This window comes from Pinus tabuliformis, chromosome 9, assembly GCF_031772625.1.
Source record: "Pinus tabuliformis cultivar Carrire ecotype Pingquan chromosome 9, CPIR1, whole genome shotgun sequence".
NCBI classification, from domain to species: domain Eukaryota; kingdom Viridiplantae; phylum Streptophyta; class Pinopsida; order Pinales; family Pinaceae; genus Pinus; species Pinus tabuliformis.
The window spans coordinates 737,906,170-737,978,258 of record NC_142307.1 but is presented as its reverse complement, the minus strand read 5'-3'; the positions used below and the strand labels follow the sequence as shown (position 1 = coordinate 737,978,258).

The window sequence follows — 72,089 nt, the reverse complement described above, 5'->3', positions numbered from 1 at the left end:
AAATGTTGACCCAAAAGAAAACTTGAGTTTTCACTGTCTAGTCACTTGTAGTTGTGCTTTATCATTCAACCATCCTAATGGGTATGGTTTCTTGTGAGGTGTAGTTGCTAATCCCAATTTGTTGACAATTGCTTCAAAAATCAAATTTACTTGTGAGCCACTATCAAACAAAGTATCAACCTTTTGATATTTGGAAACAACTCGAATATGGAAAAGCTCATGTCTTTTTCTCTCATGTTCTTCATCAATAATAGATTGAGAAGAATTACTAGTAGATGCTTTAGAATTCTTACCTTTTATACTTGTGGCTGAAATGGCTGTTTCATCTCCCGAGTCTGACCCCAAATCTTTCTGGATAGTTGCAGCAGTCTTCTTCTTCTTGCCCTCGGACTTCTTAGGTCTCAGCTCTGGATGCAGAATCTAGCAATGCTCATCATCATGCCCATCCTTTTTACAGTGAGTGCATGAAGCTTTGCTTTTCTGTGAAGTGTTTTCCTTCCTTTGTTTCCACTTCTGCTTTCTTTTCTCCTTTCTCTTGCTTGCAATGGGTTGGGATAGTCCCCCAACTTCTAGATTTCCATTCTTTCCTCTAGCCTCTAGATGGGCAGCTTGTACAGATACCTCATCTATACTAGTGGGATTAAACATGAGGATGGTATGCTCATGTAGCTGTGTAGACCACCAATGTACTACAAAAGAGTCTCTGGTGAGTCTAATGAGATCCCTAGAATCAATGCTATCTTTCTAAATTCTTGAGTGTACCCCTACACACTTTGCCCTTTCAACTGCCGAAGGGTTTGCCTACTCATCATGGCTTGTTGCATGTAGGCCAATGGATAGAATTGTTTCGTAATGGCAGAAACAAATTCACTCCAGATAGAGATATACTTACCATGTCTTTTCATGTCAGCTTGGGTTCTGCCTTGCCACCAAACCAAGGCAGTGCCTCCTAGGCATAGGCTTGCCAGCTGAATTTTTCTCTTGTCTGAATCGATGTTCTGTACTCTGCAATACACATCAATTTGTCTAATCCAATTGTCCAACTTTTCAGCATTTAGTTCTCCATCATTTATAGGGAAATCAAATTTAACATCTAGAGTGATCAACGATGCTTTCTTATTATGCACAGGGCTATTAGGAGGAGTGAGAAAGTTTTCCTCTTTCCCTTTTCCTTTTGAGTGGTCATGGCAATGAGATTCATCTTATTCTTTATCTTGTTTAGAGCCTGATGAATCTTCACCCTTATGCTTTCTAAAATCCCTATACATTTCTTCTACCATAGACTTTATAGCTAGGAAACTCTCTATGAATTGAGGGTCTAGCCCCACAGAACATTCCTCTGACATGGTCTTCCGAGTATAGACTCTCCCAATCTTAGGATTAGTTTCGACCAGCTCTCCTTCTCCTAATTTGAGCTTTGATCTAGTGAGCATTCAATAGCTAAACCAACACAAGCTTGTCTAACCTTACAGCCTAAAGCTCTGATACCACTTGATCTGATAATCATCCTATAAGGGATCTCAGTTAAGAATTATTCATTGGAGGTACTATAGACTCATGTGCTGGTGTGTGTCTAAGTTATTTAAGCAACAGATTCATCAGATTGCAAATACATAGACAATTGAAATGGAAGACAACAAAGAAATACAGTAAGCAAATATAAGAACGCAAGAAATTAATATGGAGTTCACCCTATCCTCTAGGGCTACCTCTCCGGTCCAGATTTCAGTGGTGGCCTTCTTTTATTGTGTCTTGAAGCAGAGAATTACAATGAAGGAGCTTAATATGAGTCTCTTGAAACAGATTGGCTTGGCAGGGTGGTTCTTGGATTCCCCAAGCCACTAGAGTACATAGACTCTTTTCCTTACCAGCTCTTTGACCTCTCTGGTCTGATAGATCCTCTCAGGGATGGCTTGAATCTCTCAAGCTCTCTGGTGCTTAACGCTGCCTTTGGTCAGCCTAGCCCTCTGTCTTGTTTCTGCTTTTTGCTTCACTGGTTCTTCTCTTCTCTGTCTTCTGTCTTCGGTGTTCCTCTCCGTGTCCTTTCTGTTCTCTGTTCATGGCTTTAAAGCCATTCAAGCTCATGGTGGTTCAATTCCTCTTCCCCTCTTTCGATTCACTTACTACAGCTTCACTTGGAGTTCCCTGTCTTAGCGTCATCATCGGACTCATAGGGAGCGGCCACTTGTCCTCCTACGAACTGCGCTAGCCTGTTTCGTCGATTCGGTTCCTCAATTACGACGTGGGGTGAGTCACCCGCCACGTTAGTGGTCAAAGCGGACCTCAAATTCTTCTAAATCACGGCTTGATCCCTTGTTAAATCCAGTCTTATCGTCGAGCGCGATATCAACCGTCAGATCTGGATCCCTCAGATCCAATGCTAACCACTCATTTAGCGCGGTGGACTTGCTCGACCGTTAGCGCGCGATGAGTGGCGGTTTTCTCTCTCCTCTGCTTGCCACGTGTTGGGAACTGAGTGGAATCACTCCATTTTTGCCAAAACTGCTTACTGCCTAAGGATTCCCCTGATCAATACCATCGGTTTTGGAGCGGGTCCCGCCTTTAGCTCTTAGCCTTCTAACCCATGGTTTTTCTGGCTCCCACGCGACCGAGTGCTCGAGGCCTCTCCTTCTTGAGGGTTTTTTCCTATCGATGCGCATCAAGAACTCCCTTTGTTTCCCAATTCAGGCTCCCAAGGGCTAGTTTCGCCTCCCGTGCAGTCTCCATGGGCCCCGGTCAGCGTGCTTTGACCGAGGTCCTCGTCGTTCCACGCTAGCTGCTAACTGCCACTGTTTTAGAGGTGTTTTTGATCAGTACCCTCAATTATTTGAAGTCTATCCTGACTTGGTACAACCATGGTTCTTTTGATTATTCTTCATGGATCCAATTCGGATCAGATTTCGGCACCGGAAACTCCAAAAAGTTGCACTCTAGACAACTCCTAAATTAATAATTAAGATTTGACCAAAAAAGGGAAGGGAATCAAATTAAGTGGATTTTAATTTATAAAAATATTATTAAATTAAATTCTACTGATATAATAAATAAATTCAATTTTTTTTAGTTATTAAAATTATACTATTAGAAAGGTAATAATATTATTAATAATTATTATTTTAATAAAATAATATTATAAACAATATAGTTATAATGTGTTAGCTTTATTATTATTTAATAAAATAACTATTTTTATTAAACTTTATAATCTTTTATAACACTATTATTATATATAATATTCTAATAACTATTATTAATAGGTTTAGCCGTATTCTTAACCCCACTTATTAATATATTATTATTATTGACAATCCTAACAATTAAATATAGAATATTAAATAATTCATAACTAAATTTAGGATATTAAATCATTTATAACTAATTTTAGAATATTATAAACAATATAGTTAAGCTTGATTAACAAATATTATTTTACGAATAATTAGTAATACTATTAAATAGGTTTTGTAAGTTCCTCGTGATACTTGGTTATCTCAGAGTAAGCCTTCTGGTAAAAAAGAATGCACCGTCAGAGATATTCTTGTATCCAATAATCTTAGAAGCTAAACCCTTCCAATGAATCACTTTGGTTTTAAACACATATTGTAGTGGCTATATGACCGTTAACAAACTTTGATTAGTCAAAAGATGTCTTGATCTAGTGATTAGAGTGCATCCAAAGAGGAAGAAGCTAAATTTTGATTATGGTTAAATTTTTTATAAATTAAATTTTAAAAAGAGACAAAAAGAAAGAAAAAAAGTTGCAACACTTAATGTTCTATTCAACCTTCCCTTCTCTCACTTTAGGGGTATGCTAGTATATTAGTGAACTTGAGGGAAATACATAAAACCATTTGAGTGATTATAATATATGTAATGAATCATAGAAAATTAATAGATAATATTCTATTCAATATTCCCTTTTATCACTTTAGGGGTATGCTAGTATATTAGTGAACTTGAGAGAAATACATTAAACTGTTTGAGTGATTATAATATATGTAATGAAACATAGAAAATTAGTAGATCAATTCTTAGAGAAGAAATTGTGTCTCTCCCTGATTGTTATCACCCTGTGCCTATTGCCTCTCGCTTATGGCCTTCTTCTCCCTTGTTATACGAGTTTTTCCCACCACTTTCATCTTTAATGGATTGAGGTCAGTTGAACATTGAAGGATACAACATTGTCCAACTATGTTTTCCACTGCACTATAAAATTTGGGGCAGGCCTTGTCATAGAATTTCAGTCAACTCCGCCTCCTTCTACAAATATATAGACAAATACCCATAATCTCACAACTATAATAAACAAATTTATAATGGATTTGTTTGTCGCCTTTCTTAATGCAGACAAGAAGGCTCTATGAGAGCTATTACAATTGCAGTCGGTAAATAAGACAAAGTATTGTAGCTGGTATTCTCAACAATAATTCAACATGCCATACTGCAAAATAATTTTTTATATAAACTATTAACATGTTTCGAAGCCCAACTATAATTAAGTGACGTTTAATCTCCATACATCATCTAGATCATGGAGGCATCCTTGTCATTTCCAATTTTCATTCGTTGGCACTTCTACACCTAGCACATCGATGACTCTTACACATTTTTATATAATATGTACTATATTAAACTAAAATGTATGTGCATGGTGATGGTCATAGCATATTCTTTCAACATCTTTGTCTCTAAAACACCACCATCATCATTTATATTATTACAATAATGTGTTATCAATAAAATTCTTAGTTATTTAATATTGAATTTATTGAAAGTTATTAGTTAACACTAATTATTCATCACCAAGTAAGTTTAAAATATTGAATGATACTCGTTAATCAGACAAACTTATTTTGAAGAGAATTAAGTTCAGTAGCCAATGTATTATAAACATTCATTCTATTACATACAAACCAAATTTTGTTATTAGTTTAACTACCAATTATGCTATCACATTCAACTTTGGGTGTTAAATACCCAATTCATTATTTCCTTCATTATTGCTCATTTTTATTTATCATTATTACAATAATTACATCATAAATATTGACACATTATAAATGCATTCCATTTAAAATGTCAAAATATTCCTAACATTAATTATTTTCATTATTATTTTACCATTATTAATTATTACAATAACTTTATTTTAAATAATTTTAAAAACTTTAATATATTTTTTAATATTTTTTTTGTCAATCAAATTTCATCTATTATATTCTCATAGAATCAAGTAATACAAAATGTTTTTTTACAACCCCTCAAGCCTCATTCCCACCAAATCTTATAACAATAAGAACCCTCGTTAAAAACTCATGGGAAAAACCAATGATAATTTATTTTTCGTGTTGGAATCCAATGTTTATTTTGGTTTTGTGGTCACATCTAATGGTCATGTTATGCTTTGATACTTTGATACGATGTTTCATGGAAAAGAAAGATGTTGATGAGCTTCCGTATATATATATATTCACTTTTCATCTTATTGAAAGTTCCAATCACCCATGTGCAGCTATTTGCTGCAATTTAAAAATAAGTAATTTTGAGTGGTTTTCAGGTTTTCTATATCACAAAAAAAAAAAATTATTTTATCTTTTATATTAAAAAATATGTTATAGAAAAGTAAGAGATAAGATTTTTGGAAAATGTATTTTTGAATGAGTTAATAAATGCTATTGAATTTTTCTTTTCTTCAAACAAAGATATATATTCTCCATTAATTCCAAAAGAAGAATTTTGAATATAAACACTTATGTAATATTTATAAGAAAAAAATTGTATATATTTTATTGAAATATAAATTTGGATATAAAATTGTTGAACAAGAAGGAGATATAAACTAATAATATGTATCATTATTGAAGCACAAACTTGGATACAAAGAAAGACATAAACTAATGACATGCATTCTATTAAATCAAAAACATGGATACGAACACATATTTTTTCATAGAAAAAAATTGTTGAACAACAAGGGAGACTTTGAAAACTTTAGATATAGACATTCACGCTTTTGTAGAAGTTCTTCATAGAAAAAAATTGTTGAACGAAAAGGGAGAATTTGAGGACTTTAGATATAAAGATTCACGCTTTCATATAATAAAATTTGTTGATAACCAAATTTGGGAAACTCTAGATGTAAACTCCATAAACAAGTTTTCGACAAAAACTTGAAAGGAATAGAATAAAATTTTTCACGTGAAATTTTATTGAAGCTTAAAAAGGACAATCTGGATATAAACGACCATGCCTTCTGATGAGCACTAGTATTGCAGCAAGAATGCTACAACTCCTAGGGCTACCAACTTTACTTTATCAAGCCTGGATTCGTACAAACCTAGAGGTGACAATGTTGTATACAAAAGCAGATGTGATGGGTCCACTCTTTGTCATCGTTGAGCTAGAGATAGACCACTATGGTTTCTCAAACCGACCTTCTATTGATTCAGAAGACGCTTGATTAGCAATGAGAAAAGGGGAATTTTACACTAATTGGGAGAACTGAAATATTGTCTACTGCAGCAAGGAAAGACTGAAATCAAATGCTTTAAACACACCACTCATCTAACTAATTGCTAAGAGATTTTTCTTCAAAAAAATTCTAAGTTAACATGTGTGTAATCCTAACTGTCCAAGGCATGCAATCTGAAATAACCAAACATTCTACTGTTGTGGATATGAATGGACACAATAACTCTTTTTCTTTTTGCCCCTTTTTTGTGAAAATGTGAATGCTAAACCCTCTTGGTGATGTAGCATGTGGGTTAGAGATGGTGGTGAAAGGTCAGATGGCTTGGGAGGCAAGTAGGGGTCTTCTCCTATCCCTCAGGATGTTTTTTTCACAAATCGGCCTCAAAATAGGCCACTACAGGTCGTCCTATAGGATGTCCTAATGCTTCCTACAGGACGTCCTAATGCTCCTACAACATCCCCTGTATTCCTACAGGATCAGGACGAGAGAAATAGCAATGATTTGGAAGGTGGCATAGGGCTTAGGGAACTTGAATGGTGGAAGAAATAAGGCAGGGGAGTGGCTAGGACTTTTTCACAGCTCAAAACAGAGTTTTTAAGATAGTTGGATTTTCTCAACAAACCTGGAAAGTTGTTCTTATGGAATGATGAATTGGTTGAGGGACTTAGTGGATTTTGGTGATCATGGATGGATGAGGTTAGGCTGGGGTTGCTGGTCATGAGATCTGTTATCACCCCAAGGATCTCACCTAGGTTGCATATCAGTGATGCTCAAGAACATTACAAATTCAACAATTATGGTTGGATAAGATGATGGATAAATGGAGATATGCTGCACATTTAAGCCAGATAACCACTCCTACTATGACTATCCCCAGACATGGGTGAAGACCCCCAAACTACAAGGCTTTCAACTACCAACTACTCACAGTTTAAGGTAAAGGTGATGATAGAGAAGACTAATTACACCAGCAGATACACAAGGCCCTGTGATGACCAACTGCAACCAGTTAGAAGGTCTGTAGCACTATTGTTTAATACACAGATAAGATGACAACTCCCTGATGTTAAACAACAGCAATCTGCAAGCTGTTTTGATGAACCACTAAATTATAATATAGAGGTGGGATGACAACCCCTCTGATATTAAACATTCACAGCACATCAAATAAATGTCAGCATGCATAGCCTCGAACAAGAAAGAGAAGTGGAAAGTGAGAAAGTGACAGCAAAAGAAGCTTGTATTAGTTGAAAATCAAGACCAGAAGCTACAGGTCTCATAGTATTTACAGTCTCCAGAGGTTGAAGGCAACAATAAAACTATCATTCATCAAACACTCATCAATCCCACTACATCGGTTTTTTCAGTATATATGGTGTCTCATTACACAATCCCCTGCTAGCTATGCGTGGAGGAGCCCATAAATGGTCACTAACCACATTTACATTCAGGAGTGGGCCTCTGGTACAAATCTGGATGTGTTGTAAATGGATTTGACCCCTCTGTTGCTCTATAGTCCTCCTTTGAGCAGGTGGCATGAAATACCAAAGGATCCATAACCATTGAATGCACTGATCTGATAAACGGTGTCCTACTTCCTCCTCGGCCATACTTTTGATTAATGGCAGCTGTTGAATCATTAAAACAGCTCAATCATGACTGTTTGGCTTTAAAACAGTGAAACGCTACTACCCTATTCATTCCCGCCCATCACTGTTTCAACTTTGGCTTTAAAAGGTGTCCGTCAACCGTTGATCTGCCCTCAAGAAATCGAACGGTTGAGGTGAATATCGGAATCCCTTTCCTGACTGCCCTTTACGTCCTGATAGAACGACTGTTTTGGAAATGTACAGAGGACGCGTGGCATAGTTCTATTGCATCGGGCTCGTTTGTACGAAAACCACTTGCTAAGAAAAAGCGGTCCGATAAGGTTGGCGGTTTCCTTACCTAAACTGCTGCAAAATCATGGGAAATTTGCTTTTGCGGACTTAAAAACATATATATATTTTACTTCCCGGACCCCATCGGGTCCGGTCTTCATCGCTATCGACATCCTCCCAGGCTTCCTTTTGTATTTCCATATATTTCCTTTAACAAAGAAAATGTGCCCAAAACCAATGAAAACGGCTCAGCGCGGACATGAAATTTTAATAAAAACCATTTATAGTTCCATCAGGTCCGACCCTCGTCACTATCGGCACCCACCAGGCCTCCTTTGTATTTTATTTATATAAAGAAGATACATAAAAACAACGAAACAACGACGGGCGCAGATTTGAAATATTATGCAATGGATTGCTGTATTGTCATCGGGTCCGGCCCATCGGGTCGCAACATAACTCATGGTAAAGCCCGCCCCTTTGTTATCGCCGATAGCGACACGCCGATAGCGATATCGGCGATCGCTCATCGCAAACATAAAAGCCCCGATTTCTTTGATAATGCCGATGCGAAATTGCTGTGGACCCGATAATCTATCAAAAGGAATTAATACCACCATCGGGTCCGGCCCATCGGCGATTGCTCATTTATATGCAAAAGGCCATGCTCCATTGGAAACGCCGATAGCGATACGCCGATAGCGATGTCGGTGATCGCTCATCGGTGATGTATCATGTTGCTGCTGCTGCCTCCCCCGACTTGCGATATGCCAACGAGATCTGGACCGTTGATCGGCCAAATCCAACGGCTAAGATTAATTCGGTCCCTTATGCCCACGCTTTTGATTTTTACATGGTTTTTTGGGCATTTCCGCCTCCTGATAGTGTATTTCTGCCCTCCAAAGGGCTTTCCCCTTGCAATTTTTTTGATCGGTGGAAGACTTTTAGCCATAATTTGAGAATTTGAATAGCAACCATGGATCCTTTGGCACCATTATAAGTGTAATTGCAGCCTTTGAGAGTGTTTGAATCCATTTTTGATAGTTTTTCACAGCAAAGCTAACACTGGCTCCTTCTGGGGATGAGATCCTCCCTGTGAGGTCTCAAGAACCTGCAGATCAATGCCTTTCCAGCAACAAACAAATTAGCCAAAATTCCTAGTGTTCCATTGGGCATGGAGTCTACTACAGCTATACTAAAAACTGATAAAAGCACAATATTTACAGCTTTTAAGGCCAAAAGACCTTAAATCACATAGTTTTTCAAAAACCGCCCATTAACTGGGCCATCAAAGACTGGTTCTCCCCCCATACTTTTTAGTATGAAGGTGTTGCTTCCTTGAATCTGTGAAATGATGAAAGGGCCTGTCCAGAGAGCATCAAATTTCCCATGATTGTCGTTCTTTTCTTTAAATGCATCCCATTTCAGAACTAAATCCCCAACCTGTAAATTATTCCTTTCTTCCTTCTTGTCAAAGACTTCCTTGATCCTTTGCTGATGTGCTGTAGCTTTTTCAATCAACTGCTCTCTGATCTGATATAATTCTGTTAAATCAATGATTCTATTGGCCATAACATTTTCTTCATTCTGCACTGTTTGGAGCAACTTTTCCACAGGGAAGGTAAGTTGAATTGGAAAAATAGCATCAGTACCATATACCAGCTTGAAAGGAGAGCAACCTGTAGATCGTTTGATGGTCACTCTGTCTGCCCAAAATGCATACTTGAGCTTGGCATCCCAATTCTTCTTATTATCTTCTAACAGCTTCTTAATAATCCTGATCAAACTTTTATTAGAGGATTCTGAGAGACCATTCCCTTGGGGGTAATAGGAGGTGGAATGAACAAGCTTAATGCCCATTGAATCACACATTCCCACCAACTCTTTTGCCTTGAAGGCCGTTGCATTATCTGTTATAAGCTTATGTGGGCAACCAAATCTGCTGAAAATGTTTTCTGATAAAAATTTCATTACCACATTATGATCAGCCTTCCTTGTTGGGATTGCTTCAATCCATTTTGTAAAATAATCAGTGGCAACTAATATCCACCTGTGCTGGCCACTGGAGTGTGGGTTAATTTCACCAATGAAATCCAAGCCCCACTGCTGAAAAGGTCCTTTTGCAATTATTGGCTTTAGGGGCAGGGATTTTAACTGTTGCTTACCTTCAAATCTTTGGCACCTGTCACAAGATTTAACAAAAACAAATACATCAGAAAATAAAGAGGGCCAATAGTACCCAGCTCTGAGAATCTTTTGGGCTATAGTTCTCCAATAATGATGTCCTCCACACATGCTGTTATGGAATTGCTGCATAACTTCTATTGGCTGTTCTTTGTCCAGGCATCTTAAAAGCACTCCAGATGGATCCCTCCAATAAAGCAAGCCACCATTGATGCAATATTTCATTTCCTTGAGCTTTAACGTTCTTTCTTTACTTTGAGAAAATTTTGAAGGAACTTCTAGCTTTAAAAGGAAATTAATTATTGCAGCATACCAGCTACATGAAGCTAGTTTCTCGGCCACTGACTATCCTCTCTGCGATTCAGCTGTTTCATGCTCTTGCATTAGACCATTTTCTTCTACATTGAACAAGAAATCAATGTCCAAAGACCTGCAATTTTCTTCAGCCAACAGTTTAGCAAGCCCCTGAGCTCTTACCAGCTTGGTGGGCTTCAGCTCTATGTTAAGCTCTATCATTTTTGCAATCCATTTCGCTCTTTTTCCATCAGCATCAGGCTGCATTAAGACATCATTTATTGCAGCAGAAGGCACATATGCAACTATTTTGGAATGCAAGATGTATACTCTGAAAGATTTCAAAGATTTGATAAGAGCATAAGCCTGCTTTTCAATAATATCATACCTTAGTTCAACATCCCTCATATTCTTGCTGAAAAAGGCCACTGGATGCTCTTGCCCTGCTTCATCTTGCCGCAACAAGACAACTACAATGGTATCCTTAGAGGAAAATGAAAATAGGTGAAACTCCTTGCTATAGTCAGGGCTTATTAAAGTAGGGACTTCCACAATAGCCATCTTAATGGACTCAAAAGGTTTTCTGGCCGCATCAGTCCATTTTACCTCTGCTCCTTTTTTCAACATGGAGGTTATGTGCTTAACCAGCTCTGCAAAATTAGGAATGAACCTCCTTACAAAGTTAATTTTGCCAAGAAAAGACTGTATGTCTTTCTTTGATCTTGGAAGAGTCAAGGCCTGAATTTCTTTGACTCTTTCTGGGTCAATTTGAACACCTGCAGCAGACACTACATGCCCCAACAGTTTGCCTTCTTCCAAAGAAAATTGGGATTTTTTGGGATTGAGTGAAATTCCAAATTTCCTGCACTTTAAAAACACCTTTTTTAAATGTTGTAGATGATCATGATGGCTGCCAGAATAAACAGTTATGTCATCAAGATAAATTAGCACGAATTTATCCTTTTCACCCACAAAAGCAATATCCATAGCGCGCTGAAAGGTGGCTCCAGCATTCATCAGCCCAAATGGCATTTTGGCATACATGAATGTGCCCCAAGGAGTGGTAAATGTTGTCTTATCTTGATCATCTGGATGCACAACGATTCGATTAAAGCCTGAAAATCCATCTATAAAAGACATTACTTTGGCACCGATACCTGCTGCAACAAATGGTCCATTTTTGGTAGGGGATAGTTATCCTTTTTAGAGCATTTATTTAGATTCCTAAAATCAACGCACAGTCTGATTTCTCCATTCTTCTTCCTCACAACAACCAGATTGGCCACCCATTTAGAATATCTGAGAGGCACTATAATCTTAGCAGCCAACAGCTTTTTAATTTCTTTCTCAACCAGAGGAAGGAGCATAGGATTCATTGGTCTCAGCTTCTGTTTGAAAGGAATAGTGTCTTTCTCAAGCGGAATTTTATGCTGAATTATATTCCTATCATATGTTTTCAGATCACTGTATTCCCAAGCAAACACATCAGCAAATTGCCTCATTAATTTGCAATATTCAGCACTCTGATCAGCAGATAAATTAGTGGACAAATTTATGAATTTGGGCTGACCTGGATTTCCTATATCATGCTTACAAACTGCAGACTGATCTTCTTTTTGGGCAGCTTTGTAAGGCACATCATTGTGGTCAAACAATCTCTCAAGAGGAATTAGACCCTTAGGGATATGGTTACTAGGAAGCTGGACTATGTTATTCTTGCCAATTTTATTTCTAAGTTGGGCCTTGGGATCCTCTAACAAAGCATCATTATTTTGGTCAATATGCATTTCAGAGAACTCATCAATGACTTGAAGGAACCTATTTAACTCATCATCATCATCAAAAACCTTCCAATGGTGAACATTATCAGGCACAGAGGGTCTATACTTCATTTGTACCTCATAAACTAGTTTGGGAGGCGATGGAGGGATGAACAAACTAGCAGAGACAGCAGGGGAATCAATAAGCTGATTTTGGGCTCTAGGAATATATGAAATGCAGAAAAAATCAAAGAACTCTTTGACTCTCCATACCTCATCTCTATAAGCTCTCAGCCTTGGATGCTTTGCTTGGAATGTTTTATTTACTTGCTGAATTATCAGATCAGCATCTCCAAACACCTTCAGATTTTTTATTCATCTATCTTTGGCTTTATGAAGGCCCAACATCAGCGCTTCATATTCTACTATGTTGTTTGTCACCTGAAAAACCAGCTTTAGAGACAACTGAACTGTTTCTTGTTGTGGAGATACTAGCACCACCCCTGCTCCTGCAGTCTCCTTGGTACATGCTCCATCAAAGAACATCTCCCAAATCTGACCACCTGTATCATGCTCAGCCTGAGCTGTTGGTTTCCTGATCTGCAATGCAGCCTTCTGAGATTCTTCTATTTGGAGAATGCAAGCTCCAAAATCAGTGTCCACTGCATATATGGGATGGTTTGTAGGATTCTTCTCATCACTAATGATATATGCCAGCTGTGCTTCTCTATATAACCTCCTGCTTTCTCCTCCAAACACTGGAACAATTGCATAAGATAGATCATTCTGCAATGTCCCACCTAGTCTCTTAATCCATCCTCTAGACAACAGCATACCAAACTTCGGAGGAACATCAGCCACCACTATATCCATCATCATACTTTTCATGGGCAGCTGGGTTAAGGTAATGGCCAGATCCTTAATTAATCCAAGGCATTTTACCTTCCTTGAATCAAAAGAAAACAAATCATGATAAGGTCTAGTGATATCAAGGCCTAACTCTTCCATGACAGTTTTAGGCATTAGATTGTGGCTGGCCCCTGTGTCTAGCAGGCAATTGTGGAGGATTTTATCATGGATAGTTAATAAAACATAGAAAGATGGAGAACTATTATTAGCAGGTTCAATCAGGGGGCTAAGCACAATAGCAGGCTTGTCATCTTGCAAATTGACAGAGTCAATGGAGGTTTCTTTAGATTCTAGTTCAAGGGCCTCTAGGATGGGTTTTCTGAATAATTCACTCTTCACCAATTCAGCCAGAGGCATGGATATTTTCAATTTCTGACTCAAAACTAAAAGAAGAGAATACTTTATCAGCAGTTTTTACCTCTTGAACTGGAGCTTTGAGGGTGATAGGATCAGTTGTTGGTCTTCTTTGCCTGTTATTATGTGGCATTGTTTGAGAAGCTGTTTCTTGTGCAACATTTTCTTTGACATTCTTTGCATTGGATCTTAGATTATATTTTTTCTGCTGCTCACCAGATTGCAGAACAACACCACTGTCCCACCTCTGACTGTTTTGTTCTTGTAGCAATGACTCTTCATATTCGGCCAATGTTAAAAATGCATCGCTGCCTTTATCTTCCAAGCAGTGAATTTCATCCTCATCTTCTTCAAATTGTTCCCCCTCCATGACTACATTTTGAAAGGGAGCTTTAACTTTATGATCTTCTTTTGCTTCTTCACCCCTTTGCATAATTTGTAACTACTCATTTGCTTTTTTGAAAAGGTTTGGATTTCTTGGAGCAAATGTGTTTTGCTGCCTTATTTTCCTTGAAGTATGCTCAACCTTTAACTTAGAAATTTCAGTAGCCAATGACTCGATCATCTTAGTCATTTTGTCTAATTTAGGCTCTGAAGTTGAGGCAGGGGAAGAAGAAGCCTCACCTCTCAGCCTTCTCCTATCAACTTGACTCTTTAACTTCTCTGCTGCCATAATATTGGATTCCACCTCCAGGGCTGCATCTTGCATATCACCCAGAGTAGCGCATCGTCTTTCTCTCAACAATAAGCAGAAATCAGAGTTAAAAGCATTGGCATATGTGAGTTTGGCGGCAGTGGGGGTAGGCTTTACCTCAGCTGGTATTTTACTATACATTCTATTAAATCTTTTATTGAAGTCAGGCAAAGACTCACCCTTTTCTCTTTTCAAGTTTCCAAACTCTGTATGATAATACAACAAGTCCTTCTTATCTCCCCATTGCTTCAAAAATGCATCATCTAATGCTTCAATATCTGTTAAATATCTTTGGGGTAATTCTCTAAACCACTTCCTAGCCTCTCCATCCAGGCTTTGGACAAAAGCTTTCATCCATACATCATTCTCATTTATATCTAAATTATCAGCATAACTGTAAAAGGCTTCAAGATGTTCTTCTGCTGTCACTCCCTCTGTTCCAGTAAATTTAGGCATATATTTTTGATATTCTCCCACAGGCATAGGATTTAGAGGCACAGGCAATACCAAAGGTCCATATCTAGCAGCAACAATCCTCTCAATCCTAGTAGGTGCTTGCTGTCCTGCCATGTTTGGAATATGTGGAAGAACACTAGCAGATGGAGCAGTAGGAAATAATGTAATGGATGGCAGAGATATTGGGATGTTTTGGACAGTATGGGAAGCTTTCTTTGGACTGAGATTCAAAGGGGAACTAACTGCACAAGGGGCTGAACTAATCTCTGAAGGAATTTCTTTATTAACAGTGCTGGGCTCTAAGACTTCAAGCTGTAATTCTTCAGTTATAAACTCATCTTTCAGAGATAAATTGGAGTTTTTAGGCTTACCTGATCCTGATGCCCCTTTCTGTGATGATTTCTTCGATTTAACAACTTTCTCAGGGTCATGCAATGGTTCAGCTGGAGATTTCTGTGGATTTCTTCTAGTATGCCTCACAAACTGAGCCAGAACTTCAAAGTGGAGTCACCAAAGGATGGCCTTCCACCAATGGAGTCGCCAGACAGAAGATTACAACCAATACTGTGTTCAAACCTTGTCTGTCATCAAAGCTTGAAACTATGTCATTTTCCCAGGGAAGTTTGAGCTCCAATTCTCCTCTCCTCAGCAACGGCGCCAATTAATGTTATCACCCCAAGAAACTCACCTAGGTCGCATATCAGTGACGCTCAGGAACATTACAAATTCAAAAATTATGGTTGGATAAGATGATGGATAAATGGAGATATGCTGCACATTTAAGCCAGATAACCACTCCTACTATGACTATCCCCAGACATGGGTGAAGACCCCCAAACTACAAGGCTTTCAACTACCAACTACTCACAGTTTAAGGTAAAGGTTATGATGGAGAAGACTAATTACACCAGAAGATACGCAGGACCCTGTGATGACCAGCTACAACCAGTTAGAAGGTCTGTAGCACTATTGTTTAATACACAGATAGGATGAAAGCTCCCTGATGTTAAACAACAGCAATCTGCAAGCAAGTTTAATGAACCACTAAATTATAATACAGAGGTGGGATGACAACCCCTCTGATATTAAACATTCACAACACATTAAATAAATGCAAGCATGCACAGCCTGGAACAAGAAAGAGAAGTGAAAAGTGAGCAGGTGACAGCAAAAGGAGCTTGTATTAGTTGAAAATCAAGACCAGAAGTTGCAGGTCTCATAGTATTTACAATCTCCAGAAGTTAAAGGCAACAACAAAACTATCATTCATCAAACACTCATCAATCCCACTACATCGGTTTTTTCAGTATATATGGTGTCTCATTACACAATCCCCCTGCTAGCTATGCGTGGAGGAGCCCATAAATGGTCACCAACCACATTTACATTCAGGAGTGGGCCTCTGGTACAAATCTGGCTGTGCTGTAAATGGATTTGACCCCTCTGTTGCTCTGCAGTCCTCCTTTGAGCAGGTGGCGTGAAATACCAAAGGAGCCATAACCATTGAATGCACTGATATGATAAACGGTGTCCTACTTCCTCCTCGGCCATACTTTTGATTAATGGCAGCTGCTGAATCATTAAAACGGCTCAATCATGACTGTTTGGCTTTAAAACAGTGAAACACTGCTACACTATTCATTCCTGCCCATCACTGTTTCAACTTTGGCTTTAAAAGGTGTCCGTCAACCGTTGATCTACCCTCATGAAATCGAATGGTTGAGGTGAATATCGGAAGCTATTTCCTGACTGTCCTTTACGTCCCGATAGAACGACTGTTTTGGAAACGTACAGAGGACGCGTGGCATAGTTCTATTGCATCGGGCTCGTTTGTACGAAAACCACTTGCTGAGCAAAAGCGGTCCGATAAGGTTGGCGGTTTCCTTTGTATTTGAAAACACATAAACTGCTGCAAAACCATGGGAAATTTGCTTTTGGCGGACTTAAAAACATATATATTTTACTTCCCGGACCCCATCGGGTTCAGTCTTCATCACTATCGACATCCTCCCAGGCTTCCTTTTGTATTTCCTTATATTTCCTTTAACAAAGAAAATGCACCCAAAACCAATGAAAATGGCTCAGCGCGGACTTGAAATTTTAATAAAAACCATTTATAGTTCCATCGGGTCTGACCCTCATCGCTATCGGCACCCACCAAGCCTCCTTTGTATTTTCTTTATATAAAGAAAATACATAAAAACAACGAAATAGCAATGGGCGCGGATTTGAAATATTATGCAATGGATTGCTGTATTGTCGTCGGGTCCGGCCCATCGGGTCGCAACATAACTCATGGTAAAGCCTGCCCCTTTGTTATCACCGATAGCGACACGCCGATAGCGATATTGGCGATCGCTCATCGCAAACATAAAAGCCCTGATTTCTTCGATAATACCGATGCGAAATTGTTGTGGACCCGATAATCTATCAAAAGGAATTAATACCACCGTCGGGTCCGGCCCATCGGCGATTGCTCATTTATATGCAAAAGGCCATGCTCCATTGGAAACTCCGATAGTGATACGCCGATAGCGATGTCGGCGATCGCTCATCGGCGATGTATCATGTCGCTGCTGCTGCCTCCCCCGACTTGCGATATGCCGACGAGATCTGGACCGTTGATCGGCCAGATCCAACGGCTGAGATTAATTTGGTCCCTTATGCCTGCGCTTTTCATTTTTACATGGTTTTTTAGGCATTTCTGCCTCCCGATAGTGTATTTCTGCCCTCCAAAGGGCTTTCCCCTTGCAATATTTTTTTTTGATCGGTGGAAGACTTTTAGCCATAATTTGAGAATTTGGACAGCAACCATGGATCCTTTGTCAGCATTATAAGTGTAATTGCAACCTTTGAGAGTGTTTGAATCCATTTTTGATAGTTTTGCACAACAAAGCTAACAAGATCTTCTGACACTATTGAAACTCCTGCATTGCATCAATCACTAACATTTATCCATGAATCATGTCAAACAAGAGAGATTTTCAATCAACTTAAGAAAAGATAATTTCATTATCTAGTTGCCTAGTTCATGCATGGAAATACTTGCAGAATAATGTGAAACACTATGAGATATAATACAAGGCTGAACATATCAGAAATGACAATTGAATCCTATTCTTGAAAACTAAAAAGATGTTGGCCTTAGTAGCAAAAAACCCTAAATTCCATAAGAAATAAGAATTCTATCTTTTTGGGGTTGCATAGGAGTTATTTCCTTAAACCATGGTCCCTGAATGGGGGAGTGAGGCCAAATACACCTGCGATCAGCCTTTTTGGTATTCCTTTATATTCCTAAGCTACTGCTAAAGCAATGCACAAATGGAAGCAAAATAATCAAATTCACAACACCTTGCAATGAAACAATGCTAAAACCAATTCAACCATTAATCTATGAAATCACCTAAGCATACAAGTACAAGAAGAGGAGCCTTTGCTACTAGGGTTCTAACCCAAGAGCTTCATCCATCTGAGTCAACTCAGTGCTAGATCAAGGAAATTCCCATTATCATATTAGAAAAATTACATAGCAATGTTTTTCCACAAAACTTGAACTCAAAAATGATTCGTGCTCTTACATAAAAATATATGAATCCTAATGAGGTTGTAGGCCTCTTTATTTATACAACTGAAGTCTCTAATGACTTCCTTAAATCTAGGGAGGTTTGGCTCCTAAACTCAAGATGAACTGGCTCTTAACTGTCATTGGCTCTGCTGCCCATGATCTCCATGACTCAACTGCTTGCAACTTTGAGCTAGTGTGATTTGACTGAGGAATATTCGAATGAGTGAGGATTAACTGAGGAGGATATATCTCCTATAATCTCTCCTCCTCGTCTCATTCGAGTTTCTGCCCTTAATTAGCCAAAAATTGCCATGATTTTCTCTTAAAAACTTGCAATCAATGCACATTATACCGCTAGGCATAACATCTTACTTTTACTCATCTCATTAAGCAAAATATAATTAAAATATGTAAGGAATTATGAGAGGAGTTGATTTTAATAAGCTTGGATGTGTATTAAGGTCCATATAGTTACCCAATGATGAGGCTTGTCATCACCCCCTACTGAAGGTGTTGCTCATCCTCTGAGAAACTTAATCTATATCCATATCCTTAATTTCTCTAGTGACCTCCCTAACATCTCATGCTTCTTCTGTAGTTTCTTCTTCTTGTGAATAGAATCTTTCCTTCCTCTCTATCTCCTCCCACTTCTTTCTTCTTCTTCTTCTTTTCTTCCTTCCAACATTCCTAGGAGTAGTGGTGGACTGAGTCTCAAGCCAATCCAATTGACTTGGAGTCTTTGTAGAGCTTGCTTGTACATGGGTGTTCTGTTTAGTGCCTCTCTCATCCTCTGGGGAGAATGGTATTCTCTGATTTTGAGGCTATAAGGCAAGGTGTTCCATCTCCTTTGGCAAGTTTGCATGTTGTCATCTCCTAGAAATCTAAAAATGTCTTCAAAGTGTGTGATTTCTTGCTCTTGTGCAGCAAGGTACCTAGGTGCAAGCTTAGGATAATTTGCAATCAGGTTGTGAGTGCTGATGAAAACCATTGGATTAGATTTCTCAACTCTTATCATGAGGGGTTCTGTCTCTTCCATTTCCATTACCTTTTTCATTTCTTTAGCTATTACCTCCTCATGATTCATCCATGATGCTAAGGCCATCAATTGCAAGTCCCCTAGTTTTCAATTTGGGTCCCACACATTCAAATATGTCAAGGCCAAGTTGTGTAGGTAAAAATCAAACATTTTCCTCTATCTTCCAAGCTGCTTTGATCACAGAGATCAATGAATTGTCTATAGTCTTGGAAGGGCATAATGCCTCTATGTGCTAAAGTATTAATTTGGAATTGTAGCCATTGTTCATTGAGATACAAGGCATAAGACTTTGCTAGCATCCTGCACTGGATTGCCTCTACGAATAAAATGGCCATAGTTGCCAACTGAATTTCCCTTTCTTGTAGATATCCCTTTGCCATGCATTCTCTTCTTCCAAATGATCTTTCATCATTGCCTCTTTGTCCCTTATGCTGCTCAGTTCTCTGCCCATCTCCTTCAATTTCTCCTCCATGTGCCCTACATCCTCCACTCATTTTGATTTGGCAATCTGCATCCACCTATGTCCTTTCCCTTTCTTTCTTAAGATCAAAGAATAAGGGGATGGCAAACTTTTGCGGGATGACCCTACCCCCTTCAATGAACCTGTAGTAAGAGTTGAGGTTGGGTTGTGGACTAGGTTCTCTTAGTTCTGGGTCTTCCTTTTTTGTTTCTTGTTGAGTGATACCTTCTTGGTCCATTTTCTGAGTTTCCTGTAGGTTTAGCAGAGTTTCCTATAGGATGGCCTCTGCTTCCTGTAGATCTTTATGGGTCTCCTGTAGGAGACCTTTTCCCTTTGATGAAGAAGACCTTGTGACAAGCCTCCTAACATAAATGATGGGAGATTTTGGACAGGCTTGTCCTGATGATCCTTCTCCTTGATTTTTCTCAAGAGGAGCTACCTTTTCTTACTACTTTTGTGAGTCTTCAACGACAATATGAATTTTGGTGGGTGTTTGAGGTCTTCCTTGCCTGATCCTTGTGATTTTTCTTGTCCTAAAGTACAATGGGTTTTGTCTCTATCTATTCCCTTTTAACCTGATAGGCGTACTTAGGGTAGTAAGAGTAGTTGTTGCCTCTTTCTCAATGGGTTCTAGAGATACCCTTGGTGATTATTCCCCTTCTTTTCCTTGAACTGTAGACTTCTATTCTTCCTTCCCTTTTGTTTCCTCTTTTCCATTCTCCTTTTCATCCTTGTCTTTCCATTTCTCTTTTTCCTCTAGTTCCTCTGCTCATCTGTCTCATCTTCTGTTTCTTCTTTTGTCTCTTCTTCATTTTCCTCTTTCTTTTCTTCATCTTTTTCCTCCTCTATTTCCTTTTCATCTTCTCCCTCTATTTCTTCATCCCTCTCACTAGCAATGGGGCTTTTGTCATATTCAAGTGCTTGAATTTCTCCCTCTGCTTGCATGTCTCTGAAAGTTGTCCATGTCATAGGGAGTCTTATGTTTTATAGAGCATCTTCTAGGATAAGTTTGATTAACCCATGATGAGCTAGTTGTTGATGTTTTCCCTCCTGCACTTTGATGCTCATATCTATCTATGATTGAAGAAGAAAGTAGGGTGTACTTAGTTTGTTTTGAGGAGGTGTGTCTGCTCCAAATCTCAATTCTTGGAGAAGTTTGAAATGGTATCCATACACCACACTGTATCTCCCTTCACATGATATATATTTAATGAGGTGGTAACTAACTTCATTCCAAGGGTATGGAAGGCTTTCACTTTTGACCCCATTTTTTCCTCCATTGCCTCCCCTTCTAAAAAGAATTTCTTCTTTGCAAGGGTATTCTCACCCTTATCTTCTTTTCTCCAAGGTAACCCTAAAGGGAGTGTGGTGATTCTTCTTATAACTTTAGGGGTGCTTTCTACTGATAGGCCTTTCACCACAGTGGTGGCCTGGGTCCTAGTGAGGGGTATGAGTGAGAGAGGAAAGTCTCTGGCCACCTCATCATCGTATCCTCTCATTCTTTCAAAGAAACCCATCCAAATGTGCCTTGTGAAAATTTCTACTATAGGAGGGTGTTGATGAATTCGTACTATGTTTGTGGGTTCTCTCTTGTTAAAACCCCTGTCATCTTTCCCTGGTAATTTTGGAGGCTTGTATGGATATAATTCAAGAATCTAGTGGGTTAGATATATTTAAATGATGACTCTGCAATATAATTCTCCTAAACTGAAACTTCCTTTAACCAAATGGATAATTTTTTCCTTTTTTTTTAACTGGAAAATATGGGAGGTATAGCTCCTACCTCACTGGTTACTATCTAATGAGGACAACCTTTGATCTCTCCTCCCTTAATGCCCAATGATAATCCTGTAGATGATTCCTCTGTATCCTATAGGTCTTCCTGTAGGATCTTGTAGGTTTTCCTGGAGGATCTTGTAGGTGCCTCTGCGCTGCAAAATGCTCACTGTCTCCTGTAGGTTCTGCTTCAAGAAGGTCGAGGAAATCCTCTTTTCGATGAATTCTTGAGATTGTTAATGCTCTTTTAGTGTGGGAATCAGTGTTTTATTTCCTTATATGGATGATCATGTGGGATGGTGTGATGGTTGTCTAAGTACGAGCACCTCCTTTTAGACCGTTGGTCCCACTATTAGTCCATCATTTCCCTCACCTCGTAATCATCTCCCACTTCATTCCTCTGTAACTTAACCATTTTTGGCATTATCTCCTTTTTCTTCTAATTTGACTGCTGCCATGTGTGGAGTGGTCTAACTGTTTTCTCCTCGTCGACTAGTCGAAGGTGGCCAAGTTAACTGGCCACCTTTGCTTATAAAACCAACTCTTACATAATCCTACATTTTTTATCATATCGTGCTAATGAGAGAGCATGAGTAAGATGACATACCTGTGGGTAAGATGCTTTGATGATGATGCTTGTTGGAGAATGATGTCCCTGTGCTGTGTATTTGCTGCATATTTTTTTGTATTGGCCTCTTTTGATGCTTGTTTCCTTTGATGTGCAGGTACTGGAGAGTGATGTTGATGATCCTGTTGTTGCTGCTGAGCTCTAGAGGAGCTTCGTTGACCTTGGAATCTCCATGCTAAATATGGCTGCAACCCTATGAAATTTCCTTTGCGGGATAGGCTACTACAGGAAACCTATAGGATGTCCTGTAGTTGCCTCTCCCCTATACTTTCATTCGTTTTTTTACTTCTAGAGCACGAGGATTGTTGACATGGGTAGAAAAGGGGTCTAGTGATTGGTAGGTGAGAGGTATAGCCTTCAGGTATTGTCCCCTTGTCCTCTATTCTTGCCCTGTTCTATTTGTTTTTTTCTTCTTCTTTGAAAACTGTAATCTTTTTGAATTGACTTATTGGATGGATGCAGGGGTAACATGGTGATGAGGTGGTGGAGTAAACATTTTATTTTTTGACATAGGATAGTCATCCCCTTGATATAGGGTAACTTTCCTTAGGATTCTCAATCCACTGTAATTCCTACAGGAAACTCCTGTAGGTTTTCAGGGAATCCTGTAGGATTACAGGGAATCTTGTAGAAAACATAAAGCTTGTGTAAACTGAGTTGGAGGAGTTCATAAATGGAGGGATTGATGGAATAATGAAGAATATGGGATGGAGGAATGAAAATATGGATTGTGTAAGTCCTTATGTTCCTCTCAAGTTGCTTTGATCCTCCTCCTGCTGACCTACAAACAACATTTTCAAACTTTTTCTTTTCTCTTCCTTATTCTTATTCTTATTCTTATTATTATTATTTTGAAAACAACTAGTCTGCCTCCAAGAGGTTTTCATCCTAGTTGCTTGCCTTGGGTGGCTAAAAAGAGGTTTTCACTCAGAGATCTTTAAATTTTTTCTTTTCTTTTCAACACCATTGGGCCGCCTCAAGAGGGTTTCAATCCAACAGTGGGACTCAGGTGCCTCATGGAGGTTTTCACCTAAGTCTCTTTATTTTTTTATTTTTTATTTCTTTTATTTCATTTTATTTTATTTTATTTTTAATTATTTATTTTATTTTTATTTTTATTTTTATTTATTTTATTTTATTTATTTAATTTAATTTAATTTATTTACTTATTTATTTATTTATTTATTATTATTTATTATTTTTTTATTTTTTTATTTTTTCAGGGTCTTGATGGGGTAGAAGTTGAGACTTTCTCCACCACCATCATTGTCTTGATAATGCCATTGATGAATTCTTGCTTTGACAAGGGCTTCTTGTAGACCTTTAATTTGTACCCATTGAAAAGTAAAGGGATAGCCTCTGCATCAACGGTTCTTATCTGTACTAAACCTTTATCATGACATTTTTCTATGACATAAGGTCCTAACTGTCTAGTCCTTAATTTGACTTTAAAATCCTTGTATCTAGAATCATACAACAAAGCACAATCACCTTCTTGAAACTATTTGTCCTTTATGTTTTTTTCATGCCAAATCTTCCTTTGAACTTGAGTCACCTCTGTGTGTAGGAGGGCTTGCATTCTAAATTCATTTAACCCATTCAGCTGGAGCAATCTTTCTTGTTGTGCCCTAGTGAGATCTAGATCCAGTTGTGCTGCCATTCTTAAGGTTTTGTATTCAAATTCAATCGACAGCAGGGCCTTCTTCCCATAGCCCAGCTCATAAGGAGTGAATCTAGTGGTGGTCTTCCAGGTGGTATTGTAGGCCCAAGTGGCCTAAACTAATCTATCTACCCAATCCTTTCTACTGTTACTAATCACTATGGTCAAAATGCCTTATAGTGCTCTGTTGGTTACCTCCACTTGCCCATTAGCTTGTGGGTGGTAAGGAGTGGATGTTCTATGCTTGATCTTGTGTTGGATCAACAAATTTTCAATCATGTGAGATGTAAATTGACTGCCTTGATTAGTGACCAGTTCTCTAGGGTACCCAAAATTATAAAATACATTTTCCCTTAAGAACTCAACCACTTTCTCTTTTTTTGTTGCTTTGATGGCCTTGGCTTTAGCCCACTTGGTTAAATAGTCAGTGCACACAATGATGTACTACTTTTTCCTAGATGGAGGGTCAATGGGTCCAATGAAATCCATGCCCCACTTGTCAAATGGCTCGAAAGTCACTTAAGGTTGCAGAAGCATTTCATCTCTTGGGGTAGGTTTCCCCATCCTTTGGCACCGATCACACTGACTAGTATACCTCCTCACATCCTGGTGAAGAGTGGGCTAGTAATAACCAGCTTGTAGCACCTTGAATGTTGTCCTTTTGGATGCAAAATGACATCCACAAGGCCCATCATGATAGGTGAGAAGGATGTCAAAGAATTCCTCCTCCCTGACACATCTTCTTAGAATTTGATCCGGCCCTAGTTTGAAGAGGTTGCCCCCAATCCAAGTGAATGGGGTGCTTTTCCTCACAATCTTTCTCTTTTCCTTGGAGGAAAAATTTGGTGGAAACTATGTAGACACCAAGTAATTTTCTATGTCATCAAACCATAGAGAGAGAACTGAAATGTCGAATAAGTGTTCATCTGGTAACTGATCATCAACCATTCCTTCCTCCCTTGTAGGAAAAGTCAATCTGGATAAAAAATATATGCCACAACATTCTCCCTACTAGGCCATCAATAATAGTTAAATCAAATTGTTGTAATAAAAGTAACAATCTAATAATTTGGGCATTTACATTAGATTTATTCATCAAGTATTTAATTGTAGCATGGTGAGTATGTACAAATGTTTGGTAACCTATAATGTAATGCTTAGATTTGTTCAATGAATGCACAATATCTAGGAGCTCCTTTTCAGTCACTGTGTAGTTCAGCTCGGCTTTTGACAAATTCTTACTGATGAAGTAAATGGCATAAGGTATCTTATCATCTATCTGGCCTAGAGCTACTCCTATGTCTTTATGAGAGGCATCAACATGTATATGGAAAGGAAGGGCCCAATTTGGCCCTCAGAGAATAGGTGCAGTGGTCAACTTTTCCTTTAGGGTGTCCAAGACCTCTTGACAGCTTCCTGACCATAAAAATTCAGAGTCTTTGGAAAATAACCCAAATAAAGGAGAAGCTAACTTGCTGAAGTCTTTTATAAATATCCTATAGTATCTAGTTAAACCTAGAAAACTTCTGACATCCCTCTGTTTTTGCGGAGGTGGGACCGTTTGGATGATGGCTATCTTATTTGGGTCCACCTGTAGTCCTTTCTGGGATATTGAATGACCTAGAACAGTCCCTGTAGTCATCAAGAACTCACATTTTTTGGGACTAAGGGACAAGTTCATTTCAATGCATTTGTTCAGCACCTTACCCAAGTTGGATAGAGCCTCCTGGAAATCACACCCATAGGGTGTAAAATCATCCATATAAATTTCTACTACATCATGGACTAGCTCGACAAAGATAGTCAGGACTGCCCTCTGGAAAGTGGCAGGGGCATTGCATAGGAAAAAAGGAAGGACCCTATAAGTGAAGGTACCTCAAGGATAGGTGAAGGTGGTTTTATCCTGGTCCTCTGGGCTGATCTAGATTTGATTATACCCACTAAACCCATCTAGGAAAGAGAAAAACGTTTTCCCTGCTAGGTCATCTAACACTTGGTCAATGAAAGGTAGAGGGAAATGGTCCTTCTTTGTTGCTTTGTTTAACTCTCTGTAATCAACACAAATCCTCCACTTCCCATTTTTCTTTGGAACCAACACCAAAGGAGAAACCCACTCACTATCCGAGATAGGGTAAATGAATCCTGCATCTAGCAGCTTTTGCAGTTCTTCTTTGACTATATCCTTGAGAGCTGGATTCATTCTCCTTTGGGGTTGTCAGACTGGTTTGCAACCTTCTTTGATATAAATGTGGTGAGTACACACCGAGGGGTGCAATCCCTTCATTTCTTTGTAACTCCAAGCAAAGGCATCCAGATGCTCCCTTAGCATGTTGCAAAACTCTTCTTCTTGGTGTACAGAAAGACGGGTTGATTTTCAAATTTCTCTCAGGGTCGAATTCAATTGTTTTGACACAATTAGGGTTTGAATCAGCTAAGCATAGATCAATATGATGGTTTCTCTTGGTTTCCATTACTACTTCCTCTAAGGACAAGGTGTTGGGAGTTGGATTTTGGAGTATGTGTTCAATCAAATCATCTTCATTCAACTGTCCTCCTCCCATGGCAATTTCTATGGTATAGAGTTGGGCAGAGCACACTTCATATTATTCCTCCTCTTACATCCATAAAGGTAAATCATGTTCTAAGGATGGCTGAGCAGGAGGGTACAAGAAAAACTGCTTGGACAGATGCCCATTTTTTATAGTCATATTTCCAGCCCTACAACTGATGTAGGCATCGACAGTGTCTAACCAAAGTGTCCCAAGTATGAGAGGATAACCACTAAGCTTGGCCTTAGGCTGGAGAACTAGGAATTCTGCAGGGTACTCCGATGAGTTGATGGAGACCATCACATCCTCAACAATCCCCTCAGGATCGACTGTGGAATGGTCTGCAAGCTACAAGACTGTTGTGTTATTTGTCAATGAACCCTGTAGATTGAGCTTGAGCATGGTGTCCTTAGTTATTACATTAATGGCAGCCCTAAGATCAATCAAGGTATGTGGGACAATAGTGCCATTAATATGCACATCTAATATAGGGCTTCCAGGGTCTAAATACTTTGGGAAAATTACCTGCCCTAGCATTAAGTCGGATAGTTGTCCAATGACATTAATGGTAGGGGTGTCTCTTTTTCGCCTCCTTGGATGTTTGAAACACTTATATTTAATCAGTTTATTGTAAATATGTACATCCTTAATGGCTTGGAGAAGTGGAATTTTGACACATAGATTTTTCAATTCACCCAGAAGTTCATTCTCTTATAGGGTAGGCTAGACTAGCTGAGTTAATACTTTAGGAAAGGGTGGCGGATTCACTCTAGGCATACTTTCCTCTCTTTCCTCCTCACTCTCCCTAGGTGGAGATGGAGGTTGGTTATCTGGGAGTATTTTCCCAGACCTTAGGTTGATTTCTTGAATTTGCATAGTAGGATGTCTCTCCACTGTATACTTGTTGTGCCTATCTATTGTTCAGGTTTGGATTTGGCTGGGCAGGCATCTAAGGTTGTTTAGGTGGAGCAGGGTGTAAAAGTTATGGTTGAGTAGGAGGTGAAGGCAATAAAGTAGGAGCATTATTGTATGGGGGCCTCCACCCCTAGGGTAGTGCATTCCACTAAGGCTGTGGCAGAGTATATGGCTGAAATCACTGGTTGGTCGGTTCGGAATGGTACTGATGTGCAAAATACCAAGGAGAAGGTGTAGACCATAAGAGATGAGCAGGGGAGCCCCAAGAGGGAATGGATGTGTTCTGGTTAGGGTTGTAATATGCATAGGATGACCCTTGCATGCCCTATTGGTATGGTTGAGGCCCATGAAGTCTCCTTTGATTTATGTAGCAGAGTTGTTCAATCACCCCTTCAGTTCCCTGATACACAGCTTTTAGTCCAGGTAGAGAAGGACACTTGTCTGTGGAGTGGTTTTCTTCATAGACTAAGAAGATTACTATGGAATTTCATTCCTAGGGTGCCTCCTTGTGCATCTAGGGAAGAAGATGGCTAATGCTCTCTTTACTTCCTCCTGCTTCCTCTTGATGTGCATAGGTTCCATCTGTAGGGAAAGGGTTTGCAACATTTCAGTCTTGAAATCTTCTAGCATATTTCCAATTTCACCTTTTATGGATGTGTTGGAAGAGGATGAGCTTGCCATTGGTTGACTACCCCTACCCTTTTTCCTAGATGCCCTAGAATGGTTCTTAAATACATTCTTGATATCTTCGTAGGGTAGCTGGTAGATGTCCCCTCCTACTAGCAAGTTTAGGTTATTCAGAAGATCTTCCCTTACCCCCCAGAGCAGGACTAGCTTCAGTGACTTAGGATCAAGTGTGCACCTAGCCCTTTTGTAGCTAAGTTGGAATCTCTTTTCATAATCCTCCAAGGATTCATCATGCCCTAAGGTCATCCTAAAAATTTCATCTTTACTGTCTTTGAACCTGTAGTAGTCTCAATACTTGCTTTTCAAGGCTTGCCGCATCTGTGCCCAGGTTGTGTTTCTATCCCCAGGTAAACCCATGAACCAGTGTTGAGCTGCATCCTTGAGAGTGGATGGGAATAATTTCAACTTCTGATCATCAGTGATGTAATCATAAGTTCTGCATATCACAACGAACTCAAACAAGAAAATATATGGACCTTCTGAGGTCAATCCATGGAAATGAGGAAGAGCAGAGGGGCTTATGTTTCTCATCTTGGTATCCACATTAGTTTCTCTGATGGGAAAAGCACCCTCAATTCTTTCTCTATCTCCTCTTTCCCTTTTATTTTCAGCCATTAGGTCAGTTGGAATGGGTTCTCCTTCATCTTCTCCCCTTGCAGGCTCTTCAAAAATCTCTGGTTGTTAGCCTAAGGGGTCCTCCAATTCACAACCACCAAAGAAGAGGGAAGGTTGGCTGTTTGAAGTTGTGGGGGTAATTGGTAGAAATTTTTGTAAGTTATCCCTATTCCTACGAGGCATGAAAGAAGTGTTTTTGTTTTTTTTTGTGTTTTTTTTCAAGCTTTGAGACTAATTACAGAATTGAAATAACAAACTGAATGAAAAATAACTACTGAATGAAATATCACTTGCAGAATCGAAATGAAACAAAACCAATTTACAACTATTTTTGCAGAAATGAAGCTAACAGTGGAATGTAAGAGATAAGAAATGGAAGAAAGAAAGCAGAAATCACATCTTACTTAAACACCTCCCCGACAACGGTGCCAAAAAGTGATGAGCACCAGTATTGCAGCAAGAATGCTGCAACTCTTAGAGCTACCAACTTTACTTTATCAACCTGGGGTTCGTACAAACATGGAAGTGACAGTGTTGTATACACAAGCAGATGTGATGGGTCCACTCTTTGTCACTGTTGAGCTAGTGATAGACCACTGTGTTTTCTCAAACCAACCTTCTATTGATTCAGAAGAAGCTTGATTACCAATGAGGAAAGGGGAATTTTGCACTAATTGGGAGAACTGAAATATTGTCTACTGTAGAAAGGAAAGACTGAAATCAAATTCTTTAAACACACCACTAATCTAACTAATTGCTAGGAGGTTTTACTTCAAAAGAATTCTAAGTTAACATGTGAGTAATCCTAACTGTCCTAGGCATGCAATCTGAAATAACAAAACATTCTACTGTTGTGCATATGAATGAACACAATAACTCTTTTTTCTTTTTGTCCTTTTTTTGTGAAAATGTGAATGCTAAACCCTCCTTATGATGTGGCTAGTGGGTTAGAGATGGTGGTGAAAGGTCAGATGGCTTGGGAGGAAATTAGGGGTCCTTTCCTATCCCTCGGGATGCTTTTTCCACAAATTAGCCTCAAAACATGCCACTACAGGATGTCCTAATGCTTCCTACAGGATGCCCTAATGCTCCTACAAGATCCCCTGTATTCCTACAGGATCCGGATGAGAGCAATAAGAGTGATTTGGAAGGTGGTATAGGGCTTATGGAAGGTAAATGGTGGAAGAAATAAGTCAAAGGAGTGGTTAGGACTTTTTCAGAGCTCAAAACAGAGTTTGTAAAATGGTTGGATTTACTCAACAAACCTGGAAAGTGAGTCAACTCAATTCTGGATCAAGGAAATTCTCATTCTCATTATCATATCAGAAAAATTACATAACAATGTTTTTCCACAAAACTTGAACTCGAAAATGCTTAGTGCTCTTACATAAAAAAATCTGAATCCTAATGAGGCTCTAGGCCTCCTTATTTATACAACTGAAGTCTCCAATGAATTCCTTAAATATAGGGAGGCTTGGCTCCTAAACTCAAGATGAACTGGCTCTTAACTATCACTAGCTCGACTGCCCATGATCTCCATGACTCAGCTGCTTGCAACTTCGAGCTAGTGTGATTTGATTGAGGAATATTCGAATGAGTGAGGATTAAATGAGGAGGATCTATCTCCTATAATCTCTCCTCCTTGTCTCATTCAATTTTCTACCCTTAATTAGCCAAAATTGCTATGATTTTCTCTCAAAAACCTGCAATCAAAGTACATTAGACCACTAGACATAACATCTTACTTTTACTCATCTCATTAAGCAAAATAGAATTAAAATATGTAAGGAATTATGAGAGGAGTTTATTTTAATAATCTTGGAGGTGTATTAAGGTCCATATAGTTACCCAATGATGAGGCTTATCACCTTCACAGAATAAAATTGTTTGCAATCGATTTGATTGAAGCACAAAGAGATGTTGAGTGGGTATTGATCAAGATACATTTTTCTTTTTTTTTCTCAAAATGTGAATTGTGAGCATAAAGAGTGAAAAAGTTATTCGTATGTAGAAATCAATTAAGATTTTTTATTGCATTTGAGCATGCCATTATAATTGAAAGAAGGATACCCATAATAAAATCAAATGTTTTTACCTTTTTTCTAGAATTATGTTGTCATAATAAGGGATTTGAAGGATAGTTTATTCCATGGATGATGGATATATTTTTTTTTTCTTGAATGCTTAGCTATGGATATTGTGCCTAATTTTGATACTTGATTTTCAAGTTCACTTAGTCATCAAAACATGATCATTTTACGAGTAAGACATATCTTACACAAAAAATTGCATTATCTCATAAATCAAGTGTCTATAAAATCATTGAAATGTAAAAATTGAAGAAGGGTAAGTGTTACAAACCCTTTCAAAAATCAATGTGTATATTGTTATAAATAGTTACTTGAAATTGATTTATAAAGTCATTTTTAATCAAAATAAAAACCACTGTAATCACACTATGGGGTGCATGATCTGACACCTTAAGGTAGTAATAAGAACAAGACAATTTGACATAAGCAAGCACAACTGAGTGTGACAAGTGAAAAACATGCAATGGGTAAAGAAATACACTATTTGCAAAATATCAATCTAGAAATCAAGGAAATGCAAGACTCCTTACATGAATTGCATAATTGGGTTGTTGATATTCACAAGAAAATTTATTTAAAGGATAAATTGATTGAAGAATTTCAATTAAAATTAATATTGTGAACATGGTTGATGCAACGTGTGCAACAAACTACCTAATACAAAAGGATGTTGTTACTTGTAACACACATGACTTAATGCAAATGATGAATGCTACTTGTGACATGGATTATCTAATGCAAATGCATGATGCTACTTGTAGCACCAAATGATCTAACAAAAATGGTTGATGAAATTGTGAAAAAAGAGATTGTTGATGATTACTTACCAAGTTATGAGATGGAATTATTATTTAGAAATGAATTGATGAAGGAAAGTTTAATTAAATATGAGTCATAAGAATAAATACAGATCTAAAGTTATATATATATATATATATATATATATATATATATATATATATATATATATATATATATATATATATATATATATATATATATATATATATATATATATATATATATATATATATAATGATATTTCAAATATTATTCTTTAACCTTTGGAATAATTGCAATTCAAAAAGAATTGAAATGACTTCAAATGTGACAAAGGAAACAACTTTCATATTCCACATTAGTCCAAACCAATTTATTTTTTGAGTGTATGATTTGTTGATGGAAATTTGAATACTTTAGAAATTAATGAAGAAGTTGTAAGAATGTTGATGATACAATTAATGATAAACAATTAATCAAATTCTTGCTAAATCACAACATTGTCATTTTGTTATCACATAGAGAATTAGTGTTTAGATTTCCTTCCTTTTATTCATGGTAGGAAGAAAAATCATCAATCACATAAATGTCAAAATAAGAATAAGACTAAAAGCCCAATAATTCATTATGGTTGGATATTAAGTTCTTGGCAATAAAATCAACAAGTCAAGAAGTGGAATGAGATCAATGTATAGTTTAAACATGGGCAAAGACACATTTGCATAGATCAAAATATAGTTCTAAAATAGGTAAGTCTTCCAGCCTAAAACTTTCCAACATCGGAAATCTCTTGACACTTCCCCGTGTCCCTATTCCTAGCTCCTTCGAGTTAGTGTAGTTGTCTAATGTCATTGACCTTAAATTTGGAAACCTTTCCAAGGGTGGAAGATCCTTGAGTTGAAAACAATAATGCAAATATAGCCTCTCCAATTGTAGAAACTCACAAATACAATTGGGTATACTTTTTCCATGGTAATTTTGAAGCCAAAAACGTTGTAGCTTCTTCATGCTTTGCATGTCTCCAGGGAGATCCTCCACCACATGATGGTCTTCAACATCGAATACTAATCTCAGATCCCTCATCTCCAACCAACTTCCCATTATACCCATCTTAATTCTTGAACATATTCCCTCGACTTCAATCCCTGCCTTGACATGTATAAAAAGATTCACTAAATTTGAGCAATTTGTGAGATCCTTCAAACTGCAATTTGTGAGACTCTTCACTTCCTCCACCTCATTATATTGTTTTCCACTTTCTCTGATGTACCTAGTAATAATATATTCAATAATGTAAGTTGAGATATCTCTCGGGGAATCCCCGTTAAGCTACAACAATGGTTTAAATCTAAAGTCATGAGATTTCCAAGCTCTCTTAGCTTAGGAGGCAATGACTCCAAAATTTTATAGTTATTAAGATGCAAAAAATGAAGCTAAGAAATATTACATATGTCTTTAGGTACAACCTTGATTAAGGTCTCACTTAAATTGAGATAGTCGAGCTATCCAAGATGCCATAGTGACATGGGAAATGATTCTATTTTGGTGGCCGACATATCCAAAACCCCAAAAGAGGTGAGATTGACTAAAAAGCCATTTGGAACCTCTCTTATACTTTCATTATACTGCAACATCAAAGTGAGGAGGTTGGGGCAGTTGAAATATGTTGGAAACGCAGAATAATTGTTATTCTTTCGCAATTATGGATCCATTTTTCAGTGGTTGGAAACTCTTGGAGGTTTTCACATGTCCTGAAGCAACATTGCTCTTCATTCTTAGCAATATACATTTCCAAGTCATGGAAAACATCGTGAACCTATATCTTCCTATACCCATAATCATCATAAACACTCTGAAACAAGCAACGTTCTACTAATAAGTCTGCGTACTTGAGTCCCAAGTCCATTAAATAGCTAGTCTTTCTGTTATTGACCAGCTCCTCCCCTATCCACATTTCCACCAAGGCGTTTACAGTGATCTACCAACCTTCGGGAATGGTAGCACAATATAAAAATAAATTCTTGAAGACAGAGTCAGGCAAACAATCGTAACTAAATTTAAACCGCAAATAGCGACCTTGATCAATGTTGTTGTATCCTAGAAAACATCGATATTTTTTATCTGACACAAAGCAAGATGCCAGTGATTTACACTAGTTTTACCCCTCATGTTTGCCGCTACAAATTTTATGGCCAATGGAACACTATTACACTCTTCAACAATTTTTGTGACCACATTCTCTATATCATTGTCTGAGCACTGCTAGTTTGGAAAGCTTCTCTGTAGAAAAATTGCCACCCTTCATCCATGGATAGTGGTTGTATTTCTATGGAGAAGTCATCTGCCCCTATTCTTCTCACCACATCAAAGCTGCACATAGAGATTACGACTCTGCTACCTTTATCATTATCCACAAGGATGCCTAATTCTTTGTCTAGTTGAAGTTCCCTCCATAAATCATCTAATATGAGAAGAAATTGATTTTCCCTCAGACATGCAGAGAGCTCCATCTTTGTTATCTCAACACTTGAGCTTCTCCCAAGATTCAAATTGATTTGATTTGAAATATCAGCCTGCAAGCCTGAAATCCTATAATTTTGATAAAATACAGTCCAAATTACGACTTCGAACAAGTTACCTTTCTTGTAGGCATTGTGGATGGTTTTGAGGAGAGATGTTTTTCCGATGCCTCCCATGTCGAAAACACCAATTATTTGAAACTGATGATCTTCATTATCCAGCCATCTTTGTAGTTGCGACTGGTCAACTTTGATCCCCGATCCCATAAAGCCTGATCTAGTGCAAAGGAAACAGTTCGTTCAGCATTGCCAAGTATTGAAAAATCCCTTTCAAGATCGACAAAGAGTCGATCGAAATTTGTATTCCATTATCTAACTTGTGTTAAGAGTATTGGTCTACAAAGGAAACATTGTAGACATCTTTTCTGTCATTGGGCATGATCCACGAGACATTTGACATCATCAAGAGAATGGTGGAGCCTCTGCAACCAATTTTTGATAGTGTCAGGCAAACATCTCTGATCGTGTTGAAATTAATTGGTGATATCACACAATTGGGTCTTCATACAATTTAACTAAGCTTCCAGAAGCTGAGTATTTCGATCCAAATGAGTTACATCATCTACTAGTTGATAGAGCAGAGCAAAAGTAACGCTAACAACATCGCTAACTATGTTGGCCACTACGCCTGTCAAAACGACCTCCGTGGCTTTTGAACCTTCAAACAAAAGCTCAATAGAGAAAAAATGAAACATAATGAATACTTGGAAATTGTAGTTCCTACTTGTCTCAATTGTGATTCTTTCTATCTAGAGGAGTCTGTTCCTATTCCTTAGGGTTGTTATATCTAGATGTTCCTAGACTGGTGTGTATTTGAGATATTCTCTCAACCAGGTGATTGTGTGTCCAAGATTAGTTTACCTATCTTGAGACAACACTAAATGTATTTATATGTAACATTATTTGATGTGAATATATAATATAATGTGCATGCTCAAATTTTAAGTTGGTAACGGAGCCCGTATGGGCTTGGGGGCTTGGCCCCTCCTGGGCCAAGGGAAATAAGAGTATATGTATTTATATTGGGCATTTTTCTTTTATATTTGTCCATCGGATTAAGTGATTATGCTACTGCGACTTTGGAAGGGTCGTCAACCGACGTGTTGAAGAAGTTGACCGGTTGTGAAAGCGGATATGTTGTTCGATAATTGGAATGTAGTGCAGAAGCATTATGGGTTGTTTTGATGTGGGAAGAGTTGTCATCAATATGAGGGCATATAAGTATGTTGAGGAGCTATGGAAGAAGAATTAGTGGGATGTAATGAGGTTGTTACAGCGAGTGAGACGCTGGGAATATTTCCAGCTTCCTGGTATAGTGAGGGTGACAAAGCCCAATAGGCCTGACAAGGCTCGACCATTCTTGGTTGTTGTTAAGCTTGCGCAAGAGAGGAAAAAAGAGGTACTGGGTTGTTGCTCTATTCAGGGAGTGAGTCATATGAAGTGGAGAGATAAATATGGGGAGAGCCATGGTCCCAGCCCTCTCCAACCTCCTGCGCATAGTTGCAATGACGGCAAAACAACCATCGTGGAATGCATTGAGGGAGGCCTATGTGAGATTTGTATCGATTGAATCACAGAATGAAAAAACCACCATCTATATAGAAACCAATCTTCCATTCACAACCTAGCAATGCGAGCCCCTTTTCCGCATCGTGGAAACCAACCCCATAGAGCTCATGAAATTCTATGCGAACATGTTCATGATGAGGTAAATGGAGATAATCATGGATTCCCTCTACAAATCGAAGCTGATAAGGGGTTTCTGTCATCTTTACAATGGGTAGGAGATCGTCTCCATGGGTATGGAGGTTTCCATCATGAGGAAATATTGCATTATCATGGCCTACAGAGACCATTGCCTCTTTTATGGTCGTGGAGGGACTCTGTTTGAGGTTTTTGCAGAGCGGATGTGCAGAAAGGATGGGTTCTCTCACGGAAAAGGAGGATCCATGCATTTCTACAAGAAGGAGAATGTATTCTATGGAGGGTATGGAATAGTCGGCGCCCAAGTCCCACTTGGCTACGACTTGTGCCTTGCAAAATTTGTTGGCCTTAGTTCAAATTGGTTGTGGCAAGAGCGCAAGGGAAAAATCCACAAATTTGCTGAAAATCTTGAATAAGTACAGAAAAGAATGGGAATTCGCAGACACCATGGGTTTCAGTCAAATCAGGCAATCTTACTAATCAAAAGGGAGGTGTGTTGACGCTACCACTTCTGTAGCTTCCAAGCTTGTTTCATCTCGGTGGAAAATATGCTCCAAGTGATTTAAAAAAATGATTAATTTAATTGTTTTATGAATTGTTAAATTATCATGCCATAGTTATTGAAGAGACATTAGTCTGGCCAACTATTGTCATAAGTCTGCATTGGAATTGGCCATTTCAACAAGAGGAAGCTTTATTTGTATGACAATGATAGAAAAATAATGAAAATGACATTAGAGAATATAGGCTAGTTAAACCTCAAAGGATGATGGACATCTAAGTAAAAGTTTGTGTGAGTTAGTGTGAGTTTGTGGGACAGACTCACTAGCATGTTGTATTATGAGTCACACATCCTAAAAAGTAAGCAATTCTAGACTATTTTTTAGTGGTCTTTATAATGTATGAACCTGGTAACTCCAAGAATTGGAGTGTGTAATGAAAGCTTGATAAGGCATATGTACCCCCATAAAATTCGTGGTAATATTAAAACCACTTTGTAAATGCAGGTTTTTGGTAAGCTGGAAACCACTATGCAGTGTTGGTTTGTGGTAAGACATAAATCACATGCGAGAGTGAAGTGGACAAGGATTCCTGTAGGCAGAGTTTAGTGTGAGCTGACAAAACCCTTGGCATTTCTAAGGGTGAGCCGAGAAAACCCCGAGGCTAGTTAAGTTGGGTCTGTGGTGAGCCTTGGTGGCTGAATTGAGTGCCTTGGAGGCACAATTGAGCCTTCGTGATTGTGTTGAGCCTTTGTGGCCGAATCGAGAGCCTTGGTGGCAGAGTTGAGCCTTTGTGGTTGTGTTGATCATTGGTGGTTGAGTTGAGCCTTGGTGGTTGGGAGCCCTTATTGGCATGGTTGAGGGTAATTTGATAAAACCTAGAGCATGGTTATGGGTAATCCAATAAAACCCATGATGATGATGATGGAGGAGGATTTGCAGGTACAGGTACATGTATGCAGTTATAATGGTTGACATAACCATGTATGCGAAGGGCATCCTAGCAGACTGACGGTTACACCGGTTGGCACCTATGCATTCTGGTGGATGGTTGCTCCTTTATATGGATGTCAACATATTCTTTTGTTATTCTTGACCACAACTAGACAGACAAGTAGTCGTTAAGGGGGTGACTTGGAAATTGTAATTCCTACTTGTCTCAGTTGTGATTATTTCTATCTGGAGGAGTATGTTCCTATTCCTTAGGGTTGTTAAATCTAGATGTTCCTAGATTGGTGTGTAGTTGAGATATTCTCTCAACTAGGTGATTGTGTATCCAAGGTTAGTTTACCTATCTTGGGAAAACACTAAATTTATTTATACGTAACCTTATTTGATTTGCATATACAATATAGTGTGCATGCTCAAATTTTAAGTTATGTAGACAAAAATTTATGCAGATTAAGAAGAAGAAATTTTCAACTAACTTGTATGCATGTGGATGTAGAAACTGCAATTTTTTTTCAAGATGCTTTTTTTCACCTTGAGTAGCTGTCAAGCATCTTATGCTTTTTTTCAAGTTGATCAGCAGTCAATCATACATAGTTTTGCCTAAACTTGTGGAGATTAAACCTTTCCACTTAATCTGATTGGATCACTAAATTTGTGGAGACTAAACCTCCCCGCCCAATCTGATTGAATCACTAAGCCTGTGGAGACTAAACCTCCCTATCTAACACTTGCAGTAGGAGTCGCCGCGTTTAAACCACAACATCCATAATCTTCTTGACATCTTATGCTTTGCGTGTTTCTTTTTGCGTTGGCATCTTATGCTTCAACTCTCGCAGCTCTGTGGTGTAGGCAGAAAGAGGATGTCATAATAAGAAAAGCATAATGGGATTTACAATAAAGCATGGATAGATAAGCTTCACAAAGACTGTTTTACCTTCAAATATAGCAAATGTCCTTATAACTAGGGTAAATGTAGATACTTTTTCCAAAACGTCTAATGAAAGAGGTTATTGTTCCACGTTCAATTTAGGAGATGGCCTTGCAGTTATGATTATATCAATATAACAAAGCCTCAAATGTTCAAAAAAGATTTAACAAGCCACAAACTTCAACTCTTCTATTATGATATAGTTTGACAATTCATTTTGCTAGAACCATTAAATCAATACATAGAAAGATCTGAAAGAGAGAAAAAAAAAAAAAAATACAATTATAAATCTTTCATATTCCTATAAAAAAAATGTAACCTTTATCAACATATTTGTAAAATTGATTTAAGTCTAATTCAAACAAACAAACATTAAATATCATATGCTTATTCATAAAAATCACCAATCTAATTATACTATTTTATATAATTTTAATTTTTTAATTAAATATTTCTAATTATTTTTTATTTTCCTTTATTTATATTCAACATTTTAAGAAAATTTAATTGTTTTTTTTTTTCATTATTCATATAAAGAATTATCTCTCTTTATATATTATCTCTTTATAGATACCAAATCCAATCGATTAACCATTTACACGATTCTTCTTCGTATTTATGTATTTATATATTTTATGTTTATATTTACTCACCTTTGAATGATTCTTAATAATTATATATGTTATAATTATTATTTGCTCACCTTCAATGAATTAAAATTAAAATTCTCCTATAATTGAGAGCGGTTAATCTATAGGTAGGCGATGGCATTAGCTTAGAGGTTTTATATATTATATATATATATATATATATAAATTTGGATATAAACATTTATATTTTTATATAATAAAATTGTTAAACAAGGAAATATAAACTAAATATGTATTCTATTGAAGCAAAAACTTGGATACAAACACATATTTTTATAATAAAGAAATTATATATAATGTTGAAATACAAATTTAGATATAAATATTTATGTTTTTATATAATAAAATTGTTGAAGGAGAAGGGAGACTTTAGATATAAATATTCATGCTTTCATAAAATAAAATTGTTTATAACAAATTTCATTGAAGGATAAGAAGGAGAATTTGCATATAAACAACCATGCCATCATAGAATAAAATTATTTGTAATAGATTTCATTGAAGCACAAAGATATTTTGAGTGGGCGTTGATTAGATAATTTTTTTTTTTTTCAAAATATGAATTGTGGGCATGAAAAGTGAAAGAGATATTGGTATGTAGAAATCAATGAAGCTTTCTTATTATATTTGAGCATGTCATTATAATTGAAAAAATCATACACATAATAAAATCAAATACTTTTACTTTTGTTTTAGAATTATCTTGTCAAAATAAGGGAGTTGAAGGATAGTTTATTCTTATGGATGTATTTTTTCTGAATGCTTCATTATGGATATTGTGCTTAATTTTCAAACTTGATTTTCAAGTTCACTCAGTCATCAAAACATGATCATTCTACGAAGAGAGACATATCTTACACAGAAAAATGAAACATGAGTCAAAGAGAAAGGTAATTCTTGCACTAAATGGGGGAGTGCATTGATGAAATCAAAATGGTTAATGGTAAAAAAAAAATATCACATTAATTAATCAAGTCAAAATGGTTAGTGGTCAATCAACAAATCCACTAGATAAAAATGATGAACCATAAATAATGTGATAAGATTATTGGATCCCTACAATAATCTTATCACATTGCACATGATAGAGGGGAATATTAATGGTGCCAACCAATCTTCAAGATTTAAAGTCTTACCAATCAAAATTCAATTAGAATTTGGGAATTCCAAAATTAAAACTAGTCTTCTCAACAAGATATCTACAATGAAATCAACCTCAATTAATATGTTCAAATCAACATATTTGGGAATGTCTAACATGGAATCTAGAATCCTCTAATTTATCTTCAATTATTGATGTTATTTGACAACTAATTTCATCTAAATTCAAAGAGCACTTTGGTGATCATATTTGTTCACTGCTAATAGAATGGTGTTCCTATTTGTTCACCAATTATTATGAGAATGTTTAGACGTGATGGTTGTTCACTTTTATAATTTATACTCTATTTCAATATTCATTTCAGATGAACCATTCAACATCCATGCTGACATTTTTCAAAATATATATTGAAGCTTAGTTCAAATTTTTTAGATGGAAGATTGAAGTAATACTAGTTTATGCATTAGTTCATGTTGTCATGTATAAATTTTCAAACTTGTGATTGAGTTAGGGTGGAAATATTAGACTCTGAGTACTTGGATAATATCAATGTTAGATATCACCTTCTTATTATTTTTTCATCCTTATCTATTGATGAAGTGTTTCCATTATCCACTAATTAGTTAGTGGGATCTAGATCTAGAGGTGGTTAAATATGCATGCTATAAATTAATATCATGAGATAAATACACATGTTCAGTGTTTCCCCTTCAAGAGTAACAACCCCGAAGCCACCTAATTAGTGAGTGTGGCATGCTCTCTCTCACATGAGACCCATTTCTCATATCATTCAAATGCAATTGTTCTCTTTATTCCTCCTTAGTTATATAGTTTCCATCACTCTCATATGCTTCAGCCATAATGTATTAACTCTAGGAGTAACGATCCCCAAGCCACGTAATTAGTGAGTGTGGCATTTTCTCTCTCACACAAGATGATCCTTAAATTATCGTGGATATTCCACTGGACAGTTTGTCACAATAGATCTATTAATATTATATTAGAAATCTAAAATTCTACATTATTATAGTTTTATTAAACTTTAAGATCTGTAGATTTAACTGTAATTAGTGCATACATGTGAATGGGAATTATGCAGAAAATATAGAGTAAAAAAAAAGCTCACACACACACATAAGACACAAAATATGCTTTGTGAAACCATTTTGGGAGAAAACCCAACTAGAAGGTGAGGGTGCTTTGCTCTCTTTCTCTGTCTGGAAATATGGTTGCAGGTACAAAGAAGTAAGGCATGTGGCCTATGGGCTACTACAGTGCACAAATCCTCCCTGTGTGCTCTACCTCCTATCCCTCTTGGCTATCTTTCCTCAATTATGGAACAAAATTCTCTTGAAATAATGGAATGCCTCGTCCTTCTAGTGGCTCGGTTATAACACAACCCGATAACCTACTAGTGGTTAAATTTGACTACATCAACTCTTAAATAGAGTTACAACTTAGAATATTCTAGAGTATTTTACATCAAAAACAAATGGCTAGCCCCTTTTCCATGAATAATGGGGGGCTAACGCGTCATCCTCCCGAATTATAGGTGTGAAAACAAGAAGGTCAACTTCTGAGTGGCATAAATTTTACATACAAACATTGATTGACGCGCTTCTTATTTTGCTGGAAATATCTTTGTGTGTTAAACAACATGAATAGGTGTCACATTAAAATGACAATTTTTTACCTCCAAAAAACATTGTTTGAGCCTCAAAATGCTCTTGGAAGGTTTCAAACCTTGTTTCACCAATTTGGGTCCCTTTGGTAAAAATGGTCCTATGAGCTGACTCATGAACTTTTTCCACTCTGAATGCATCGAGATGGATGAGAAACAATATAATGATCCAATCTGGATCACCTCCCCATTTTGGGAGGATTTTGGTCCCCAAAAGCTTCTATTGAATGAGGTGAGGAATTTTTTCCTCCACCTTCTCTCTAGTGTACCATTTAGCTTTGCCTAGAAGTTGCCCCTTCAACCCAATCTACCAAAGGTCATGCTACCCCTATCTTGTAGTTTTGGACCTCTTCTGCAAAATTGTATCTTCTGTTGACTCTGCTTGAGCATCTGGTACCAAATCCTCCACAGAAGGTAGAACATGTTCCTCTTCTTGATCTAGCATGGAAAGCTCATAGAATTTCAAATTCTCTACATCCAAAACTGAGTAAATGCACATATATGGTGGTAAACTAAGTCGATAGGCACTATCACCCACATTTTCTAGTATCTCAAAGAGACCATACCTCAGAGCCTTGATTTTCTTATTAGGCCCTTGCAGCCTCTCCTTGTTCAACTGTAACCATACTTTGTCTCCCACCTTGAACGATTTCTTTGTTTTGTGTTGATCATTCCTCGCATTATACCTCTTCTGTGACTTCTGCATTGTTTTTTGTACCTGTAGATGGATTTACCTGATCTTCTCTATAATTTTTTCAGCCCTCAAAGCATCTCCTATAAGTTATTCCCTTAATCCTCCTTGTTGCCCATATGCAATGTCCAATGGTCAAGGCAACAAATATCCAAAACAAATTTCAAAGGGGGACTTTCCTGTAGAAGTGTGGACTTCTCTATCGTAAGAATGCTGTATATATACCATATTTTCATCAAGGTTTTTGGATGCTTCTGGTTGTACCCCATCAGAAGTTGCACCAAATTCTTGTTGACTATTTCGATTTGCCCATTTGTCTGTAGATGGTATGCTGTAGACCTATTCAACTTCATGTCCATCTTCTCCCATAATGTAGTCTAGAATGAACTGATAAATCTTGTATCCTTGTCCGAAAGGATTCTCCTTGGTATCCCAAAGTGAAACCAGGCATGTCCAAACAACTCGTTTGTTGTTTCTTTCTTGTTGATGGTCTTTTTACAGGGCATAAGAATACACATCTTGATGAACCTGTCAACTACCATGAATAGGTAGTCTTGTCCCTTCCTAGTGGTCGGTAAACCTCCCACAAAGTCCATGGAAATGCTTTCCTAAGGAACACATAGCCCATCATCTACAATTTCTCACCTTTAATAACACCTCCTTGAAGCCCTCATTCTCTGAATAGGCCTCTCTATATGCATCATGGGTGAATGGATCCATGTGCATAAGAGACTCCAAAGATGTAATATTTTATGTGGGTGACCTTGAAAGAATGTCAACTAACTTGTTTGTGCTTCGCTTCTTATACTTGATCACCAAATGAAACTGTTGTAAAAATTCCATCTACTTGTAATGCCTAGTCTGTTGTAGCTTACTCTGGCCCGGCCTGCAAGTACTGTAACTACTGGTGATCTGTGTGGATTAATGTCTCCTTTTCCGTCAGATATTGCTTCCACTTCTTCACAGCTTGCACCATGGCATAGAGCTCTTTGTTGTAGGTAGGGTAGTTAAGGACTTCCCCATGAAATGCTTCACAATGGTAGCATATAAGCCTTCCTCCCTTCATCAAGACAACTACCATAGCATACCCACTTGCACCTGTCTCCACTTTAAACGGCCACTACAAGTTTGGTAATGTCATAACAGGTGCTTGATTGATATTCTTCTTTAACTCCTCGAAAGCCCTATCCTAACATTTTCCCCACTGGAAACTCTTGCCATTTGTTGTTATGGCATGGAGCGGTGCTGCTACCACTGAAAATGAGGCTATGAATTTCCTCAGGTATTGTGTTTTCCCAATGAAACTCCTGACCTCATAAACATTAGTAGGCACTGACCATTTCATGATGGCCTCCATCTTGGAAGGATATATATTCAACTCTCCTCCACCTATCACATACCCCAGATACACCAAGGATTGTTGCACAAAATCACACTTCTTTATATTTTCTAGCAGTTGATGCTTCTTCAATGTTTCAATCACCTGTGTCAAATATGAAATATTCTCCTCCCAGATAGCACTATATAACAGTATATCATCCAGATAGATAATAAAAATTCAATCTATAAAAGGGTGCAATACATCATTCATTAATATCATAAATGTAGTTGTGCATTGCATAGGCCAAATGGCATGACTAACCACTCATACAAACCTTGCCTAATTTTGAAGATGGTGTTCCATATATCTTCTTCTTTGACTCGAACCTAGTGATATCCAGACTTCAAGTCTAGCCTGGTGAGATATTTTTCTTGCTGCAACTGATCCAACAAATCATATATCATGGGCAAGGGGTATATTTTGTTGAGCGTGATTTTGTTCATTTCCCTATAATCTATAGACATCTGCCAAGTCCCATCCTTCTTTGGCAAAATTATGATGGGTGACCCACATGGTGATGTACTCGGTCGAATGACACCCTCTTCTAGTAGCTGCTGCAAATGTTTCTTCACCTCATTTTCTTTTATAACTGATTGCATGTACAACACAATATTTGATAATGGGGAGTCGGGAAATAGTTGGATCTTGTGCTCTACTTCTCTCTTAGGTGGTAACCCTTTACGCTTTCGGAACACATCCTTGTATGTCTGTAAAGACTCCTCTAATTATTGTTTATGTTTCTTATTACACCCCTCTAGGGATGCCTTGCCTCTTATTAACTCCTCTTTGGATTGAATTTCTCTTAAAAACAACAAAACATATTTCTTGTTGGAACTGATCAATTTCTTGGCTTGATTGGAACTTACCAGTGAAATTTTTTACTTGCCTTTGTGCGCATTGATGATAAACGATTTTCCATCCTTGACGAGCCAGTATTTGTTGGTTCTACGCATGAATATTACATCTCGCATGTACATGTATGGAATCCCAAACATGACTCCACATACATCAAGGGGAAACACATCTAGATCTACTTCATCAATAAAATCAACACTGATAGAAAATATGATTTTCAACCGTTTAGTTACCTTCAGCTCTACATCCTTATTTTCCCATCCCAATAGATATGGGCTTGGATAATCACAAACTTCTAGCCCCAACTTCTTGACCAACTCTTCTACAATGAGATTCTCCTACGATCCCGAGCCAAACAGACCATCAACCTTTGTCTTCTTAACCTGTATCTTTATATGGAAGAGTTTGGTCATTTATTTATCTTCCTATTGATGAAGGCTACTCAGATTCACCTCCTTCTGCACTAATCTACATATGATCTTCTCATCGACGTCCACGTTACTTTCAACATGGCTGCTCGAATCAATGGCCATGGGATTCTTCTCATTATTATCTTTCTTCTTATTCTTTGGGTTTAGCTTTGGATGCAACTTCTAACACTTCTCCTCTGTATGGCCATCAATGTTGCAATGGTTGCAGTGGTTGTTGGGATCTTTGCACTGGTATGTTATGGTTGTCATATTTTTATCTTTTCCCCCTTTTTTCTTCTTCTTTCCCTCCTTAGAAGCATCATGTTGCTCATTCTACTTCGACCCACTTAATTCACTCTCTTTAGGGCTATGTTTTCAAGGTATTGTGCATGTATACAAGTCTGGTCCACCGATTTGGGCTTAAACAACATCACTTTCTCATGCAAATGGCGGTGCAGACCCCCCAAATACTTGAGGAGTACATATGGGTTCTTTGGAGAGATACCCAACATTATGGCCATCTTTCTGAATTATGTGGTGTACTCCTGCTTGCTTTGGCCCATATTTTTCCTCAAGTAGTGCCATTGGATCCAATGGTCCTCTACGTACCTGATGAGATAAAATTGTGACTTAATGAGGGTTTTGAAATTCTCCCACTTAGACACTGGAGGTTCTCCCTCCAACCTCAGGGTTTCCATGTGACTCTCCCACCAAGTCAGCGCATGACCCTCTAATTTCAGCCGCGCAAATGAGATATTTTTCCCTTCCTTGATATGATGGATGTTAAAATAAAATTCCAGTTGCTGCAACCAATTGTTCAGCTTTAGCGCGTCGATCTCGTCATGGTATAACTTGATATCAACTTTTGCCTCCATTTTAAAATAGGGACTGATTCATAGCACTTGAACCAGGTTGATATTTTTGGGGTTTTTTCTTCGGTTGGTTATTCGTGTCTTCTTGATCTCCCAATCACACTTCTAATTTTTCCTCTGCATTTGAACCCCCATCTTCTCCAAATATCCCAAGCTTATTGCTCAGGGATTCTTGATGAGGTTTACATTGCAATTTATGTCTACAACTTGTTGTTCTAGCTGCAAAAACCGCACTTCTGCGGGATCGCAAGGGTCATTTATAGATTTGTTGGACATGATTAGGGTTTTACAATTTTTTACCCCGCCGACCTAGATCCCCTATAAACTCCACAAAATGCCCAAAGAAACCTGTCTCTGATACCAATATGATCCGTAAATTGTCATGCATATTCCACTTGACATTTTGTCACAATAGATCTAATATTATTATATTAGAAATATGAAATTCTACACTTACAGTTTTATTAAACTTTAAGATCTGTATATTTAACTATAATTAGTGCATGCATGTGAGTGGAAATTATGCAGAAAAATAGAGAATGACAAAATAAACTCACACACACACACATAAGACACAAAATATTCTTTGGGAAACCCTTTCGGGTGAAAACCTAGCTGGAAGGCGAGGTCGCTTCGCTCTCTTTCTTTGTCTAGAAATATGGCTGCAGGTAAAAAGAAGTAAGGCCTGTGTCCCATGGGCTGCTACAAAAACCACTACATTCATCAAGCATTGAATTCTTTGTTAAAAATCACTTATCCACAATGAATATGAATGTTGGATATTGCACATTGTCAACCCTAACACTCCAACTTTGGACCAATTGCAATTGCAAATATGTAAAGAAATATTTATGGGTGAAAATAATAATAAAAATGAAGTGATTGATGGCTCATTGAGGGTTTTCATCTCTTTTCCTTGTTCAACTTTCATAAACAATAAACAAAACATGAGAGCTAAAGATAAAAGTAAGTAACAACCCAATTCACAAATAGAGAGAAGGAAATCATTTTGCCTCTTAAGTATTTACTTGAAAACCAATTAGATGCATAGTGTGAAAATTGAAGATTAACTCTTGAATATGACAATACATATATTCAAATCCTCTTCTCTATTCATAATTAAGTAGACTTATGAGAATTAAATCTTGCACCATCATTGAATCCCTTTAAAACAAAATGATATGCAATAGTTAAAAATAAAGTGTTGGAGATTGGCAAATAAAATCTTAGGTTCGAAACCAATCCAATAGCTTGAAAATAATCCAATATCCAAGTCCAAGAACTAGCTTAATGGAATGAATGTACAATCCAACCTTCACAATGATTATGCAATTAACTTGAGTAATAATGCCATGAAATTCTCATCAATATTTAAGCCTGAAGATGCACCTTAGAGGATGAGGATCAAGTTAAAACATGGTTGGGATATTCATTCATAATCATGATAGTCTAGGAATTTAAATGTGCATGAGTAAAAAAATAATTTGCCAAAACCTAACATGTTCAACAGAATAAGAGCCAAGGTGAAGAAAGGACATCATATTCACTTATGCAATATAAATTCATGCTTTGTGAATTGCAATGCATGTCATGTATACATAAAACGTGAGGGTCATGGGGCTTAAAATGCATCATTAGAGAAGAAACTTCTCTAAACCCTAATGCATCAATAAGATCATGATCTAAGATTAATCAAGGAAACAATATGCATTGTGCAGGCATGAGAAACCATAGGATTTGATGAGAGTTGGGTCAATTAAGGATTTTGATCAATTCAAGACATAAGCACACCTGTTAAACCTTGAAAAGCAAAGGGAGCCAAAAATTTGGGTGTTGTTGTACCAACCATAAGAAGTTGTTAATAAGTCACTCTATTTTCCAATTCTTAATTGGTGGTCTAGCTTATTGATTGCATTGATTATAGATTTACTCGATTTTCTAATTCTACAATTTTACTTCTATTTTAACTCATTAATTTGGATTTCTTATATTGTAACTCCAACCAACAATTTTCTAGTATTATAGTGTCTATTCAATCTATTTCACCACATGTTTTTATGTTATAGAGTCAAGGATTGAAAAAACAATTTGATTAGGTCAACATTTTAATTTCCTACTAGTGTGTTTATTTCAATGAAAGGTTGATTTCATTTCCTACAAAGTGTGTATCCCTTTTGTAAAGTGTGATTTCCTTTTTTGCCATTGTGTTTCCTTTCAACAAGTGTGTTTTATTTCCTTTCAACAAAATTTGATTCCTTTCTACAAGAGTGTTGTATTTAACATTTCAATTCTTGCAAATGTGAATATTTCAATTCCTTCAATTGTGCAATTCATTTTTCCTGATGGATTGATAAAGAACATTAATGTCTAACTCTATAATGCTTAACCAATACTGCAACTTCACCAATACTTACAAGATTGTATTAGTATATATAGTGCACAACAGTTTGCAAGTTCCAAATAAACACCATAATGACAATTAAATGTATAGTTTCTCATTTATCTACTAAGGAAATAGAAGGTAAGTGAAAAAACTATCACTTTTGGTGTCATTTCCAAGGATTAATTAATAATACAATAGTTATTTTTTTGCTTGGCTTGATTCAACCAAGTGTATTCCTTTTATAAGCTTGGTGTGCTGTGTTTTTATTCAATTTTTTCTTTAAGTTGGTTTGTTTTAGAAAGCATGTCTCTTTAAATTCCGATGGAAAAAATTATAGATCAACAAGGTAGATATGTTAGCTCTATTAAAAATTCCCACAAAAGTACCAGTGTATGACAATCACAAGAGGAAAAAGGGCACACTCTGCTTAACTATTTAACTCCCATAGCTAGCTCTCTTGCCAAAAATAAGTTTGAATCTTTTGTTGAGGGGCCTGCGATCGTGTAAGTCTCATCTTCTATATAGAGATATTCCCCCCTAAAGGATAATTCCATTCCAAAGATTCGATCCTTCCTAACTCGCCCAAAGAACCTTTAGTGGAAGAGGGCAATTTTCATTGGCTCTTGAGGATCCTATTAAGGTGGAGGCATCCACTTTTGAATTTTCAATTTGAGAATCATAAGAAGGAACTATGATAAAGAATTTATTGCATTCAACCTTGCCCAACTTCCATGGTTTATATAAAGAAGATCCAAACACCTTCCTCTTTGAGCTCAATGTTCTTTATAGGTGCTACGATTATGCATAAGATTCCAAAAAGTTGGAATTTTTTCTTTCTGTTCTCAAGAATGATGCATTGCAACTTAGTTTATGCGTCTTGGTAGAGATAGTATCCACACTTAGGCATAAATGAAGGGAAGTTCCTAGAAAATATCAATATTATTATAAGGACAATGATTGGATGGAGGAAGTCTTTAGAATGACTCAAAATGAATATGAATTTATGGAATACTATATTGAATGATTCAATCACAACCTAGAGTAATAAAGACAAGGAAATTTGGCTCCAGAAACACTACGTGTCTTGTTGTTGTGCAAAATTAATGACAATTGTATTGATCTCTTGAATGTGACGGGTGGGGATATGTATCCTAGTAGTATTATGATGTAATTCTTGAATTGTGTCAAAAATATTCTAAAGGGACATCAAATAATAAGAAAGTACCAAGAGATATATTGGATTATTATTATTATTATTATTATTTTTCTTTTATGTCTAAAGGAATCGACAATTGATCTAGTGTCATGCTTACATGACATGGAGTCAATTCCAACCACTACCATTATAACCCCCTAGATGAACCATGCCACCCCCCAGCATATGGCCATAGGTAAGAAACTAAGGATTTAAACATGGGACCTTGTACTCACATTTCCTTTACATTTTCATAGGCTTGCTAAGTGACCTCCCTCATGAGGGGGCTTATTATTATTTTGTTTTGTTATAGTAACACCCACGTGGGATTTGAATCAATGATATTTTTAGAAGGAGTGTCTTAAAAATGCACCCATTCACCATCAATTTAAAGACCCATGGGCAATATAATGGCAGAAATTAATAGAGGTGTTGGTAATGAAATAACTACAACTAAGATTGGGAACATGCTATAATAATTCAAGAATATTATACTTAATGCACTAAATTCTCCATTGGACATGCTACAATTGAATACGAATAAGGAAGGAAAAGAGTTGGATTTGGAAATATTTTTCCCAATGTGTAGGAGAAATCTCCCATTGAAGGAATTCCTACAAGATCACATTGAGGTTTGTATGATTTGTAGCCAGGAGCATGCCACATGAAAGTGTCTATCTTTACCTATATTGAAAGATGTGTATTAGGAAGTCGATGAACCTAAGCAACTGTCTTTTGTCTCTCAAAAGCACCCATGGCAATCCAAGCCTCAAGGAATGATCCAAAATCAATATCAATATTATAAGTTGTGCTGGTTCAGTCTATAATTGATGATGATGTAGTCTATAATTGCTAGGTTACATTGTTGCTTAGTCCTTATTTCAAGGATTTTTTCTACTTATAGTATGATTTTCCCTTCTTTATTTTATCTTTGGTATACTTCCCAAGTACAAATGAATAACATGGTTATGATCTTGATTAGGTGGAAGACCCTTAGGCATTAATCCAAATACCTTGTGATGATTGTTAACAACATTATGGATATTCCCTGACATAGATGATATTGATGTTTGAACATTTAGTGAGCATAATTGTGTTATTACACCCTAATTCCCATTTTGAGTAGTTTTTTTATTCCATTAGAGATTATAAATTTAGAGGATTTCCCTTAGATGCCTCTAAGAACAATTTCCTTTCCTTTTGAGGTAAATTTTATGAAGAGATTTTAAAAAATAAAGATCATTGTTCCCAATGATTGTAACCATTGGCCCCTTGATACAACATTAGCACCACCCATTTGTATTGCTGATCCAAGTGGCTCTAGAGAGGCTCAAAAATCAAAATCTTCTACTCTTAGTGAAATCAAGTCCAAGTCATAAATCTTGTCATTTTGAATCTGGTGGCACAAACGACACCCAAATCTGCGTTTGTATATCTAACTTATCGTAATAAAAATTTCACAAGTTAAAGCATAAAAGTGAAACCCTTAAAAACATACATAGTAGTTGACTGGCCAATTAGCCAATAACACATGGAAGTCCATATTCACTCTTATCCCTGCCAGAAGACAAAAAAAAATAATATTAAATAAATCTTATATAAAAACAAAACTATTTAAAAATGGTTATTAACCATATAGAGTCAACAACTCATTAAATATATATAATCCAACTCATATAAAACCCCCCATTCAAAAGAAAAAATATTAAAATAACTAATGATGGGTTTCTATAATACCAACATATATATGTATTAAAAATGTCCATGGGCGCCACTCATAATCTCATCTATCCTTCCAAGACATCAGAGTCAATCCTAGACTTTAAAAGGTGATGTTCCAGCTCAGGACTTGATGGTACGCGTGTATTAATTATACAAGTGGGAGTCATGGTACTTGTGTATTAATTATAATATTGAAATTAATTAAAACATTAATTATAAAATTCAAATTTATTATTCATTGTTTATATACATCTCTATTAGGATGATAATAAGTTATTAATTTAATCAATGAATCGGAGAAACGTAAATTTGTCCTGAACGACCATTTAATTTGGTAAATGATTTAATAGAAAGAAATATATATATATATATATATATATCCTGGTCAATATTAATAATAATTTTTTAATTTAATCAATTAAATTTTTTGTTGTGAATGTGTATTCAATTTAGTAACAAATTTAATAAAAAGAAAAGTTATTTTTCTTGGTCAATAAATAGATAAATAAACACCACTTAAGTTTGAGAGAAATGTTTAACATAAAGAAAAATGTGTAGTAAGGGATAACCACATTATCACTTCCATTGAAATGAAGTAAGACAAGATGCACTTATAGATATGATTTAAATTCAAGTTGCACCCATAGATGCTAGAATTGAGTTGGGCTTCAATCTCTTTCAAAAATGACATTGCTTTTTTGAAAGTTTTTGTAAGCTCCTTCTGATACTTGCTTATTTCACAGTAAGCCTTATGGTAAAAAAGAATGCATCGTCAGAAATGTTCTTGTATCCAGTAATCTTAGAAGCTAAACCCTTCCCATGAATCACTTTGGTTTTAAACACTCAGACCATAGTGGCTATATGACCATTAAAAAACTTTGATGAGTCAAAAGTTGTCTTGATCCAATGATTAGAGTGCATTTGAAGAGGAGGAAGCTAAATTTTGATTATGTTTAAATTTTTAAAAGAGACAAAAAGAAAGAAAAAAAGTTTCAACACATAATGTTCTATTCAACATTCCCTTCTCTCAATTTACGAGTATGCTAGTATATTAGTGAACTTGAGAGAAATACATAAAACCATTTGAGTGATTATAATATATGTAATGAATCATAGAAAATTAATAGATAAAGTTATATTCAACATTAGAACATTCCCTTATCTCACTTTATGGGTATGCTAGTATATTAGTGAACTTGAGAGAAATACAAAAAACCGTTTGAGTGATTATAATATATGTAATGAAACATAGAAAATTAATAGATCAATTCTTAGAGAAGAAATTGTGTCTCTCCCTAATTGTTATCACCTTGTGTCTGTTGCCTCTCTCTTATGGCCTTATTCTCCCTTGTCATACGAGTTTTTCCTACCACTTTTGTCTTCGATGGATTGAGGTCAGTTGAACATTGAAGGATACAACATTGCCCAACTATGTTTTCTATTGCACTATAAACTTTGGGGTAGGCCTTGTCATAGAAGTTCGGTGCAACTTTTCATCCTAAAAATACATAGACAAATACCTAGAAACTCGCAACTACAATAAAAAAAATTCTAACGGATTTTTTTGTTGCATTTCTTAATACCGACAAGAAGGCTCTATGAGAGCTATTACAATTGCAGTCGGTAAATAAGGCAAAGTATCGTAGCTGGTATTCTCACCAATAATTTCACATGCCATACTGCAAAATAATTTTTTATATAAAATAGTAACATGTTTCGAAGCCCAGTTATAATTAAATGACATTTTATCTCCATACATTGTCTAGATCATGGAGGCATCCTTGTCATTTCCAATTTTCACTCGTTGGCACTTTCACACCTAGCTCATCAATGACTCTTCCATGTTTTTATATAAGTTGTACTATAGTAAACTAAAATGTATGCACATGGTCATGTTCATAGCATATTATTTCAATATATTTGTCTCTAAAACACCATCATCATCATTTATAATATTACAAAAATGTGTTATCAATAAAATTCTAAATTATTTAATATTAAATTTATTGAAAGTTATTAGTTAACACTAATTATTCATCACTAAGTAAGTTTAAAATATCGAATGATACTCGTTAATGTGACAAAATTATTTTGAAGAGGATTAAGTTCAATAGTCAATGTATTATAAACATTCATTCTATTACATACAAACCAAATCTAGTAATTAGTTTAACTACCAATTAAGTTATCACATACAACTTTGGGTGTTAGATACCCAATTCATTATTTACTTCATTATTATTAATTTTTCTTTATCGTTATTATGATAATTACATCATAAATATTGACACATTTTAAATGCAAATTTCCATTTAAAATGTAAAAATATTCCTAACGTTAATTATTTTCATTCCAATGAGACTTGTTGGCAAGGGGAGCCGGAGTTTGCCAAAGATGAATCCATACAATCATTATTTATGGTAGGCTAAAGAGCCTTACAACAAAAGATGGAAACAAAATATCCCACATACAAACAACAACATATCAAGGAGGAGGATGGGGAAGAACTACATGAGGTGCAATAAGAAATCCAACCCATTCATGCATGTGGTAGTTGATGTGTTCAAATCGGGCTTCTAGATCATGAAGACGTTCGTTGGTTCGACGTTAGCTCCGACGAAGATTGTTCAGATACTATAGAATCTCATTTTGGCTAAAATGAATGTCATTCATGTAAGCTACCAGTTCGTTATGATTCTCATACCTATGCTCTATGAGAATGTCCATGTTTTCCTGAATTCTTATAAGATGCTTTGCAATGGAATCCAAGGAAGCCATAGCATCCACTCATCCTTGGGAACGATATGGAGCATGAGCCACCACACCTTCACGATCATCCCTTGCTGAATTACCTGAAGATGGACTTTGACTGTTGGCTTGACGACCTACAAATACCTGATGTCCACCCCCATGGCATGGCCACCCTCGTTGGTGCGACATTTCCACCAAACAAGAGAAGTTTATGAACTTGAGCTGAGAGGGATCCCCAAGCAACCAAACTTAACAGAGGAAAGAACGCCAACTTGAGGCACTGTGGGGCAAACCTTTCCTTAGAGCGCTAGACCCTCAAAAGGATGAAACCCTGAACAAAGACGCAAAGGTCGCACACCACACTAACCCACTGACAACGACACCTTCCGAAAATAAAATGAAAAACTTCTAATCGTGACTATCACCCACCTTACCAAAGAGTCTACCCATGAGGAATTGACATGGGCTAGCGATAACCCAAAGTGAATAGGGAGCGAGAGATAGAATTAAGCATATACAAACCCAAAACAATGAAAGAGGTGGCCACGAGAGCCTGACCAAGATAGAGAATATAAAAATGCCAAGTTAAAGATAAAACCAAATAGAAACCAAGACATTATCCAGCGCATGAGAAATTTTAACCCCTGAACTAGACACCTGAAAACCTCTTTGGGTGAACTACCAATGTCGCCCACGTTGGCCCAATTCCACACTTCGTATAAAAAATGGAAAATATCTAAGAATTCAACTACTTCACAAATTAAGAACCAACCGAGGACCCAAAAACAAGATAGAGGGGTTACCTTCAGTCGACAGAGGTCAAGGCCATCTTGAAACCCATATTCAAGATTAACTATTGTGCTCCTAAATTTCCAGCCAGGATCGTTGCAATGGAGGAGCTCGCCTCTCAAATTTGTGCCATAGTCCCAAGTGTTGATTTGAAAGGCGATGTTGAGCCACATTAACGCAAGACATTTGGCCACTGCGCTTCTCCAGTTGAGCCAACACCCAAGCGAGAACATATGGTTCCCGTCAATGGCCTTACTTATCTCCGCACTCCCAACACTCATCAGCCAAGTTCTAACAATTAATTCCTTACCTAGAGCAACATTTAACATATGGTAACTTGCTTCTGGAGAAGTCGAACGGTAATGGTATCGTTGCCTTAACCCATACTTTAATAACCACACGTCCACTGCGTGTGATGAGGGGATAACCCCAAATCACTATTTCCTTCCGTTTTCCCACCCCCATCAGGGGAGGAGTAATCTTCGTCTATTAGTCAGGACAATGTCTTCAATTTGCATGGGTCCAAGTCAGCTGAGTTCAAAAATTCATGCCAACAAGTGGAAAAACCTTTATGGTGTGCCATCGATCCCTAATTTGCCAGCTAATCAACAACCTTATTGCTAGATCGCAGAAAGTGGGTGATGGTGATATACATAAAACTTTCTAAGATGGCCTTTATCTACCCTACCTAAGATTCTAGACACCAACTTCAGACTAGTTTGGAAGGGGGGGGGAGCCATCTATAAGCTTTTGAATCATATGGATGATAATTTTCGAATCTCTGACAATTTGAATCTTTGAGTGTCCCAGTTTGTGCGTAAGATTAAGGTGTTTCTCCATGACGATTAACTTTGTGAGATTGTTTGAAGTGATACCACAATAGCATGTTGCTATATACCCACTGGTGATCCCAAGGAGTCTCGTAACACACCTCCATATCCATCTTGTCTTGGCTTTCCTTTGGAGGCCCCATCGAAGTTAATCTGCACAAAGCCCATCAAACGCGTTATGAAAACTAATGGATAGGAAACTGGAGCTTCATGCTTATTAGCTTCTTGGTGGAATATAATTTCACAGAACAAAATGATCTATGCTTCAAGAGGTCCAGCCTTTTAGTCCTCATCCCCCCATTTCTCAACCAAAATGGTTTCTCGCAAGCTTTCCTTCGCTAATTTCTAGATGGTGGGATTGAAGGATTGTTGATCTTGGAAGATTGTGCGGTTTCGTTCCTTCCATATTTTCTTAAGGAGGAATCCCAATACCAGGTTCCAAGCTTTATTAAAAATGGGCTTCTTATAGTGAAATCTTTGTAATTGTCGATAGTAGCTAGTAGATCTTCTCGATTTTGATCAAAAGGTCCAAACAGAGTGGAAACCTCTGCCCACACCTCTTCTGCTACCGAGAATGTATTCAGCAGGTGGTGCATCATTTCCACATGGTATTTAAATAGGAGGGCATTAGGATGGGCCAATAAAACATTTTTGGAGAAGCCAGTCCCATGTTAGGATCCGCTTATGCCCAACAAGTCATAGAAAATGAGATAATTTCGACCATAGTTTACAGTTCCATACTTTGTCCCAAATAATTTGGCACGACATGTTATGGATGTTAACATGCATAAGATATTCCTCTCCAATGGAGAATGAGCCCGTGGGCGAGTATCCCCATCAGAGTTTGCCTCGGTCCTAATAAATTGGGATGCGTCTCTCATGCAACTGTTGATTCAAGGTCTGCAAGCATTATAGGGATACCTCCACCTGCTAGTCACGATATGTTTTCTGGGACCTCCATTCAGTCTGATTGGTGTCCACTTTCCAGTAATATGCCACTTTTCCATTTCTTCTCTAATACAAAAGCACCTTGATATCTAGTAGGGAAAGTTCCATGTCTAAGTGAGGTAGTTCCTACCAGGATTCCTCCCAGAAGAGGGTGGACGAACCATCCCTGATTTCCCAGAAGAAGTGATCCTGAATATGGTGGTTGTTGTGATAGGCCAGATTCTAAATGACAGACCCAGACTGATTGGAGGGATACTGCATGAGAATTTTTTGAGACCTTCCCGGGCAATACTTTTGAGTCCATATTTTCTTCCACTGCTCTGTGCCTCCCTATACCTAGGTTTGGAAATTCATGGTAATGTTTAAGTAAACGTGACATTCTCCTTTATCTTTCATTTTCATCCTTTGACTTAATTTTTTATCATTACCATGAAATGACTCAGGATGTTTGAGAGTGGTTCCAACTTCATTAGATTTCATATGGAGAAAGTATAATTTTAGATTTCACTCAAAATCCAACAAACTTAATAGTTTTCAGGATTTCAATATTGAGGGGATTGCAACATTTCCATTGGATTTTGTCATGTACGAGGGTATGGAACTAGTATTTAATAAATAGCGCCAAGCCCTCTATGTACTTTTATGTTAGTGGCATTAGTTATCGAACTCCTCTATCATGAACACTAAAAATGTACCCATCACTCAAATAAAATCCTGACATGATATGCTATGTTTTTCCTATCTTATTTTAATTCCTAAATGATTAAATTGATGATGAAAACCCCAACATAGGAAAAATGAAATAAAATACTGATACTTATCCTTCAATTAATCCTTGCTTCTGCCTTTGTTCTTTCCGTACACACACCAGAATAGTTTCCACACCCAACAAGAACCCAATGCTTTCACTTCTCTTCAATCATGCACACATACACACAATGTACATCATAGCATATACATCCACTCATGGCATACAACACTACACAATATATACACCTACACCCGTTATACATCACAACACAAACACCTACACCTTATGTACAACACAACACAATACATACTCCTACATCCGGTGTACAACACAATGCATATGCCTACACCCAACATACAACACAAAACATACACCTACACCCAGTGTACAACACAACACATACACCTACACCTACACCCAGTGTACACCACAACACAATACATATACCTGCACTCGGTGTACAACACAACACATACACCTATACTCGGTGTACACAACAACATAATACATACACCTACACTTGATGTACCACACAATACACGTATGTACATAGAGTACAACACACGAATACACATGTCATGATACAATGACTACGCAATGCACATAACATAGTACCACAGGTACATAACACAACATGTATGACGTACACAATACCACATGTACAACATGTACACAACACCACTTGTACAATCATATACATAACACCACATGTACACAACACCACACGTGCAACATGTGCATAACACCACATGTACACAACACCACCTGCACAATGTGTACATGGCACCACATGTACACAATGCCACCTACACAATGTGTACATGGCACCACATGTACACAATGCCACCTACACAATTTGTGCACAACCCCACATGTACACAATGCCACATGCACAACATGTACACAACACTACATGTGCAAAACACCACTTGCACGACATGTACATAGTTCCACCTGCACATAATGCCCCATGTACAACATGTACACAACACCATACGCACACAACACCACATGTACAATCATGCACACAACACCACATGTACATAGCACCATATGTACAACATGCACACCAAGCCATATTTACACATCACTGTATATGCAACATGCACAAATCACCATATGTACACAGTAGCGCATATCCAATATGCGCACAACACCATATGCACACAACACCACATATCCAACATGCGTACAACACCATATATACATAGCATCACATATCCAACATTTGTACAACACCGCATATCCAATATGCACAAAACACCATCTGTACACAACACTGCATAAACAACATATACACAACACCATCTAAAACCAACACAACATAAACAACATGTACACAACATCATATATACACAAAACACATGTACACAACATCATATATACACAAAACACATGTACACAACATCATAGGCGCAACATGTACAATATATACACAACAATAATATTGTGCATCCATAGACCACACATTGAATCTACCAAGAAACTTTGCTTCTAGTGTCTTCCCACTGTCCATGTTATCCCAGCATGTCGTAGATCACACTGCTTTCATTCAGGTGATGTATCCCTCAGCGTAGCCTGTCCATAACATAAACATAGACATAGTATAAACACATAATATTGAATCATATCCACATGATACAGACCTTGTAGATCTGTCAGGTTTCTCTTCCCACTTTATTCCTCCTAACCAAGAACCTCTTCATGCCATTCACCTGCATAAGCAATCATTCCTCCATGAGCAAGGCCCCTGACGATGTTGTCAGAAAATGACATACATAGATATATACATACATGTGAACAGTAGTATAAATCATCCATGATCCCTAATGACCCTGTCAGACAATGACATATATACATATATACATATAAACATTAGCATAAAACAATCGTGATCCCTAACGGCTTGTCAGTCAACGACATACATACATACATACATACATATGAACATTAACATAAAACAATCATGATCACTAACAACCCTGTTAGACAACAACATATATATATCTATATATATATATATATATAATCACAACATAATTACTAGATATCATAAGGTCAAGGTTAAGAGAACTCCCTTTATCCATGCACAACATGCTCAACATTGAGAATAATAGTTCCCAACATAGCCAAGGCATCTGATATCTGAGATCCATTCAACTCTTCCCAAGCTCTTCCCAAGCTCCATTAAATTTCCTCCTCCCCCAACCAATTCCAAAGACCCTCAAAACATAAAAGGCAAGACCAAGAAGCAAACAAGAGAAAACCATGAAAAACCAATAACAATACAACATTGCAAACAAAGTGGCATGACCATGCACCAAACTTAAACGAAACTACAAATCAAGCACAAACAAGTCACAAAGGATTGAAAGCATAAAAATCTCGAAAAACACCATGACTCAATCCCCATGAGCTCCGAAATCCTCCAAGGGAAAGCTCAGACTGAACCTTCTTCAAGATTTCATGGTAGTCTCTTTACCATGCAATCCCCTGCATCATATTGCCATAAACGCATAACTGTCAGTGTATAAATAAACATAACAATATATTGGTTACCTTACGTTGTTGTGAAAAACACAATGCTTCATAACTAAATAAATCCATGCCAACTCTCAAGGGACTCCAATCCCCTTGACAGATCCAGCTATAACTAGAAACTAGTTAAAATGCTTGTCAAGTATGTGTTGATGAATATACCACATATTCACATAATGTCAGGTGAAATCAAGGTTAAGAAGACTTCATGTACTTATGCAAAGCACTCATTCATTAGGAATAGTAGTTTCCAAACCTAGCCAAAGGAATTCTCACCCAATTCCTTTCTTTTACCTTTTACCTTGCTCCAATTGATTCTTACTATATGCTATCACATCAACCAACTGTTAGTTATATACACAAATCAATTGTTACCTTGTCATACTAATACCAAGCATGTGGCCCTGAAACTGTTCACACATGTCAGTCACATGTTCCAAATATCAAGACATCATATCTATTAATTTGAAATGAACCTTTACCAAGACTAATAACCATGCCATAATCAACTCACAACCATTAAAACAATGTAAACTTTGAAACGGGAACTGATACTGTTACCCGTTTCGTAGAGATAGCAAAAAATGACCGGATTTTCAAAAGTGGTGATGCAGAATACACATGTTCTTTTTAGAACATGGTTTTTGGAACTTTAATTTTTTTTCATGTTCAAGGATGAAATCAAGTTTTAGAATGGTAGTGATTTTCATGCTGATTTTAAAAAGTGAGTATTCTGCATCACACCCTTTTTTTAAAAGACCTATTTTTTGACTTTAAATTTTCTAGTGTGTGAAATGTAAATAATTATTTCGTAACCCTTTTTTTAAAAGACCTATTTTTTACTTTAAATTTTCTAATATATGAAATGTAAATAATTATTTTGTAAATTTAATAATTTTGGAAGTGACCTTCTTCTTCATATTTTCTAGTTTTTATTTTTATTTTTTTTTATTTTGGTAGTGGGGCTTTTATTGATTTGCATATTTAAAGAAGAAGGTCGATATTTTACATTTTCAATATTCTACATATTTATACATCATTAATTAAATTTTCAATCCACATGAAATAATTGTCTCTAAAAAACAAATATAAATATATATATAAAAAAGACAAAAACAAAAAATAAAAAATGTTAAAAAAAATTTATATCATAAACCATAAAAAAATTTGGAAAAAAAAAACAATTATATATATATATATATATATATATATACAAAATTAAGTAAGTAAATATTGAGAAATAAAATATATATATATATATATATATAAACAAAAACTAGGAAAAAAAAAATAGAAACAAACTAGTTTAAAGAAAAAAATTTAAAAATAATGAAAAAAATTTAAAAAACTAGTGAAATTAATATTTAAAAAAAAAACAAAAAATGTAAAAAAAAAAAAAAAAAAGCTCACAAACCATAAAGAATTTGGAAAAAAGAAAGAAAATGAATATATCTATATATATATATATATATATATATATAGAGAGAGAGAGAGAGAGATTAAAAAAAAAACATTAGAAAAAACTAGGAAAAAAAATAAAAATAAAAATAAAAACAAACTAGTTTTAAAAAAAAATTAGAAAATTAACGAAAAAAATAAAAAAACTAGTAAAATTAATATTAAAAAAGCAAAAATTAAATTAAATTATAAAAAAAGTAAACCCAAAAAATGGTTATTTTTTATTAAAAAAAACAAAAATACAATTATCTTTTATTAAATATACCTATTTTATTTAAAACTAAATAAATAATTTTTTTTAAACAATCTTGTCTTTTATTAAAAAAAAAAAAATTTAACATTTTTTTATTATTATCATTTTTTAATTTAAAAATTCAAATTATTAAAACTACATTTTATATTTAAAAAAAAAATAAAAAAAATTAAACCTACATTTTATGTTAAAAAAAAAAAAAATTAAATTTACATTTTTTTTTAAACCATATTTTTTTAATTAAAAAAAAAAATTATAATGTTTTTTTAAACAATATGTTATTTATTGTAAAATATAAATCATAAAAAAAAAAATTAATTTTTTTAAAACACATTTTAATTTTTTAATTTAAAATTTAAAAAATTAATAATTTTTTTTTAAATTAATATATTAAAAAAATTAGTTATAATTGTTATATAAAAAAATTAAAAAATATTATTAAAGTTTTTTTATTTTTTATTTATTAATTTTTTTTTAAAACATATTAAATTTTTTTATTAAATATTAATGTTTTAATTAAAAAATAAAAATAAAAATAAAAAAAACGGCGTAGCCCTTGCGCCCCCGGCCGCGCCACCAGTGGGCGGCGGGAGGGGCTCGTCCATTCCACCCAAAAATCTTTCGAAAACGGAGTGCCACCATTCACCATCATTTCCTTTTCTCGGCACAACAGTTTCTAATCTTGACCTGAGCTCAGATAAAATGTTTCCAGTAACGGCCGTCGGTTCTTGTGAAGGTGCCAATTCTAAGCCAGTATCAGGGAAATCATTTAATGTGAACTCCTCAACAGCAACTGGAAAATCTGAAACTTCTTGCTGCGTATCCAAATTAACTAGCATTTGAATTGCCCCTGTAGTAAAAAGGCATCCTCTATCTATAACAGACTTTAGATTTCTCCTTAGTATGTCCACCCTGAGGGCTACACGTTTACTATCTACAGAAGTCCAGTCTTTAGCTGCAATCTGAGCAATTACTAGCTTCACATCATTCAAGAAAGCGATACTGTTGTGATAGCATGAATTCATCTCTTCTACTGTACATGCGATCTCCCTTAAACTTTCCTGGTACTCAGGTCGATTATATGGAGGCATTGCAGCTATTTCAACCTTTCCGCCATACATTTTTGAGAGAAAGTTTTCATGAGTTTTGGAACATATTTTGGAAATTTTTTCTTCGAATTCATGTTTCAAATCATCCACATCCGAACTGTCCACGTCCTTGATGGCAATATAGAAAATTCCCTTGAAGAGCTTTTTGTCCTTGTCCTGCTTAACAAGGCTGATCCCATTCTGGAAGCGGTCAAAGACTACTTCTGTCTCTTTGTCCAAATGGAAGTCCTGTTACATAGGAGTATTATGCGAGTTTTTAAAAGCATTCGAAAACAACTCCAACAAAATTCAATTTCAACCAGGAGGGATTAAGTGGAGATCATTGAGCCCAACAATTCAAATTTCAGATATATTATTTAAGATATTAGCAGCCAATTGATTTATTTTTGCATTCACAGAAATCCCTTTTTATTATCCCAATTCAGAGACATGATTTTAGAAGGAAAAGATATGGGTGAGCTTCATAAATTTATATGTTTCTCATATCATTTCAACTTCCTATCTTCTAAATCCAAGACTCTTCGATAATACAAAGCAATTGGGAGATCTGGAAGAAGTTGAGACTTTCCTTTTAAATCTATTTGGTATTAGAGAACTACAAATACGTACTATTGAAATCCTACCTTTTAAACAAGAAGATTAAGCAAAAATGTGTTTTATTGGAGCGAACTATACAATATAGAAAACATAACATAGCTAAAATGGAAAACTCATCCACACAAAAAGCCTTTTTGACCTTACACAGAATTAACATTAAAGAGTTGCAAAATCCTATCTCCATTGAAGATCACCACAAATTAAACAATTGTCTTCAGGATTCAGGATTCAACATGGAAAGAATGCAGATGGACTTATGATATACCTAGCAAGAACCTCTATCTCCTCCTGCACACAGTATTGACTCCCACCGTGTTCAGTGGTCTTCTTCAAATGTTTAAATGGGTTGCCAAGCTATGGTCTTCTTCAAATACAGAGTTTAAATGGGTTGCCAAACTAAACAAAGTTTGGTCTCACAAGATTTTATACAAATCATATGTGATTGATTTTGCATCAAATACCACCTCCAAAAACTTAGTTCACAAAGAGTAGATTCACCAATGATAAATGCCCTACGATTCAAATTGATGACTATCAAATATATATTTTGAAATGTCAGTTTCCTAATCAATATTATGATACAATTCACTAGAATTTTGCATTAATATTTCAATAGAATTTTGCATTTGCATTCACCAAAGCCCATCTTGATGACGGGCATCAACTTACTCTCTTGTTTTTTATTTTTTTACTGTCAGTAAAAATTCAGATGTTACTCAGACAGAATGGCTTTGGACAACATTCTCAACATCTTTTGGTTATATATTTCTCTAATGAAATAGTGCATCGTAGTCTGACTTGAAAAACCTATCAATGCAGGTTGAATGAGCAAGTTTCCACCCTTGCCAGATGTTTTTAGGTTGTCTCCCACTCAAAATGTATAAAATGTATACTCTTTGAGGAAAATGAGGATTACAACCCAAACAACATTTACAAGTAAACCATTATGCCACCATAATCACCTCTAAGGCTTTATATTTTGACGCAAGTACTTACAAGTAATGGTCCCATACATAAAGCCAGATGTTAATCCCGATTACAGTGTAACCTCATATTCCATATTCAATAAGAAACTTATTCTCTTGACTTATAGATGATAACATCAAATTTTTATTCTCTTGACTTATGAATGATAACATTAAAATTTAATTGTTACTATTCTTTTAATTTGAAAATTACACTGTAAATTTCTTTGTAAATGGTCTTAGTGTCATCTTCTTAAAAAGTCTAATCAAATACGGTACCTGACCAAACAATTTATTAATTAAAGAAGGGAAACAGATTTCAATTATATTGCAGCGATTATCTCAATGAAACGGAAATAATCTATTACACCATATTTTACTTTTATACATATGCTTCCATTTGTAATTTTTTTTTTAATCAAAAACACTTCAAAAGAATTTAAGAACCTACCTTCTTGTTGAAGATTGTTAAATTGCTTATGGCTGCATTAAGAACAGATAGTAGCATATCTTCTTGTTCTGTCCGCTCAAAACTACCCAGTCCTTCAAAGTCCAGCATGACATAAATGCGTTTCTCTGCTGCTCTCACAGTCATCCACACTCCATCAGTACACCTTCCACCTGCAACATCCAAAAGAGACCCTGACAAGTGGTTTAACAAATAAGATTTCCCGCTGCTTTGTTTTCCCATGGATGATATGACCATAATCTCGCCCTCCCAGTTACTAAGAACTGTGTCATAAATGCCAAAAGTTATCAAATTTGTCAGAGATAAACTGTCTGTATAACTCAGTTCCGGTGGCATCTGAAACCCATCCTTGAGAGCAAGCAGTCCATTGTTTTCTGCTCGGGCTATTTGGATAGGAACAAGGCACGCAAGCCTGCGAATCCATGTTCCCATAGCCTTAGTTACCAAGTCCGTTAGATCAACTGAACCCCCAGATATCCATGGTTCAAATCTTTTCACATCAATTCGAATCTCTGTATTTGAGAAATCTTTACCTTTTTCCTTCTCCAGTTTTTGAAGAAGAGTTTTCAAGGCATTTTTACAGTCATCTTCATTACATTTTGTATCAATGTCTTTGGTGCTTAATATTACATTGATAAAAACAGTCTTCTTAACTTCACCGAAGAGAGCGGGACTGGTTGCAAACTTATCGAAAATATGGTATATATACTCTAATTGGGGACAAGATCCAGAAATTCTTCTTTCTTCGGGCACTTGAACTACCTTGTTTTCTGTACTTTCTATTGCTTGCAATTGGACAACTTCCTTTGCTGAAATAGTTTTCAATATGTGGGAAGAAATGCTACGAGGAACTGATGCACTGAAGAAAACAAGATGACTCTGTGATCCAAAATTTACAATCTTCACTTGAAGCTCTCCCAAATCTCTGATTCTTTTGTTTAGGGGAATGGTCCTCAAGTAGCTCATGACATCAGCCAAGACATATATCTCCACCACGACAGAAAAGTCAATAGCTTCTACTACTTCGTCATTGTTGTCTGACTTGCTAAAGACAAATAAAAATGATCCATCCACAGAAACAAGAGCTACTGAAACAGGTGAAGGAAGAATTAGTAGCCTAGGTTTCATCATCGGCTGCTGATGGAGTTCCACCACCCTGACCCTGTTTGTATCATCAATCAGGATCAATTCCCTTTTACCTGGTATCAGATGCATCCACGTTAAGATTCCCATGCCAGAAAATTTATGGAGATCCACATCTACCCCTGTCCAATCTAGTTTGCGGAAAGAATCATCAAACTTGTGTACTGCAACCTTAGAGGTTAGCTTATCATATAAGGCTACAAATCGAGTGCCTTCATCAAAAGACAATAAATCGTAACCCCTCCTGAATCTTCGAATAGGATTTATGCCATCTAACCTTGAACCCATGCGCGAGCAGCTATAAACATACAGACATGGATCAGCCAAATTCTTAATGAACGCCAACAAGTGCCCGGACTTGAGGGCCACCAATTGTAGTATTCGTTCTATCTCAGGGTCAAGGGTAACTAACTCAAATTGATTAGTGCATGTAGGAGTGATCCGATACTCGGCATTTCGGCTTAACTCTTCCAAATCATTTTTCCTTGGCATCAGCTCAGAAATCTTCCATGCAGTGCTCGGTTTCTCAAGTCTTTCAATTGAAACCTTCAGAACAACCTGTTCATAGTAAGTATACCAGACACTCTGAATTTCACAACCCTCGATGGACCTGCAAACAGGTTTGCCTGTGATCACCGACATGTCCCGCTTCATTTCTGAGAGGAATGCGTCTTCCTCCCTATGCAGGTTTTCCTGTAGCAGATTCACAGTTTCGTTGCCTTCAGATTCGAACTTCTTTTGAAGAGTACTCTGCGGGAATCGAGGAGCCGTTCCCGCCGCCCGCTGGTGGTGCGGCCGGGGGCCCAAGAGGCGTGCAGTTTTTTTTATTTTTTAATTAAAACATTAATATTTAATAAAAAAATTTAATATGTTTTAAAAAAAATTTTAATAAATAAAAAATAAAAAAACTTTAATAATATTTTTTAATTTTTTTTATATAACAATTATAATTAATTTTTTTAATATATTAATTTAAAAAAAAAATTATTAATTTTTTAAATTTTAAATTAAAAAATTAAAATTTGTTTTAATTTTTTTTTTTTTTTATGATTTATATTTTAAAATAAATAACATATTGTTTAAAAAAACATTATAATTTTTATTTTTTTTTAACTTAAAAAAAGATGGTTTAAAAGAAATGTAAATTTAATATATTTTTTTTTTTTAACATAAAATGTAGGTTCAATTTTTTTTTATTTTTTTTGAAAATATGAAATGTAGTTTTAATAATTTGAATTTTTAAATTAAAAATAATAATAATAAAAAAATGTCAATTTTTTTTTTTAAATAAAAGACAAGATTGTTTAAAAAAAATAAAATTATTTATTTAGTTTTAAATAAAATAGGTATATTTAATAAAAGATAATTGTATTTTTGTTTTTTTAATAAAAAATAACCATTTTTTTTGGTTTATTTTTTTTATAATTTAATTTAATTTTTGTTTTTTTAATATTAATTTTACTAGTTTTTTTTATTTTTTTTTGTTAATTTTCTATTTTTTTTTTAAATTTTATTTTTATTTTTATTTTTTTTCCTATTTTTTTCTAATGTTTTTTCTAATTTCTCTATTTATACTTTTATATATATATATATATATATATAATTTTGTTTCTTTTTTCCAAATTCTTTATGGTTTGTGAGATTTTTTTTTTTTTTTTTTACATTTTTTGTTTTTTTTTTTTTAAATATTAATTTCACTAGTTTTTTAAATTTTTTTCGTTATTTTTCTATTTTTTTCTTTAAACTAGTTTGTTTCTATTTTTTTTTTCCTAGTTTTTGTTTTTGTTTATATATATATCTATATATATATATATATATATATAATATTTCTCAATATTTACTTACTTAATTATATATATATATATATATATATATATATATATATATAATTGTTTTTTTTTTCCCATTTTTTTTATGGTTTATGATATAAATTTTTTTTAACATTTTTTATTTTTTGTTTTTGTCTTTTTTATATATATTTTTATATTTGTTTTTTAGAGACAATTATTTCATGTGGATTGAAAATTTAATTAATGATGTATAAATATGTAGAATATCGAAAATGTAAAATATCGACCTTTTGTTATTTTTTTTTGTGTTTTTTCATTGTTTTAATGTTAATTTTAATTTTAATTTTTATTTTTAATTTTATTTTTTGAAATTTTAATGTTTTTCGGGATCATGATAAAATATTTTATGCTATTATTTTGAAATGTTGAAATTTCACCCTTGACAAAAAAATGTTATCACAGCATCAACACTTTTCGTTTTGAGGGTGTTTTTTGCATAAAATTTACCATTGAGAAAAAAAAAATGTTATTCGAACATCAACACTTCATTTTGAGGGCGTTTTTTGGACAATGTTTGCACCAAAAATTGGTTTTCACCGTCATTTTTAAAACATGTTGAAAATTTAGCTTGGAAAAAAAAAGGTGTTATTCTAGCATCAACACTTTTCGTTTTTAACACTGTTTTTGATGTTTTTTCGGGGTTTTTTGGCCAGAGTTCCCGTTTTGAGTTTATAGTTCGCGTTTCAAAGTTTACATTTTTTTAATCATAATACTACAAGTAGCACCCACTTACACTCAAGTACATATCAATTGTCTCAACACATATCATGTTAGTACAATCATCCTAAAACAAGAACATTTCTTCATGCAATCTTATAGACTGTTACACGTCAATTTGTCGTCATGACACTTGATTTAGTTTATGGATATTTTTACCATCCGTGAACATGTTGAAACCAGCTCCCTTCTAAGTCAAACAACTCAAAATATGTTGAAGAACATGAGAAATTTGGGTCAAATAGCTCTCACACATTGTTAAGTTCCACCTGCGCCTATTTCTCTAGCATTTCTCGCGCATGCGTTGAAATTGAATTTGACAACATCGCAGATTTATGCTCTATCTGTAACTATAAACCTGCACAGGTGAATTCTAGAAAGCAAAAATAAAAAGTACATTCTAGAAACATAGTTGGTCGAATATTTCCAAATTGGATGCTTCCGAGTGATGACTATTCGAACTATAACCCTCATAAGATGCATCTCCATCAATTTTCTCATGGTAACCTAATCCCTCATTAAAGGAGGTTTATATTCTTCTTAGGGATCTAAAACTTCCCCCTCTTTCATCTATAAAAGGAATAGAAGGTTGAGGGATGAAGGAGGTCAAAATTCAGAGGATACAAACTTATGTTGTTAGTTTGAATTTGGAGAGCTTGTAATCTAAGGAGGAGATAGAAGGAATTTGGGAGGGACCTCACGGCATCAAAGCGAAGGTTGTAAGGCTCCTCTTATCTTCTGATTAATACAAATGAGCACTTTCTCCCATTGATTTTGTCTTTTGTGAATGATGAATAGTTTTCAATTGTTTATTATGTTCCTTAAGGCAAGTTCAATACCTAATTTCCTTGATCATTAGACTAAGTCGTTTGAATTATTATATCACATGTGCTTTTGATCCTTTTATGGTTTATTTTTGCGGGTCTTATTAAGCATTGAAGAGCTTCATCAATTCACAACCAGGGATCTTCATCAGGAATTTCATGAAATCGGTAAGAGGTTTATCCATTAGCTAGACTGCTTATAATTCGAACAAGTTCAACTTAGGGAAAGATTTTGTTCATTTGTCATGATTGCTTCTAGTTTCCATTTAGGATATAGGGAGATTGCTCTTGTCCACAAGAGGGATTGTTTGGTGTAACAAACTGGTGACTTCATTGGGGAATGTATTTATTCTTGTCTTTTTCCTTAGCCTTGATTTATGATTTTTTTTATTTATCCAAACCTGAGTCTTCATAAATTAATTTCCTTTTAGATCTGATTGGTTGTTTCTTGTTTTTTTTTTTTCTTTAGGTTTTCCTCCAAGCATTGTTTCTGTTTGTACACAGAGCGTAGTTTTGCACCCTTTCTCCGTAGCAACTGAGCGCATGCGCTCTGTTTTCTACTAGAAACCTGTGCAGGCTTGAAATTTTTTGAATCTTTCGTGCTAGCTTTAACCCAGACTTGAATTTGTCTTTTTGAAAGTGTCATTTTGTTTGTTTGGACTGTGTGTTCTCTTTTCTAAACTGAGTTGATTTCTTTGTTGATGATTTTTTTAATATTAGGTCTTCTTGAAAGAATACCTTAGGGCTTTTCCTGGTTGACTTGCTCATTGATTAAAATAAGTTTGAGTGTATTTTTGTAAGTGATATTCTTATTTTGTTATGTCAAATAAATTGGTTAAGCCATAAATATTGCTTGTTAGTCAAAATCACTTTGAATTGCAAATTAGGGTTTTTGAAGACCTTGTACTTTTTTGAAAGAATCGTGGTTATTTTTGCTTGATAAAAGGATTTATTGCTTTCATCTTAGGAAAATTTACACAATTTCACTGTTATTTTCATTAAATCAAAGCATTCATAAGAGAATATGTCTTTTCTCCAACCTTCTTGATTAATTAATGTATGCTTGAAAGTTTTGAGTGATTAGAAGAAATGAGTGTTTTAGTTTATTTTGATAATTAGAGAAATCTAGAAATTAGTTTGTTGATTGCATTTTTCATTACAAAATAGTGAAATTGGTTGCTTTGAGAAAATTAGAAAAGTCGTGAGTTGTTGCACTTTATTCCTCAAAATCAAAGAAAGCTCTTTCTTTTCTCTAAATAGATTTCATCGAAATTGAAAGTTTCTTTTTCATTTTAGAGTGCATTAAGATTTCGAGTCATGTCACAACATCATAAGTTTCACCTTCATTTCCCATTGAGTAAAAGAATAGCTTAATAATACATCGTTAATTAAAATTCACCTAGAATTTTATATATTTTTAGGGCTCTTTTCGCCTACAGTAGCTTAAGTGTAGGGCTTTGGAATAGGGAAGGAGGTGAACTTTCCAAAGCTACAAACAAACAATAGAATCTTGAGTTAGGGAGAGAAAATTCAATTATTTCCATTTTGCTCTGGGAAGCTCTTCTTAGATATGAGTTAAGCACGAGGTCATCTCGTATCTGGTGAAGTGATTCGACCCACTTCATTGGCCTAGATAAAATGATTACATGCATTACAATGGTACCAAAAGTTACTTGGGGTCACTTGAAAGTAAACCTCCAATTGATCATGTGGAGGAGCCTTCGAGGGGATTGAGCTTGTTACTCTGCCCTTGCGTGTACGTTCGATCTACGACTGCCCCCCCAGGTAAAATTGTTGTATTTGGTGAACATAGTGACTATAATCCTAGGGATCTACTTAAGGTGATGACAGAGGGAAGGTACTGTTGTACCTGGAATAGATGTTGTCTAGACTCACTTGGACTCTCTGGAGGGTAATCTTTGCTCGAGATGGTTTATAGTACAGTTACTTGCACCAAACCGTTTCATTAAGTAGGTTGTCAAGGTAACTGGTTCCAAACACTCATTTTCTATAAAAAAATTCACCTTGATCTTTTCAGTGTTTGATTTCATCACCAACTAGTAAATATTGATCTCTGTGAAGAGTAAGTTTGTATGGTTTGAACTCCTAGATTTTTTAGCGCGTGTTATTTTCTGTGTTTTTTTTCTTATACTTTTTAGAGACTTTAGGTGTAATTTAGATATTGTGTGATTAATAAATTAAAAAAAAATTCATTCTAACGGAAATACCAAGACAATCATGTAGGATACTCAGGGATCCCCCTGAGTATACACCGAGTCAGTTAGAAAAGATTAAAGTAGAAAAATCTAAATCATCTGAAACTGAAACTGCAGCAGGAACTGAAACTTCTACTATTATTGATTCTGATGTAAGAGGAATTGAAGTTAATCAACCTATAACATCTACTATTTTAGGCCTTGAAGTAACAGATTTTGAATTTGATCAAACTCAAAATTTAACATCACACTTAGCAGCAACTGATTTACAAATTACTGGACTCATTCAAACTGAATCAGATACAAGAGAATCTTCCGATAGAAACCTTGTTTCCAAACCAAATATTGACGAACCTGAGTCTAATATTTCTGAGCCTGAAATTCACACACCTTATACAAAACATATTCCGAATCCTCCACTTTCACCGTGTGTGAAACTTATCATTATTGATAGTCTCCCTCCGAGTCTTATTGCCATTGAAGAACTTGTTTCGAACGAAGAGGAAGAACCTA

At 36.0% G+C, this 72,089-nt stretch overlaps 1 pseudogene; it reads right to left on the bottom strand.

Moving 5' to 3' along the window:
* Positions 1-32,460: 32,460 nt before the first annotated feature.
* Positions 32,461-66,693, bottom strand: LOC149150806 (uncharacterized; annotated as a pseudogene).
* Positions 66,694-72,089: the final 5,396 nt, after the last annotated feature.